Below are 72,089 nucleotides of genomic sequence, written 5' to 3'. Positions count from 1 at the left end.
GTACGGTTGGCTTTGTTCCGGATCCTGACAGCGTCCCGTACTTAGCAGGTTCATCTTTCTAAAAAAAATTACATTATAAAAGGCCTGTATTCTTGAAACTGACAATTTTTAAGATCTCTGTTTACGGCTTAGGTTACACGCTCATTGCGCTGTGAAAAATAATGGAAGAAGTGTTTCTTTAATTCAGAACATTGCTGTTGGACTCATTATATTTGACTGCATATTTCTGTAGGAATCACAGTGTTTTTTCTTTTGCGCATTTGAAGAGGAAGTCAACAATGTATCTGTTGGAACCCTTGTGTGATTTTTCTTTTACGCATTCTAAGAGGTAATCAACACAGATTATATTCATGTGAGATTAATGATCAAAAGAAAACGTTTTATAATATGAATGACCAAGATTCCCTCTATTTATGAATGTAATGTTTTCTGCTTTCTAGCATAATAAGAAACCCGTTGTCCATATCCCTTACAAGACCTAAGAACAGAAAAACCTAGGGGCAGATTTATGTTAACTGGCGCATCCCCAGGGATGCGCCAGTTAATGTGCGCCACAGTGCGCCACAGCTCCGCCACCCATGGTCCGCCGCATTTACAATGCGGCGCACCATGGGGCAAAAACGGCACAGATGCGTGACGCATCTGTGCCGTTAAGGTGGCGCATTGCTGGAGTTGCGTCGCAAGCGCGACGCAGCTCCAGCAAGGCTCGGGGCTGCCCCATCTTAACAATGCTCCGTCAAGACCTACGCCTGCTTCAAGCAGGCGCAGGCTTTTGACGCAGCATTGGCCTGAAAGTGACTGAGTGAAATCTTATAGATTTCACTCAGCCACTTTTGCGAGGCGCACCTGCCCCGGAACGCCCACCCTGCGCCGGAATGCCCACAAGCGGCGCAGGGCTTTACAACGTGACGCATCTGCCTAGATGCGTCACGTTGTAAATCGTTCGTAGGGATGCACCACGTTTACGCCGCCTTGCGTGACGCAACAGCGGCGTAAACGTGGCGCAAGGGCCTCATAAATCTGCCCCCTAGTCTTTATTTCGCAACGCTTTTAATTAGAGGTAATATTAAAAGATAGACAATAATATTGTTTAGTTAAAGGGACTTGGACTAGTTTGGTACTTGGACTAGTGTGGTTACGGTATTTCTCTCTTTTGAAGGTAAAGAAGAAAACAAGAATGCCACACGCCCAGAAAGAGCTCTTGGCTGTTCCAGGTGGCGAATCAGAGCAGTGTCTTATGTTTCTTCTCGTCTCGGTCTAACACCCTTTCCCCCCCCCCCCCGGAACATCTGCCAGGGCTTCAGCAGCACTGAGAGGTGTTCTGGTAGGGTTGGAGAATTATTCATCGCCCCTGCAGACAATCCTGGTTTTCAGGTGAGTGCTTGGCCCCTCACCTCTCTCATAAAGCCAAGCCCAACAACTTAGTCTGCCTGGACAATGGATGCCCCCGGTACAGCGACCGTTTCTCTGCATGACCTTACAAAGGCTCTCAAAAACCTCCAACAATAGGTTTTAACCTTAAAACAAGAGAACCACTCACTTCAATGTGAATTACATTGTTACAATGCCCGAGAGAATCCTTGGGATAAAACCATAAATCCCTAAACTATCATTCACCCTACTCATTTTAAGTTTTCTTCAACCTCAACTGAGAACGAAGGTATGCAACCTGTAAATGTTACTGTCACTTCCCCAACTCCTGTCCCTTTGGCGCCATCAGAACGGTATTTTGGAGCCCATGCTAAATTTTCCATCTTATGAACCAGTGCCAGTTGCATTTCCTTTGCCGACCAGCTGCTTTTCCGGATGATTTCACAAAAATTGCTTTTATCTTGTCTTATCTTGGTGGTACTGCGGCCGCCTGGTCAATTCCTTATGTCGCCAGAAATGACCCTATTTTGCATGACCTCGTTCGTTTTAAAGACACCATGAGAAAATGATTCACTAAGCATCAGTTCGTTCAGGCAATCGATAATGAGCTCCTCAATCTACGACAGGGTAACAAAGATCTTATATCCTACATCAGTTCATTCAATAGGTTAATAGCAGAAACAGAATGGCCTGAAGAGAAGAGAACATCACTATTTTACCGTGGATTAAGGGATGAGCTCCAAGATGTGTTGGTGCAAATTGTTGATCTCCCGAACTATTGCGCGGAATTAATTGATTTGGTGATAAGAGTAGATCATCGTCTTGGTGAATGGAAAGGGGAAAAAAGGCGAGGAGAATCCAGTCGGGTTATTATCATAACACACAGGACATCCAGCGGAAGAACTTGCACCGCCGCTTTAAAAAGCAAGCAGCACTAAAAAACAGGCACTTCCTGTGGTTTTGCCAGCGTGAGTCAGGAGTGCAGGTAAGGCTGGCTTGGGGCTTGGAGCTTTAGGCTTGGCACTTGAGGCACTTGCTGTATTTTGCGCTGCGGGGCAGATTGTGGGCTTTTGTTTAAGTATTCATGAGCTGTGATTAACATGAATACTCAAACAAAAGCACACAATCTCTCTCGCAGCCGCACTTTACTAACAAAAGAGTAGAGCAAGTTTTTAACATTGCATGTACTTTCAGAAAGTACACAATGTGTTTTTAAACTTGCTCTACTCTTTTGTTAGTAAAGCCATAGCTGCAAAGGTTTCAGGTTGCCTTTGTGTGACATTTCCGACATTCAGTGACTATGAGTGACACATTCTCAGGAGCAAATTCGAGCAATGAGATGAAGGAAACATCAGAAATTGCCCCCATTTGAATGGTAGATTGTGAAGTTTTAAACCTAGCTTTGAAGGAACAGCATGTTTTTTTTATTTCAGAGCAGGGTCAAGATTTTCTACATCTGTTTCAATGTCTAGTGCATTCACAGTTAAGCAACTCTACCTGTTTGGACCAGATTAATTAGGGAGAATGGCACACTACCTCACAGCCTATTTTGGCCCATGCATGCTGTGTTTCTTCTAGTGTTCAACTTTTTTTTATATCTGCATACCTGAACAACCTCGGATCTCAGTCAACCAGATCTCATTTTCTAATAACTATAAGTAGGTAATTACAGCTCCTTTAGGCCCTGTAACAGGAAGCAAGGGTGCTAACAGGGAATACATGTTCTGATCCTTTAGGAGAATCTCCAACATCAACTGCTTTGTTTAAACCAGAATCCCATTTTAGCACAGGCTGTCATTAAACAATGCAGGATCGACATTTTTAATCTTGAATGTCTCTTTATTTAGGCAGAATTTACAAGTGATGTTGCGCACTGCATTATAGAGCTACATTTGGGCACTTAATCTAAAAAAGTGATCAGAAATCAAACATGGAACACGTACCTCCTCTCACCGTGACTGGACACAGCTCCCAGCAAACACCACCCCCACACAAGCATGGGAAGGCATCACTTGCAGAGGAGGACACTCCTTTTCCTTTAATTTAATTCCGGCAGCAGCAATTCTAGGTAGCCCAGGCTGGAAGCAGCAGGAATTTGAAATTGAAAACATCCTGCCTGCGCCGACTAGAGCCCTTCAGTCCCTGTCTGTCCACCCAACGCACCTGCTGAACTTCTTCCTCTAGCTGCACTGACACTGACGGACTGCCTGGCAATAGTAAACTTTGTTGTGCCACATGGCTGCACGCAAGTGTGCACTACTACTGCCCTTATGGTGCCGGGGGAGGTAGCCAGGTCAGCCTGCGCTACGCAACACAAACAAAAGACAGTCCAATAACCAGCCCGGTCCCAGCAAAGAATAACAGCACTCGCATTGACTGTTGTGTGCCACCTACAACCTCACAAAATGTTCGACTCTACAAAGCATTAAAACAGGTTATACACTCAGCTTTTTAGTAATCTGATTAGCGTGACAATCTTTTTACATGCGGTAATGTGACTTAAAATATGTTAGTGTAACACAAGATGTGTGACACTTGGCAGGGCTTTAAAGCGCGGCTGTGAGAGCAATTGTGGGCTTTTGTTTAAGTATTCATGTTAATCACAGCCCCTTCACGAGCTGTGATTCACATTAAACAAAAGCCCACATGCCTTTGTACATCTTTACTACTCACCTTTTTAATTTTGCTATATTCTTGTAAAATGTGATCATGGCTAGTCTGGAAAAAAATGTAAAAGCTTTTATCAGCATAAACATGATTGGGCCACATTCTTTGATATCTATGCTTATGGAAAATGCGCCACGTTGGTGCAAATCTGCCGGAAGCCCCTTAACGTGGGTTGTATGTGTGGAAATGCACCATCTTTTCAGTTTTTTAAAGCCAAAGTTTGGAGTGATATTTGGCGCTGCGCACAAGCACAGTCTGGTTTCTGGCGCATATAGCCATGGCTACAGCACACAGAGACCCTACACTGCCGCATACAGAGGAAACAAAATTGAGGGAACATTGCCTATGACCTCAGCTCATCTTTTGGCTAATACTATTACACCTGTTCCACATTATTTGACCTTAATTGTAACATTGCTTTTTGCTTCGCAAATCCATAAGGTCATTCCTATACTTCTAGATTGTGGAGCTACTGAGAATTTTATGCATATTTGTCTAGCTAGTACTCTGAATATTCCCACTGTTAGGAAAGAAACTCCGGAGCCTGTCAGATCCGTAGACAGATCTGAATTATCTTCTGGTCTGATTCTTCAACAAACTACTCTGTTGACTATGATATGTGCTGAGGGTCATTCTGAACAAACACAATTCGACTTTATTGACACACTGGTGTTTAGAGCCATTTTGGACACTCCACAGCTGCAATTGCACAATCCGAAGATTGATTGGGTAAAACGTATTCTCATTTTAGATTCCATGTATTGTTGGGACACCTGCTACAACGATAAACAACAACAAGTCATACCGTTACATTGCACCTCGATTCTAGAAGATCCTGTTAAGAATGCTGAATCAATCTCTTTGCCTAAGCAGTATCAAGACTTTTAGGATGTTTTTTCTGAGCAACAAGCCACTCAGCTACCACCACATCGCTCTTATGACTGTAGAATAGATATATTACCTGGTGCATCTTTGCCTTGTTGTAGTTTATGCCTTGTCCGAACCCGAGATCCACTATGTACGCAAATACTTGGGTGATCTCTTATTGAAGGGTTTCATTTGTCATTCTACCTCTCCTGTTAGTTCTCCTCTCTTCTTCGTTCCTAAAAAAAATCAATAACTGAGAGCTTGCATAGACTATCGTGCGCTCAATAAAGTCATGATAAAAAATAGTTACCCTCTTTCCCTTATTCCAGTCTTACTCGATCAAGTGCAATATTTGATTAGCTTCACCAAATTAGACCTTAGGGGAGCTTGTCACTTGATTAGAGTCAAGGAGGGGGATGAATGGAATATGGCATTCAGGACAAAATTTGGCCTTTATGAAAACACTGTAATGCCCTTTGGACTTTGTAATGCTCCTGTAGGATTTCAGTTCTTCATTGATGAGGAACTACAGGAGTTCTTGGACGTCTGTGTAATTGTTTACATAGATATTATCCTCATTTTCTCATCTTCCACTAAAGAACATATAGGTCATGTCCTGGCAGTCCTGCAACATTTACGAGAACAATGTCTCTTTGTTTCTAGGCTATGTTATCTCCCCTGATGGGATCTCCATAGATCAATCTAAGGTTCAGGCAATTCTGCAATGGGAATCCCCAAAATCTGTTAAAGATATCCAGAAATGTTTAGGGTTCACCAATTTCTACCGGCGATTCGGCCCCCATTTCTCAAATGTAGTTGCTCCCATTACCCACCTGTTGAAAAAAGGAGTAATATTTCTTTGTTCAGCAGCAGCTGATAATGCATTCCACCAATTAAAGCAGGCCTTTATTACAGCACCCATTGTGCATTACCCTGATTCTAGCCAACCGTTCTATGTTGAGGCGGATGCATCACAAATGGCTGTGGGGGTATTCTTACTCAAAGAGATCCTGAATCCGGTCACATACTTCTCTAAAAAGCTTTTGCCAGCAGAACACAATTGCACCATGACAGAGCGTGTTGGAGAATGTTTCATCGTCCCTGCAGACGATCCTGGTTTTCAGGTGAGTACTTGGCCCCGCACCTCTCACACAAGGAGTCTCTTGCCTTTATGCTCCATAAGCAAGGAGACAACCCTTTGGGCAGGGGTTCCCTCACCTGCTGTCTCTCCTAAATCTAGACTGCAAGATTCTGGGGAAAATCCTAGTAAATTGCAATCATATGCACCTGGTGTCGCTGGTTAACCTCGATCAAAGTCGATTTGTACCAGGCAGAAGAATGTCCCCAACTATCAGGAGCCTATTCCACATTCTGGATGGTCGGCCACTTGAGCTGTCATGAGATGTCATGGTTTCCATTGACATGGAGAAGGTCTTTGATAGCCTCTTATGGCCATTCCTATTCACAGAGCTGCTATGCATGGGATTCTGCATCAAGATAAAATGGATCAAGGTTCTCTACGGGAACCAAGTGACACAGGTCTGAAATGGGCAGGAATACTCCACCTCCTAGGGTACACATAGCATTACCAGGCAGGGATGACTGTTGTCACCACTGCTCTTCGCACTTGCGATAGAGCCAATGGTGTGCAGGATATATCTGGGAGCCCCAGATACGGAATACAGATAGTAGCTCATAATCATACCATATCTCTTTCTTCAGAAGATGTCCTAACATACCTGCATGATATCACCGCCAGACTGGCATCGATGATGAACACTGAACATACTGCATTCCTTTGGTTCTTGGTTCACTTTTGGGCCTCAGTGTCAATGCTCAGAAATCCTGCATTTTTTCACCATTGGATCCATTGCAATTTTCCTGGTGAAGAGCACGCCTTTAGCGATCCTGACCGCCTCACACACGTTCAAATATTTGGGCATCCATATATACAGGAAATTCAATGCACTCTGTGAAGGCTACCTCAACATATTGATGACAGCCCTACATCTTTTCTCAGTTTTTTGGCAACAGCTCCCACTATCCCTGATGGGCTGCATGGCTTTTTTTTTTTTCCCTTTTTTTTTATTGGAGTTCATGGTGCAATAAGGAAATACATAAGTAAATAGCCATAAGCAAGGTATAAAAACATCTGATACATATATGAGCAGTTAAAGAACACAATATTTTATGTGGGGATGAAAAATTATATAGAAGATCTGTCAATAAATATGGCAATACAGTACATTTCAAATTCTTACTCTATCGTCCAGCCATTTCTTGACCGGGGCCCATAATCGTCTTCCCATTTCTCGTTTTTTAACACCTTTAAATTCATAGAGGCCAGACTCTATATTATAAATGGCCAAGAATCTGGAGATCCACATCTGAAAAGACGGGGCTGTAGCATCCTTCCATCCGGCCGAGATAATGATTCTGAGCACGGCGACCGACATAAAAACCAAAGCGGCCTCGTCATCTGTTAAAACCAATTTAGAATCTGAGCCAAATAACATTAGTGTTGGGGATAGATCAATCTTATGACCTAGCAGCCCCTCCCAGAATTTTACTATTCCATCCAAGGCGGGGGTCAGTTGCTCACAAGTAAAGAACATATGTAATAGGTCAGCTTGCCCCTTATTACATCTCGGGCAACAATCATCATTCCTAACACCCCAAGCAAATAATTTAGCCGGTGTATGGTACAGATTAAAAACTGTTTTAAAATGTTGTGCTCGTAAGTTGGATGCCCGAAAAATCTTTTTATTCAAGCTTAATGCTAAGTCCAAATCTACATCCGGGTTTCCCAATTTAATTGCCCAATCACTTTCTACTTTTCCTACATCGTCCTGTAATCTGGAGACCAGCATGTTGTATATATCCTTTATCTTCCTACACCTTCTTCTCATACCCTCAACCACAGGAAAGTCTACGAGGGGTTTGAGCTTTGGCCTACAAGCCTGTAAGATACCGGAGATTTGACCATATATAAGCCATTGATTTGAGGGGAGGCCATATCTCCTTTGCATGTCCTCAAACCCTCTTATCCTATCTCCTACCATTAGATCTCCAATAGACTTAACCCCTAAGCCCTTCCAGACTTGTAGGATCCCGTCATTGCTTAAGTGAGGAAAAAGGCTAGAATTTACCAAGAGGAGAGAAGGATTGATTTTAGGGATATGAAAAAAATTTAGGATTGATTTCCATAATTGCCATGCCCCTAGCAGGATCTTAAATCGTGCCTTTCTATAGAACCTATATTCCAGTTCCGTCAACAGTAGTCCAGTAGCTTTCTCCCCCATCAATAATTTGAAGATGGGAGGGGGACCCTGGTTGTCTATAATAGTCGCATCAGTATCACATTGAAACAGGATTGACATCTGGGTTAGGAGACAAGTCCAGTGATACAATCTCAGGTTCGGAAATGCCATCCCACCCCTTTCCCACGGAAGGGACATAAGGGTCGTTGAACGTCTAACCTTACCATTCTGCCATATGAACCTGATAAAGACAGACTCTAATTGCTTCAGAATTTTCTCCTCAATATATAGGGGAATGGCTCTAAATAGATATAGCACCCTTGGGAACATCGCTATTTTTACAGCATTAACTCTCCCGACCAGCGAAAGATGAAGGGCATCCATCCTTTTCAGTTCTAACTCTATAGATTTAATGAGGGGGGGGGGTAGTTCTCTTCCACTATCTTACCCACTGTAGCATTTATCTTAACCCCTAAATATAGAGCAGAATCAACATACCTTGAGTCGGGTCTTGGTATGTTTCTAGAGCAGATTATCTAGGTTTTAGATTCATTCAGAAGATATCCAGAGCCTTGACCAAACAGTTTAGCCATCTGTACCAGTTCTGGGAGTGCCTGCTGCGGATCTGTTGTAATAACCGCCAGGTATCAGCGTAAGCTAAAATCTTGTTTTCATAGTGTAGTGTAGTTCCTATTTTCCCAATAGGCTCTGCGCATTGGAATAGTACCTACAGCAGTAAAGGCCTAGGCCAGACGTTAACTAGGTCTACTACTGTCGATACTAGACTTAATTTTTGGGTTTGCCAGCTAAGCTCAGAGTTCGCTAGAAACTTTCTCGAATGTTCAAGGAAGGATTAACTCCCCTGATTAGACAAGAAGGGATTTAGTTTCTGACAACCATAGAACATGACAACTTTGCTCTCCCCTAATCAAGAGTCAATCTCAAGAGTCGTGTGAGCACAAGGCAATTATTTTACTCAGTCAGTACGTGCATTCTTAGTCTCATCAGAATGTAGAGAAAAGGAAGAGACGGGCGTGTTCAATAAAAAGATGTTATTTATTGATCAGTCTCTTTTCTCGTACAAGAGAAATGGATCGATATTATTGCGATACTTATAGTTAAGTAAAGTGCATACATTAGAAGCAATAGTATAAAATAATACTGTAAAAACATTGATATGGTTTCTGAGCCATATGATGTTTAAAATGATTAAAATATATTTACATACACATATACATTTGACTAAACGTGCTCAACTGGTTTTCTAAATACGCCTACCCCGTGTACCTGACCTAAGTCTAATGCGTGGGCGGGAATAGAAAGTTACAGTTTAAGTTAAGTTTGTTTTTGCCAAGTGAATAACTAAAGAATTCTCTAGGAGGGGTTATTCAGTTCTGTACCTGGAATTTAGGATGAATGAGGAATGGTATCTCTTTCTCTGCTCTCGATATTCCAGGCTGCCTGCGAGGGCTACCCGGAAGCGCCGGTGCTGGGTCTCTCGGCTTGAGATAGCAGCGCGTCAGGAAGGCGGGGCTGCTGCCTGCGGGGTCTGCTTCTGCTCTCGGCTTCGGCAAGTATGGCTGCTCCGTCTTGTCACCACGCGTGTGTTTTGCATAGGGCAAGATCGGCAATATTTATACCTTAAAGGTGCCGGGATTGACGTAAGGATGGACATAGGTACGTCAATAAAGATGTCATACGACTTGCTCGTTAGCACATTCTTTACTAAAGTTCTCTGTGAAATCAAAACAATGGCCGCACGGATTATCCAGGTTGTCATAGGTTTGATTTGTTATGAGAACGTCGTATGCCTTATCAGGGGCTGGAGGAATGTCGCTTGTCTAATTAGATCTCAAGCGTTATGACCTAATCAGATAACACGTTCCTGTGCCGTAGTGTGACTGCGTCAGATAACGGTATCTGCATCATGGGGAATTTCTTGCCTCATGGGCTGACTGTTAGTTAACTAGCTAGGTAGTTTAACCAGAATAGGGTCAGGAATAGGGGGATCGATTCAGAATCTATAGAAATACACGACACCCACTCCACGCTAACTATGGTCATATCTACTAATCTATGCATAGTATAACATAGTACAACATACTATAGAGTATAGTGTATACCTTACCACCCCAAAATACATAAATGCATTTTGAAATTTTCAAATATACTGAAAAATTGCAGTCATATATATCGTATGCACTTAAGCTATGAATCAAATGCAAAAGTAAACACGCATTGTTATGCATTATTGTTTGTTGGTATATGAGAAATACACATGAAATGGCTCTTAATATGGCTATACAGAAAAAAAGTCGAAACCATTTCATCACATAAAATATATTGTGAACATACCAGTGGGCAGCTAAAGTCTATATAAAGTCTATAAAGAATCTAAAAAAATAGAAATCTTAGTTCTCTAGGAATAGTTTCTTACTTTAAGCAGAAGATCAGTGTCCCGGGAAAAAATATATAGAAGAATATTTTAGGGGCTTGCTGAAAAAAGTTGCTGTCCGTGAACTGGATTGTAATTGTTCATGTGACTTTATTATTAAAGTTGAAGGCCGAATTCAGGGAACGCCGCGTGCGAGTTTACTCAAAAGTCTCTATTTCTGTTCCGGAGAGAACATCATATCATTCAGGCTTTCGAAAAAACTGTCAACAGCTTCATGGGAAAGTTCCACTAAGTCGGAAATAGGGGTAACCATGCATTCGTGCGCATGATTGTCTCCATTGACATTCTGATTTGCATTGCTGACAGAAGGTCGTACCTGTTCGATGCTGCTTTCATCTTGAACTTCACTACTCTTCAATCGCAGTGGTGAAGATTCCAGGAATGCCGTCATCAGAATTGGCGGCCTTTGAGGGCAGCACAGTGCGTGAACCTTGGTAGGAACCAACAGTGTATCTGCATCCACTGGCGCATCCGATTGTAGCGTCAGACAGGTGTCTAACACGCATTCTTCTCCGCATAGCAGACACCTTAGTACAGGTAAAACACACCTTTGCCACATTGGTCGAAATGATAGAAACCAAGTCATGTTTAGGTCTCTAAGCCGGGAGAGTCCCAGGATTTTTGATATCCGGTCCCGGTATCCAATGGCTAGGATCGTATCTTCCATTGTCGTGAGATTTTGTTCTGTGACATGGGTTGCCATAACGAAAAATAAGGACCAGGAATAGGATTCCTGCAATTAGTCCTAGGATCAGGGGAAGTCCGCCAAAAATCGAATGGACGAAGTCTGGAAAAATACCCAGTATGGCTTTGAATGGTGTTAATGCCATCGAAAATACTGTCTTAAATACCTTTGAGACCCCTGTGGTATCAGAAATATTTAAGATTTCGCTCAGGATTTCCGCGAAATGTACGGGGGAATTGGTTGATAATAATGTATGTATCTCTGCAGTCGTCCTTGCGACTTGTAGATCATACGTTTCTTTAGATGACGTGAGCCTTGTAGGCGTCTGAAGAAGCACTGTTTTCATTCTGCTTAAAGTGTCTATTCGAATAGAAGTAATTTTCAGACCGGGCCATGCCCTTGCCTCCCTGTCTGGAAAGGAGCTGGGGAACAAAGAACGTCCACAGCACTTGACCTTCGCCGTCGTAGTGACGAGATAAGGAGTCCCGGGCATAAGACTACAGCATCTGCGGTCTACAATAAGAATGTAACTCCCATTATAGAGTCTTTGAAAGAATGGTTCTATTTCAGTTGCAGGTGCGCCTTGCTGGTGACATGAAAGGTTGTATGAATTCCCTTCACAGGCTCCGTGCAAACTAATACCGTTACACAGAAGCGTGCCGCTCAGTGACATAGCACAATTGTTGCCACTAAGAAACACTTTCTGTCCTTTGTTACTGACACATGCATGTGAATAGGGCAGGTTCCAAGTTGTTTTAAGGTACCCTTTTCCCAATTTCTCGTACATGCCAGCCTGTATATATTTTTGGCAGTATTGAAACCTGAAGGTTGAGATTGGAATATTTATGATTCCGTGTATTATCCATTCACTGACAGGTCGTTCTGACATTGTCATTGGTAATCTTTCTAGTTTTTCAATGCTCAAGATTGTATAATCAGCACCCTTCTGCGCCATACCGATTCGTCTATCAGTAAGGTTAAAGATTTGGAATAGTGACGTTGTGTTGATTAAACGCCAAGGCACATAGCCTGAACGCAGATTTTGTAACGTCCAACCAAGCTGTACAATAGAACGCAATTGTGACTGACCATGTTGTAATAATAGTAAGTCTTGCGATAATATATCGATTGCTGAAGACACAATGCTGTCCAATGAAAAAATTCTGGAGGACAGAGTCATTAACCCATTGTCCACTACAGAAAGTGATTTTTCCAAATTAATACGGTCAATTTCCCGTATTCTTTCTGCTGTCTCAATTTGAGTAACCTTCCAGGCCTCATTGTATGCTGCATATACAGAGGCTGCTATGAAACGCTTATGACGCTGTTTGCGTGGTCCCAGTATGAAATCACGCAAGTCAGCACCATCAGTAAGTAAAGTTAGGTGTTGCTTAATTTCAGGCAGTGTGGAATACTGTAGCCATTGGAGGCATAATTTGCCCACACTGTAGGTTGTTATTATCCCTGGGTGATGTCTTTGAGGATATCTAGGGTCTGGCCTGGTCATTTTGAAACCCTGTGTTTTATTCAGGAATCTATCTTGACAGTTATTTGTATCTGTGGGCCAGATCAACCATTGTTTCCAATCAGGATGTGTTCTGTTTTGGTTAAGTATATGGTTTATGTCTATTTCTTCATCTGTATCAGAGTTATTGCTAAACATTGTTGGCTTTGGAATAGACAGGTTATTTAAATCTTTGATTTTTGCTAGGCCAAGACAGGTCGTTTGTTGGACGGTGTCATTTAAAAATATCATTTGTTCTGGGATCATGCAGGCTCTAAACAAAGCTTCTAAACCCTGTACTTGCCATTCTTTTGTACCCCAAACACTTTTCAAATCAACATGTTTGTCCCAATAATCAAATCCAAAAGTATTCATTTTTTCAAAGAAAGAATCTGAATATATCAATTTTGTGTTGGTTATCATGGTTTTCATCCCTGTCTTGTTTGACAATTTGTAATAAAATGTTTCAGCATTAGTTATGTTAAAACCTGAAAAATATGAATATTTGTCATATACGGTTCTAGAGCTCCCTTTTGGAGGTGTAGCACAATGTTCCCATTGATTATAACTTAAAACATTTCTAGGTTGTGCAGATTTATGCAAGAAATGGTTACCATAGTGGTTATAGCAATACATACTATCATAATTTGTAGAACCCTGCAAATAATCATGTTTTGTAAATTTAGCAGACATTACTAAGTCAGACATCATATTGTTAATACTTTCAAAGTCCCAATCATCAGCAAATGAGTTTGGTTTTGCAAAGTCACTCAAAGAGATCTTGATTTGGTGTGGATATTTCAGGATCTCGACCGGACCATAAATTTCATAGTCAGTGTTGTCCCAGGCTACCCCACCAGGTATTGGAATTGCTGTGAAGTTGGCTGAAGAAAGTTCTGAAGAAAGTTCTCGTTTCTCGACGTGTGAAGATGTGTGTGGTTTGAGGACCAAGTTGATGTTCTGACTTGCTGTGTCCATTTTAGCATATTTTCCCTCAATGAAGCGTCCCAAGGTAAATACCATGATGAGCCAAAGTATGAGGATAAATGCACCAAAACCCACCCAAAATTCAATCCATGGAGAAATCAGATATGTTTCTTTTAGTTGTTTCAAAAGCTCCTTTGCTTTGTCTTTAAAGGATTTTGATGATGGCTGTGTCTTTTGTTCGCTGAAGCCTTCAGAGGAATCATCGAAGTTGATGAAGTAACCGGATGCAGTTCTGTCAATTGTTCCAATTGGTTCAGGATTTTTGTTTCTTGCATTTTCACTTGGTACTTCTGTATAGATTGGTGTGTCTCTACTAAAGGTCTTTATTTGGGTTTTCAGAGGTCTAAGTTCTATTGCATTGTTGCATAGTCCTTGTTGTTCTTCTGTAGGCGTTTCGAATGTGATGAGCCTCTTTGTTAGGACCTCTGTACTGGTAGCAAACCTTGGTGTTCTGCTACTTATTGGGAGTCCACTTGGCCTACTGTTTGTTATCGGCAACATGTTGTGGTTTTACCAGGTCGATGGATACAACTCGGTTCTCCTTTTTTCCAGCAAGTGGCGGTAGTACAACTGATCTTGTCCCGTTGACAGACAAGACAGGAACTGCTTTTCTGTAAGAAGGCCCAAATTCCTTCTTTACCGCGATCTTTTCCCTGACTAGATCCCCGACTTTTGGAATCCAGACAGGTCTTGCTGGGACAGGTGGTGAATCTTCAGTGGTTGTTGGCTGTTGTTTCAACTGTATGTTGCTCAGGTCTTTTCTGGTTTTGTTTAAGTCCTGCAAAATAGCCAAACGGTCTTTGACATCAAAGCTTTTTTCTGTTACCACTGAAGTCTGACTATCAAGGTCAGAGATCAACATCCTAGTTCCGAATAATAATTCGTACGGACTGAATCCCTTCAGAGAATTTCTTGGCAAGTTATTTAGACTACGTTGGACACTTATTAGATGTTTGACCCACCCAGCTCCCGAACCTAATATCCTTTCTATTATAGATTGCTTTCTGTCTTGGTTTTTTCTTTACACCATCCCATACCCTCAGGAAGGAAGTGAGAAGATTCCCGCTGGGCTGTGCTCATTTGGCCATTCCTTCCCCCCCCAGGCTGGATTGCCTGAGAAAAAGAAAAATTGGTCGAACGTAGCATGCTCTTAGCGTATATGCCATTTAGACTCGCAAATCTTGTATAACAGTCCGGACGTCAGCCGAGTGCTGTGGATCTACATTATAAGTGGAACTAGCCTGTGTATGTTAATCGCAAGCCATTCTTTTTGCTGGTAATATTATCTGCCTTGATACGACGAGGTATTAAACTGCTTCTCTCCCCACTGCGATCTCTGTTACAGTTTGGGCAGTTTTTTACAAACATGGTGTAGTGCAGGCTCATGCCTGGCCACCAGTACCGTGATTGTAATTCTTCCAGAGAATCTTTTAATTTAAGGTGTCTGTGACCCTCGCCCATGTGTGCGTCTGCGATTAACAAGTTTCTCCTGTCCATGTTTGGAATCACTCTATCCCCCACTCCAGGGATTCGAGCAAAAGGGAAGGAGTTTGCATCGATTATGTATGTATAATTGAGTGGATAGTTGATCGGTAACGCTGAGCAGTCGCCTTTTGATGACGTTTTCACCGCCAGCAATGTTTCGCCGTCAATGTATTTTAATGTACGCTTTTTTCGATCTACGGGAGCCGATTTAGTGGCTGCCGCTGCGGCTGTCTCAGCCAATGAATTCCCCACAACGTGAACGCCATCACGTTGATGACTCAGTGAGTGAGTCACGTGAGTCTTTGGTAGTTCTTTCTTCAAAAGAGCTACTTGTTCCCAGAGAAGTCTCTGCTTTATTGGTGCACCTGTGTCATCTTTGTAACCGTTCTGAATCCATGTCTGCAAATCCTTGTTATATGCTTTGACGCAGAAATATGAATCTGACACTATAAGTGTCGGGAATTCGCGATCCGCATTATCTAGCGCCATTTTCAAAGCTAATATTTCAGTTTGTAGTTCTGAATTAGTTTCTACTGAGTGTGATTTTGTTAATAGAGGTCTTAGTTTACCTCCGTGCCACACTTCTTTTGTAATCTCACATGTGGGATTGTATGCATGTTCTCCCCAAACGGAGGGTTGAGCATGTCCGTCTGTATAGATTACACAGGCGTAATGTCGTAGAGGCAGAATGTCGATTGGCAGAGGATACGTCTTTTCATATTTTAGATTTTTTAATTCTTCTAGTTCTGGATCAAAGAAGTAGTATACTTTGTCCGTTGTGATTGAATTTACCCATTGCAACCAATCTGGATCCAATGTTGTTGTTGGTAAATTACACGGTGTTGTTAATGCCTCGAAGGCTGATTCAGCTGTTCTGACTGTGATATGTCTACCATCAGCTATGTCTTTCTCTCTAGCTATTGCGGTTTGAACTGCTTGAACCATTTTTCCTTTGTTGCTGAATCTCTGTTCAGCTTTTGTGTACAAATGTGATTTGAATGCAATTGGTACCTTTTCTCCCTCATTAGAGGTCAGGTATGTGTATCCGCATTTCCCTGGGATGACTCGGATCACAAGGTTGCGTGTATTATCACGGGTTTCTAATTTTGTTTTAATTAGCATGTCTGTTTGTAAGGATCTCAAAATTTCTGTGTGTGTTTGAGTCCAACTGGATCTTTTAAAGTCTGGTTTAATTAGATCGTAAAGGGGCTTGACCCTTTCTGCGTAATTAGCAATGTAAGTTCTTCCGAAATTTAGGAAGCCTAGAATTGACTGTAGGTTTTTTAGTGTTTTAGGAGCTTGGATTACGGCACATTTCTCTAGGAAATTGTCTGCCAGGCTTTTGCCTTCACTTGATAACTCATATCCTAAGAATAGGACCGTCAGATGGGCAATTCTGGACTTTTTGAAGTTGAATTTGTAACCCTCTGCAGCGAAACCAAGTATTATGGTGTTCACTCTTTTCAAGTGAGTTTCCAAGTCATCATCTGTTAAGTAAATGTCATCGACATAAGATAATGCTTCATCATCATATTGTTGTAGTAATTCTGTTACTCTCGCTGAGAATACCCCCGGGCTATTCTTGTACCCCTGGGCTAACCGACAGAATTGTTTTTGAGTGCCATTTACTGAGAATGCAGTTAAATATCTGCTCTCTGGTGCTATGTTTTGACAAAAGAATCCGTTGGAGATGTCCAAGGTTGTTTTGTATTTTTTGCGCACTATGTTATTCATTAGTGCAGCACTGTGTGAGTTTTGTACTGCAAAAGTTTTGAAACATGTGTTAAGGTGTCGGTAATCCAAAACTAGACGGTACGAATTGTCTGGTTTGGAGACCGGAAACAAAGGATTGTTCATTTGTGAGGTGCAAGTTTCAATCACCCCTTGGTATTCTAGCTGATCTAGTATTTCATTTACTTGTTTTTTAGCTTCTTGCTTAATTGGGTACTGCCTTTGTGCAGTTGGTTGTGATTTTAACTGGACTTTGTGAGGAGGAGAATCCTCATCCCATCCTACATGATTTTTATATAAAGCAGGTGCTAAGGCCACTGCCCACTTTCTAGCAAGTGTGTATTTTTTATGAATCGGTATTTGATTCGAGAAGGCAGGCATAATTACTTCTTCGCCATGAGGGCACTCCCTGACAAACTCCGGTGGCCAGTCTTTTTCAGCTAGAAGGATGTCATAGCCTTTGGATAGGTTATCCCAAAATAGTCCCCTTATTTTCCTAGTCTTATCTCCCTCTATAAGTAATGTTATCTCGTATATTTTGTGGGGCTTGCTAACTCTGGTATCTGCAGTTTCCACTTGAAGGTATTCATTCGTGTCCACTGTCTCCAGATGATTCATAAGGACTTTGCGAGCTATGCTCACCTCTGCTGCGCTGTCTAGCATTGTCTGAGCCCACTCTCCGTTTTTCAATTGTGTCCTCAGTATTCTCGGCATTGTTAACTACCTTGATACTGGCTACCTTCTTTTTTGGAAATTGTGATTTCTTTTTCAGTTGAGCAGGTTCCTTGTCTTTGGACTTGGCGTGCTCTTCTGATCGTCCTCTTCTTTCCGATTTCTGCGAGGAATTCTGAAAAGATTGAGAGGGACGTGTATCAATGTCTTGATATCTATCAGGTTTTTTAATATTATCCCTATTTCTAAGGTTATATCTATTCCCAGAGGGTTCACTCTGAGGTGACCTTTGTCTCGGGTTTGGAGATTTCTCTCTTCGCCTAGGAGACCTTCCTCTGGACTGGAATTTCTTTTCTTTTGGATTGGATTGTTTCTTTCCATCCCAGTTCTTTTTTGGTGAATTATTATTATTAAAAAATGTTTTTTCTGGACTTGTAGTCAGTTGCGGTTTTACCGGTATTCCACCTAGACTATCTCTGCCTAGTTCTTCATAGGATTTTTCTATGATTCTGGCAATTTCAGCTGGTTGGTCTGCTATATCTGTCTCTTTTAACCTCTGGCGGATCGCCACGTTTGCTGCTTCACCTTTTATGTTGGCTAGTAATATAGCCGAGACCTGCTTGAAGTCTTTCAGTAATTTCATACCAAGAGTTAAAGCAGGTTCTGGACCGTATTCATCTTGAATTTGTTTTAGCACATCTGGTATCACCGAAATGGATGGGACACCGTGCGTTTTTGTGTAGATGGAAGCAAAGACTGTACCCCAAGTGTCACAGTCCTCAATGTGTGGTGCGATTCCCATTGGGAGACATATAGTCAGAATACTGTGTTTTTCTAGCGGGGTGGTGTCAGGAAACACCGCCTCTATTTGGGTGATTTTCTGTGCCAACCAGAATGGTATCTGTTCCCGTTTAGCTGGAACCTTACCTAGGCAGGATTGGATGTTCTGTGGTGTAATTTTATTTGTGTTCCCCTGGTGAGAGGTCAGCTGTGGTAGTTTAATCGCTGGCTGAATTGTAGAAGTCCGCATTACATACTGAACTAATTGTCTGTGAATTTTTAGTAGTTGTTTTAGCTGTATTAATAGCTCTGGTGCAGGCATCTCGTCGATGTCTGGATGTGGTGTGTATCCGGCTAAGACCGGCCACGTTGCTCCTGGTCTTCCTAAAGGACCGAGCCTTGTAATGTGATTATTATGTTTTAGGGCGCCATCAAATAAGAGCAAATGCTCTTGGAATTTGAGTGGTACTTCCACCTCCTCGAAAGGAGTGTACGTTTCTGGAGGAACCTCTATTTTGTAATAGTGGAAGTACTTTGTTACAGCATTTGCTGCTGGAAAATGTATCCATGTATAGTATACCTCTGTCTGCCGATATTCGTGTGCCTCGATTACGAATATGACTGTGCCACCTCTAGGTGTCAGTCCATTTTCTATAAGTTTTAAGGTTATAGATCTCCTTTTGGCGACCGGAATGAGTATTATATCCGCGTCCGCATCTAGTGCAGCATTATCAGCTGCTGCTATTTCAGCCGCTAATCTAACTGCTTCTCTTTCTCCATCACTGTCTCCCATTTTACAGACAGGATGGTATTATGTTTATTTGCAGATCAGGTTTCTTTATGGAAACAGAGATTAGGTGCACAATATTTTGGAACTGTTTTATCCTTCAACGTTGACTATACCAAGAACCATACATAGGAGTTCCCTCCTGCGAGGTTTTGGAGGATTTTATAACCTTTCACCCACTCCAGACGTCTTTGGAGTATTTGGGAAAAGGGGTCTGAGTGAGAAAGCACGACTGAGTTACTCTAAATGTCTTACGTTAGTTTTATCGCCCTTTCCAAACACGTTGGGCGCCATGTAGTGTAGTTCCTATTTTCCCAATAGGCTCTGCGCATTGGAATAGTACCTACAGCAGTAAAGGCCTAGGCCAGACGTTAACTAGGTCTACTACTGTCGATACTAGACTTAATTTTTGGGTTTGCCAGCTAAGCTCAGAGTTCGCTAGAAACTTTCTCGAATGTTCAAGGAAGGATTAACTCCCCTGATTAGACAAGAAGGGATTTAGTTTCTGACAACCATAGAACATGACAACTTTGCTCTCCCCTAATCAAGAGTCAATCTCAAGAGTCGTGTGAGCACAAGGCAATTATTTTACTCAGTCAGTACGTGCATTCTTAGTCTCATCAGAATGTAGAGAAAAGGAAGAGACGGGCGTGTTCAATAAAAAGATGTTATTTATTGATCAGTCTCTTTTCTCGTACAAGAGAAATGGATCGATATTATTGCGATACTTATAGTTAAGTAAAGTGCATACATTAGAAGCAATAGTATAAAATAATACTGTAAAAACATTGATATGGTTTCTGAGCCATATGATGTTTAAAATGATTAAAATATATTTACATACACATATACATTTGACTAAACGTGCTCAACTGGTTTTCTAAATACGCCTACCCCGTGTACCTGACCTAAGTCTAATGCGTGGGCGGGAATAGAAAGTTACAGTTTAAGTTAAGTTTGTTTTTGCCAAGTGAATAACTAAAGAATTCTCTAGGAGGGGTTATTCAGTTCTGTACCTGGAATTTAGGATGAATGAGGAATGGTATCTCTTTCTCTGCTCTCGATATTCCAGGCTGCCTGCGAGGGCTACCCGGAAGCGCCGGTGCTGGGTCTCTCGGCTTGAGATAGCAGCGCGTCTCTCAGCGCGTCAGGAAGGCGGGGCTGCTGCCTGCGGGGTCTGCTTCTGCTCTCGGCTTCGGCAAGTATGGCTGCTCCGTCTTGTCACCACGCGTGTGTTTTGCATAGGGCAAGATCGGCAATATTTATACCTTAAAGGTGCCGGGATTGACGTAAGGATGGACATAGGTACGTCAATAAAGATGTCATACGACTTGCTCGTTAGCACATTCTTTACTAAAGTTCTCTGTGAAATCAAAACAATGGCCGCACGGATTATCCAGGTTGTCATAGGTTTGATTTGTTATGAGAACGTCGTATGCCTTATCAGGGGCTGGAGGAATGTCGCTTGTCTAATTAGATCTCAAGCGTTATGACCTAATCAGATAACACGTTCCTGTGCCGTAGTGTGACTGCGTCAGATAACGGTATCTGCATCATGGGGAATTTCTTGCCTCATGGGCTGACTGTTAGTTAACTAGCTAGGTAGTTTAACCAGAATAGGGTCAGGAATAGGGGGATCGATTCAGAATCTATAGAAATACACGACAATAGCTATTATAAATCACTGGAGATATTCTAGGGCACTCTAAAATCTTCTGAATGAGCGGATCGATGTATAGAGCGAATAGTATGGGGGAGCAAGGACAACCCTGCCGTGTCCCTCTACTTATCTTAAACTTATCTGATTTTTCTCCCATCGCCGTAATTGTCGCTTCTGGGTCTAGATACATAGCTTTGATAGCCCTAACTATATTTGGACCAAAACCCCTCCCGGCCAAAATGCTCCAGAGGAATCTCCACTCCACCCGATCAAAAGCTTTTTCTGCTTCGAGCAGGATCATGGCCATCCCTCCCCCCACGGCTTCCTGGGCATCAAACAGAGTTATTGCTCTAGATGTATGATCTGTCGTACCACGCCCAGGAACAAAACCATGTTGCCATGGAGAGACAAGATCGCCTATGATCCTGCCCAACCTCTTCGCCCAGATCCTTGAATATAGCTTGGTATAGGCATTTATTAAGGCTATAGGTCGATATGACCCCGGATTCTCTGCTGGCTTGCCTTTCTTATGAAAGACTATAATGTTAGTTTCCTTCCATGAATCGGGGACCACCCCAGAGTGCAGTATCCCATTAAAAAATCTACTAAAAGAGGAGCGATCTCTTTTTCAATAGCTTTGTAAACCTCCGAGGGGAGACCATCCGGACCAGATGCTTTCCCTGGCGCTAATTCTCGCAGGGCAGATAAGACTTCCTCAGACGTAATATCTTTATCAATGCTTTTCTTGTTGTATCGTCCAAACACGGTCCTCTGTCAATACATGTATCCTCCTGATCATTATTAAAAGGATCCTTCTCATATAATTTCTGATAGTATTTTTTAAATACCACTAGGATATCTTTTATCTCTGTATATATTATCCCTTCCTCTTCTATACATGGAATCGCATTCTTTGTTTTTTTCCTGTCTAATCCGGAGTGCAAGTGCTCTACCCGCTTGCTCCCCCGTTTCATACCTCTTTGCCCTTGATGCTTGGTACTCTCCTATTGCTTTCTGTGTAACCTCCTTCTGCAGTGCCGCTTTTACTGCCACCAGAACTCCCTGACTAGCCTCGGTATTACTACCAGAAGCAATATCCTTTATATGTTGTTCTTCCACCTCGACTAGTTTGACCATTAGTCTCTCTACTTCGCTTCTATCTTCCTTTCTAAGTCTGGCAGCACAACTGATTGTTTCTCCTCTTAGAGTAGCTTTGAAAGCCTCCCAGACCCCATTTCGCGATGTGCTATATCTATTAGCCGCAAAAAATTCGCCAGCCCATTTATTCAAATGATCCACGGATCTGCTGTCTGCTGATGGGCTGCATGGCTCTATAGAAAATGGTGGCTCTCCTACATCTACTCTACCTGTTTGCTTATCTCCTTTTGCTACTACACAAATCCACGATCCGTAACAAAATATCTCCAGCCCAGAGTGTACCATACAGGTATCATGAAGGACTTCCTGGGAGCTTCCCCTCCTCGATCCCCCCAAGATGCTTGGTCTCCACTTCTGCTGCGCTGGCACAGCACTGCTGGTATTGATACCTCTGCTGTAGCCACTGTAAAACTGCCTACTCACACCTCCCAATTTACGGCATGCCCGGCTTTGACGGGATCGAGACACAGCCCGTTCAGGCATAATGGGACCAGGCAAAATTATACACCTTGGGGTAGCTATACAAGTCCAGGAGGATGCTCATATTTGCAGAGCTGTGCACAGCATGCACATTTTCATTGGTGCCATTCCTCTCACAAGCTGCCTTCCGAGGTCTTTTAAACAACACTGGGGAGTCCATGACACTGAACACACTAGTGACTTGGCTCACCACACACTGTTGACCTGGAGCCCTTAAACACACCAGATCACCAATATGCACAGGGCGGTGCATGAGGATGGTAGACCGGTGCTGTTGACTCTCCAGCCCTGTCGGAGCCAGGACCTGAAAATCAACCGGTCCGATCAGGACTGGTCTAAAATCCTGAACTTTCTTTCCAAGATCACACCCGAAGATTCTACAATTTAACTACATACACCGCACATACCTGACTGTGCCACAGTTGTACAGACTGTTCCCCACTGTCTCTCACAGATGTCCTAGATGTGGCTCTGACCACACTGACTTCATCCATATGACCTGCTGTGCCCTGTGCTGCAGCCCTAATGGAGTGAGGTTTGTGCATACATTACACACATCACAGGCAAACATCACATCAACCTCCCGAAGACATGCTTACTAGTATTGATGCTGCCCCCCTGGATGGGTAAGGACGGACACAAGCTTATCAACCTGGTGCTCGTCCTTGTGTGCCAGGTGATAATGATGAACTGGAAGGTGGCCACCTCTCCATCGTCTCTCCCTGGGTGCTTGAGCTCAGACATTGGGCACAGGCAGAGGATGACATAGCCAGACGAATGCTATTCAAGGGGAGAAAGTCCTAGAGATCAATGAATAGGACACTATACTACTGGCGCTGGAATCAGGTTCCGATTTATGACCACCATAAACTGGACGAACACCATTTAATACTAACATGACATGGAAGAGTCACGGGGTCGCCCTCGTGTTCCCTGCTCCTGTGGCTCCTGCCTCACCCTCTTTGTCCAATCTTCCCTCATGGTTAATACAATCTATTAAGATTCTCCCCGGTGACCCAGTCACCCCCAACAATGGCAATGTGTACACTCCCTAAGGATTCATTGCAAGCATCTTCAGGAATCATGCCCACAGGAGGTCGCCCTGACCACAACGTTATTAACTTTTAATAATTCTGTTCATCCCTGGCCCGCCCCACATATCCTATGTATTCTTTTTGTCATATATGCAAATATTTTTTTTAAGTGCTGTTAGAAATGGGGTCTCTAATTGGCAATGGTTTGCACCTTTGTCCAAGTAGGGACCCTTCTACCTAGATAGGATAAGGGGGATACACTACTGAAATAACCCCTGCTCACCCCCTTGGTAGCTTGGCATGAGTTATCTCAGAGGCAATGTGCCTCTGACACAAGTGATACGAGCTAAACTGTTGCTTACAATAAATTACGGGAGCGAAGTACTGAGAGGTAGAGATGCCAAGATACTGGACAACACAGTTACAGCTGCGTATAGTATTATTTTTAGCTTGCCTTAACAAACCTCACCGGCTCAAATTAGGCTCGAGTTTGGCATCCAGAAACAGCTCCTGGTAAGACAGGGTGCATACATAACTGTTTGGGGAAAACGTGCAAAACCAAACAAGGAACCTTAAATTACTTTTATGGAAGGAATAAGCACAACAACCAGCCTCACCAGCCGCGAAGTACCTTAAAAAGAGCCTGTTGAATCTTGGCTTACATCAGCTTTGGAACACTCCCACAAGCCATATTACTCTTAAAAGATTGGTCAGGAAAACAATTAAACATCTCTCATGGGTTGAAGACAGGGCATCACTTGCAAAAAGATCACACAGCTGGATGATCCTGAACACGTATTCTACACAGACACCGCAGAGCTACCTTGATTTGGGCTACTCAAAAATAGTTACAATGAAAGTTTTAAATTACAGGCTGGGTCTGTTACCCTGTATTTTGCACCTTCCACACTGGTTAAAGGATAAGGTGGGCTCCCTCTGTCGCTTATGTGGAACGGTGCCGGAGGACATGCCGCATTTGCTGTGTTTCTGTGATAAATTGTTAGAAGAACGAAAGAATCTGCTAAAATACAATTTTAACCGACGAGGAATTCGCTCACGAAGACAGACAGTCCTTGCTTGCTTCGCACCCCTTGATCCTCAGCTGAAATTGTAGTCTTGTGAGGTTCATGAAAGCAGTGGAAAAGAAAACGGCAAAACTTGACTCTTAACCATCATTCAGATATTCTTCGCATCCCATGATTCCCAGCTGAACCATAGTCTTGTGAAGTTCATGAAGGTAGTCGAAAAGAAAATGTTAAGACTGGTTTCGTAATTGTTTTTTAGATACATTTTGTACCCCCACGATCCTCCGCTGAACGGTAGTCTTGTGAAGTTCATGAAGGCAAAGCAAAAGAAACAGTCAAAACTTGATTCCAAATTATCTTTTAAATAATTTTATGACAGAACTTGAATGATTTAACTGGAAAGGAAAAATTGTGTGGGGTGATAAATTGTTCGTTTGTATATAGATGGAATTTAAAGGTTGTAGTGATATATTGTGTTTACATGTAGATGTGAATTTTAAAGCTTGTATTGCAATGGTTTTAATTAACTATGCAAATAAACTATTACTTACTTATGTATGGTAATAATTCAAAATAGCTTAGACTGAAAAAAAGACAGTTCTTTTTCACCAACAAAACGGTTTCACGCATACTTAATGATATTATTTATACATTATGGGCACACCAAATGAATGCCTGTCTAAATGTCTAAATGCACTTGGAGCCTCTCCTAAATAAACCATTATTAGGCCATCAGTTTAATCCATACAGATAGAAGTGAGGAGGTCTGTGCTTACTGCGTGCGTTTTTCAGATTCAGGGGTACTTCAATTTTAAAATTGCCCTATTTCTTTCTGCAGTTTTACGTTTATAATTTTTGCTCACAGGTCTGTGCAGCCTGTAGCTGGAAACACATAATCTCCTTTTAAAGCTTTCATTGCATCACTGTCTTTGTTTAGATAAAAAGAGATCGGAAACTAGATTAACTTTTCCAGTATCTTTTGGAAACTGAACCAGATGTTTTCTTAAAAGGGATTTTGTTAGGCATTTTAGAAACACTAAAGGACAGAATACATTCTCTGTCAAAAAATTGTTCTGACGTGGAAGAGTGTGGTAATACTCACATGGATCCGTTTTAGCAGATATTGAAGACTAAGTTGGTACTGTAGGGGTACTGTCAGTTATTTTAAAAATAGAGCAACGCGTGTCCTATAAAATAAAGTTCATCGCAAATCCCGCCATGAATGGAAATGTTTTGAATTGCTGATGTTTCGTTTTTGCAACTTTTACATTCAAGTTTTCTTCCGAGAAGAAAAGAGATAGGATGTGTTTCTGCTGTTAGAGGTTTTCATCCACTATGACTTTCTTTCAGTGCTACGATCAGATGACCTAACTTTTTAACTTCTCACGACTTACCTTTTTTACTGCCTTGCTGTTCAAATATGTTGGTTTTGCACATGAGTTGGTTCATTTGTCATTTTTTTGCAATCCTAATAAGTGCAAATGGCAGCGTGAAATGTACCTGTGCAGGTACAAAGTTGCCCAGAAGAACGCAAGGTGATGTAGGTTCAGGGCAAGCTATGTGATCTGGCACCGTATTTAATGTTCCTAGCTCCAGGAATATGTAAAACAAAAAAGTCTTAAATTGTACATAATTCATTCGACAAGAAAGCAGGTTTGTCAGACCCTATCAGGAGGCCAGGAGACAGGCAGGGACTACTGGGCCACAACGTGGGGTTGGAGGCCTTTTACCTCTGCTGGCCAGGGACACGCCCTATTATGGCTCTGCAAATTAAGCCAAATACAACCCTTTCCGCACTTGACACTCAGTGGTAGCATAGGTGGGTAGTCACTGGCTTCTCAGGGAGGTAAGTGTGGGGGTTACTTAGGCTCGAAAATCAATACCACAGTACAGCCCAGTAAAATCCATCTCCAGCCCAGCACTTCCCTTTTTGAAAAATACGAGCACTTTTATTACACAAAATAACATAGAATGTCACTACACATTCATATATGCATGGATTCCTGGTGGAAGGCTTGGTGCTTTTAGTGGTCAACTGATTAGACCGTCACCTGGCCCTAGTGTCTCCCACTCTTGGGTACCCAACCTCATAGCAAGGGCTCAGTGTCCAACAGGTAAACTGGGGGTGCAGCTTGTGCTTCTGCTCCTATCTATCTAGGCAAGCACACAGTCTCCCGTGCTTAGGCTTGATCAGTTTTCCCCAAAATTCAGGTGTGCAGCTCTGGGCCACTCCGCCCTCTCAGTCTCTCACTAGTCCGTGGTCGCAGTGCGGGGCCACGTTTGATTTTCCCATGGTAGCTGGATCTTCACCAGCAGTGACAGTAGCCTGTGGCAGTACACGGCAGTCCAGGAGAGGTGTGAGGCAGAATTCACTCCTCCTGTGGCAGCGGGATGAGGAGCCTTCTGTCAGCAAGTGACAGTCCTCGTCGGGCAGCCCAGTAGCTAGCCACATGTCTTGCATCATAATGGCAAAAGTGGAGGCTTTGACAGTGGCCCTCTTCTGGGTAGCAACTGCAGATCTCAGCATGCTCCATCCCTCCAGTGAGTATTAGGTGATTCTTCTTGGCCACCAGCAGGAGCCTATCCCAGTTTTAGTTGGACCAACCACATGGGTACACCACTCCAGGGGCCTGATGACTCTGATAAGGAAAAGTCACAACTATCGCACTGGACACCCCAGTGGCATCGCAATTCCCTTGGTGCTCTTGCTTCACACTTCTCTGTCAGACGGACTCTATACCAGTGTTAATTACAGCAACCCCTTTCAAGATTGGCTCCACTTGCAAGGTAGGCCCATCCTTCTGTCACTTACAGGCAGGATATATTGGCATCAATGGACAGTCAGTAATCCCTAAACCAGATCGGACTTCAGGCAATATTCCCACACCTCTAGGAAGTTCGCTGTCAGTAAGAAACGGGAAACATCCTTTACAACGCAACTTTTACCACGCAGTGCCTTTACAACGCAGGTTTTACAACGAAAACCATTACAACGCATTGCTCTGGGGGGCGCTCTAGGATAGGGAATAGATTTAATTTACTATCCAACACCTTCCCTAGTGTCCACGGGGACTGGAGTTGGAATAGTAAATTAAACTATTCCCTATCCAGCACCCCAAAGCGCTATGCGTTGTAATGGTATGCGTTGTAAAAACCGCGTTGTAAAAGCATGCGTGGTAAAAGCATGCGTTGTAACGTCATACATCCGTAAGAAACGCACCCCTGGCTGCTTTGCAGTCCCTGATTACTCTACGGGGTATTCCCTCCTCGGTAGAAGAGACCACAAGAACGAACAGAGATCAGGAAGAGAAACAAGGATTTGTGGCCTTTCAAAGGACTCCTTTCCCTTTCAACACATACTGCAGGCCTCACGCTGTACCCCCGCCATCCATCAAATCACCATATAGCAGCTACAATCAAAGTCATTTCCAGAGCCTTGTGACAGGAAGGGTCCAAGCACCTCTGAGGAAAGCCTGCCTCCACTTTCCTCATCATAGTGTCTGATGCTTCCTCCACCATCTAGGATATGTCAGGATTTGGAGAAAAGCAACCTCTCCGCCATCTTCTTCTCTATTCCAGACAGTGGACTTCCAAAATGGAACCACCAGGCTTATAACAATTCTTCTTGTCACACTACCTTTCTAACACACATGCACACGCACTGAATGGCACACTACAGCCTTTAGCATATAGCACATGCACATTGCACAGGATGTTGCATTAAGGATTCCAGGTACATCGCAAGCATCAGAAATTTAGATGAATAGATCAGTAGATGCACGTTGATATCTCACAGGTTAAATACCTAAAATTATAATTCACTACCACAGTATCCTGCCACCACTGCACTTCACACATGATTCTGCACCAGGTCCAGAACCTAGCCTTGTCATCAGACCAGGCCTAAGACAATGCATGCAGACAGAATTAGTGTGTAGCATGAAAACTAAAAAAACAGGATCACAAGCATGCAGTTCTAGCACACAGAGCAGGGGGCACGACTGTACCTCATTTTTTTTTGTTTGAATATATTTTATTGGTTTCACAATACGTATTCGTTATACACTCCAATGTGTCAAACAATAAACAGTACAAGCCAACATAGCAAACCAGTGTCGCAATCAGTAATTATGTTGATACCTCTCCGAACATCAGTCACTTGGTGCACCTTATAAGTTGTAACAAAGAAATAAAGGGAGGGGGAATAAAAGAAGAGGAAGCTCAGCATTCCCAGAGTGATTAGTGTGAATGTAGGTGCATCTCCTCTGTACAGTACAGTGGGTATATTGCTGGAAGGAGCTGTGCAGCAGAGGTGACGTGCTCTCGATGGTTTGGTTCGCTTATGTAGAAACAGCGTGTGCCGTGAAAGCCATAGTAGAAGCAGTTGCTGTGTCAGTGAGCTGCGAGGGCGGCATGTGGCCTTTGGTCTATTTATTGCAGCAGGGTTGTGTCATATAGTCTCGTCTAGAAAGGTAGTGTGACAAGAAGAATTGTTATAAGCCTGGTGGTCCATTTTGGAAGTCCTCAGTCGTTTCTAGGGCTCGCCCGTAGGGATGTGTTATCTCTAGTGGCCTTACGTGTATATGTTGTGCTCAGGGCAAAGCCCAGGAGAGAGGTGATATATTCAAAACGGTATATTTCAAACTGTCTAACAAACGTGTCTGCTGGTGAAGCCACTTCGACACCTAAAATTAACGACCCACTATATATGGGGGAAAAATACAACCAGAAAAAAAAGAATAAAATAACGAAAATAGGAACTGAAAAAGTAGAGGTCGAAAAGGAAAAAGGGGGACAAATGGTGAAAGAAAAGACGAGCAGTGGGGGGGGGGTCCCTGTAGCGGCGTATGTCCCAGGTGGCATGAGCCTGTTAATGTCGGGGTGGAGGCGCATGCAGGGGCCCGTCACAGCCGCGGTCCCCCAGTCGCAGGGGCACGACTGCACATCATGCAGGAACATTCCAGTCCCAACAAGGATACATCTAGTAACTATATTAGCTGATTATTGGCAGCAACCATTAGAACTCTAAAAACTATCATCTATAAATGAAATTTCGGGTCCGTAAATATCTGCTACTTGCCGTACAAGACACAGTGCTGATGTGTCCAGACTGTCCTGACAACTACAGAACTTTATAAAAGCATACTCTTTATTTGGAATAGTGGCAATGAGGCCTATAATTCGGATACTAAATGCAATTAAAACACCTGTCAGACTTTTTCCCCAATCCTTGAATTCGCAGGAATTGAGAATATCAATACAAAGAGGAAAATATAGTCTTCCCTTCAAACCAGGAAACTTCTAGGTCTGCCATGGAAGGTTCGCCTCTCAGGCCTCTTTGCTGTGAGAAATTCCATCCACCCCAAAGGAAGTGGTGTAAAAGCTGAGACTAGATACAGTATAAAGAAGTTGACATAGTGGCATCAAAAAAGGACTAACCATTCTGGATTGTTTTAAAACAAACAACACTTTATCCCTGCCTTAAAATTATATACACATATAAGCACACAAAAAATTGAACCAAGCAAGAGCAAATAGAGCATACAAATATTACAAATGAAATACAAGTAGAAATATTCGTCATCCATGTTACCCTCAATGTATAATGCTCGAGATTGTCAGTTTATTGCAAATGCCGTGCCGTTCCTAATTTTGGGAAAAGTAGCAGGTTCCAGAAAAACACCTGAAATGGTACTTCATAACTTATTGTTATCAATTACTAGCTAGTCTATTTATTTACCAATATTAACCATAGACATACAATATGACGACTACAACTTATTAACTAAGATAAATCAACATGTTTATAGTAAAATCTATACTCTCTAGGTTTGAGGGGGTGGGGCAGGCAGCCGAACAGCATAGCTGCCTGGTGGCCACAGTCCACAACCTGTGAGCAAATATACTGGTGTTTAATGCTTGCACCTCACTACACCTGTGTTATATGGATCAGACCCTGGTGCAGAAAGAGCCCTTGAGTGAACTGGAAACTGCGCATCTCTGCTGTGGAAAATCTGGCAGCCGCTGAAGGGATGAAAATTACTAGAGCATTCCACAATATTGGAGGCCAAGCAGCAATAGGAATTGATGGTGAACTGGAGGCCTCCTGCACTCATCCTGCCATGTAGGGTGATGCGGTTGTCCAAAGCAGTGCTATGAAGATGCCCCATCAGAACCTGATAGAGAGTATTCTTTAAGTGGGCATTTTGATTTGGGCTGGTGCTGCCCAAGTGCTAGTGATAGTTGGACGGTATAGCGTAACTCTAGGTCAGTAGCACCTGCTGATTGCAGAGGCGGCTCAGTGCTCCTGAATATAGAGGTTTGAAGCAGCGGCTACTCCGCTAAGGCAGAGGAGCGTCGCCCCACTGCTCTGTGAGCAGTAGCTAAAGGAAAACTAAAATGATAATAACCAATGTTATTATTATTTTAGTTTTCCGTTTCCTGGTGCCGGGCGGGGCTGACAGACCAGGGGCCAGGGGGAGGAGTGGATTACCCACTCCAAGTGCACATGAATGTTTGGCCGGCCGTCTTGGGCCGGCCAAACCGTCATGTGCACTTCGCATGTTCTCCACCCAGGCTGCATTACAGCCTGGGTGGAGAACTTGCCCAGGCTCCCATTCCCCCTCTGAGGGCCGAACCACGGCGCTCAGACCAATCACAAAGTTGCATTGCAGCATTGTGATTGGCTAGGGGAGTCAGGAGCCTGGGTGCTTCCTGATTCGTGCTTCCTACTGTGGAGGAACCGACGAGGAGCAAGAGGTGGCGGCCGGCCAACCTGAAGGTAAGTGTTTAAAACATTTTTTTTGTTCATTTACCACCTATGCTCCATCACCCCTGTTAAATTGTGGCCACCACTGGCGGTTTTAAACTGAGGCACACTTACACCTCTGTCTGATGGAACCATCAAATGAAGGAGAAGATATATGTGCAAACCTTTTTGAGATGAAAGAGAGTCTCACAAACTATGGCAATACGTATGGACTAGTGGTAGGTATAACTCTCATAATTCATTGTAGCATAATCATGCTGAATTACCTAAGAATTCCATGAGATTACATGGATTTCGGCAAGAAGAGTAAATTTGTTTTCAGTTCTAAGCACAAAAATGGACCCTCACCTCCAAAATGGACGTGAGAATGCATTTTGTTCTAACACATAGCTAGCTCTAATTGCAACAGACCATGAATAGCGAGTGTGAGCAGCCACTGGCACTCACTAAATGTGCCCTTGGAGTAGGATTTTCCTACAAATTACTCTTAATTAAGTGAGCAGGAGTAATCACATAATTATCGGTATTCCAGCACCAAAGAGCAAGGCTTAATTTCCTAAATTACTCTAATTACAATGACATAAACGAAATGCTGAAACCCAAGCAGGATCATTGGGGTTGTACTAAATATTGGCAACAGATGAACTGCCTGGGTCGAAACCTTCAATGACTGAATTGATGCACTGGAATAAGCAAATTACATTAAGATAATTAAGTATCTAAAGAATTTAGAAGTTGAAGGAGTAAGAGAAGCGATAAAGAATACACCACAAGGTGATGAAGTGACGTACGTCAAATCAAAGAAGAGTTAAACATCAAGTTCAATCCAAAGGTACATTTTCAGTAAGGAAAGGCAAAAAGCTGGTGAAACGATGGATAGTTTGTAGAAATACTTGATTCGCTCATCAAGCATTGCAAGTTCAACGAGTTTAATGATGAAGAGGCCATGCGTCTCAGCAGAAGAGATGGTTGTGTCTCCAATTCCCTCAGATGATGAATGCTGAAAGAGACACTCAGCTTGCAGCGAGTGCTCATGGCTGCCAGAGTGAAAGAAAGAGCTGACAGACAAGCAGTTAACATGGAGGCTGGAACAACCTACATCATTCAGCACTGAGTGTGAAAATTACGTTGAAATGCAAGACAGAAGGCCATAAAGTAATGTCTCCAAAGAAAAAGAAGTTGTGTTTTTGATGTGGCTTTCCCTACCCACATTAAGGTAAATGTTCCACCAGTGGACATATATGCAAAGATCAAGTGCGTCATGTCAAGAAAACAAAATGGAGGAAAGATCAAGTACTTCACGTCGGAAAAACTAAATGGATGCCAAAACGTCCCAGACGCGATGCTCTATGCGTGCCCACAAGGCCAAGCGACCACATCAGTTGAGGCAAGTAAAAACTGAACAACATCCATTGTCATCAAATTCCTTGTATAAAAGTTTGTCGTTGTCAATCGACAGTGAGGTAGATGGGTGTGCACTGTCAATGTTGACTGCTGGATGAAGTGCACATGTATGATTAGCTTCATGCAAGGAAGAAGGTGAATCAAAACTATGTTGACAAGTACAAAATTCATTTGTACACTATCTCAAGATCATACTGAAAGTGAATGGGTGCTCCATACTTATTTATTTATTTATTAAGTGTTTTATAGTGCGCGAACCTGACCTGTTAGGGTATCAGAGAGCTTTACAAGGTTCATAGAGTTGAACAAATAGGCTTAGAGACACAGAGTATACAAACGGTAGGAGAGTGGCAGGGGTGCAGGGTACATAGGGGATCGGGCGACACGTATGTACGGTTTACATTTGCAAATACTCAAGACAAGGCCCCCCCATTCCTGGTTGAGTGAATAGGTAGTCCGAGGGAAAGGCGATAGTCATAAGTTAATCAGGGTCTCTGTGGTGGTTGAAGGCAGAAATTAGACGAGGAATTTACCCATGAGGAAAGTCTTGGCATCCTTTTTGAAGCGTGCCAGAGAATGGATTCTTCTGATGGCAGGTGGTAGTGTTGTATGGCGTTTTAGGATCCGAGCGAACTTTCCAGATTCATGCCCTTATATAGGTACAATTCACATTGCCCTAATATAGGCATAGAAATCATACCCTTATTTAGACATAGCCCATGCAGTCCAAATACAGGCATGGCTACTTCCACCCGTACCAAAATGTCACAACGATTTCTTGGAAAATCGGCTTAAGCAGTCAGGGACCTCCCTTTGCTTGAAAATTGATTTGTCCAAGAACTCATGTACTTTACAAAGAACTACTATTCTCTTGGGGTTCTTTACTGACGTTATTATGTCCGACTTTACGTCAAACTAGGCACCTTCAAGGTATAAATATGCCTTCACTTGCTCTAGCAAGATACAGTGGTTTGGAGCAGTCGACTATCTACTTGTCCAACGCAGCTCGCTATGATGGAGCGAGTTTCAGAAATGCATTCATTTCAGCTCGTGAAGTTATACTTCCATAAATAATTAAAAATATTAATGATGATGTGTGTTGTGTGTTTACTAAATCAACCTAGAATAAAGTTGCATTCACGAATATACGGGATTAATATTATGTGCTCTATGTTGCAGCAAGTACGTTTTAAAAATAATTTACTAACCTTGTTTGTTTGTCTATTGTCTTATTAATCGCGGCTGTTTAAATAATGGCATGTGCCTATTTTTTTTTGTATGCTTCTGTCTATGTGGTGTCTTTTTATATTATACAGGTATGCGGAGAATCCTGCTGGACTAAATGAAGAATGGTAGATACAAATGCTGCTTTATTTGTTTGCTTCTGCTAGGTAATATAGACTAATGGGTTAATTATTAGCAATGGTGGGTGGGTAACAGAACGAACTATATTTCTTGCATTAATTATTCTTTTATGTTTGTTTATATACTAGTTAACGTGAAAGCGTTTTTGAGGCCTAGTGCATTCGTGATTGAGAAAAATTCTGCTCGGAGAAAGCAAGAGTCCAAATGTGGTCGAATTCCCTGCCAAAACTGTTGACGTGATGAAAAATGACAAAAAACACAGTTGATGGACAGAATGTAGAACAATGTCATACATTCACCCTAGTACAAGGATCTGGGCCTAAATCCATCGTTTTTTTGCACTCCACACCACCCTGGGTTAGACACTGGCTATATGCAAATCAGCTCTGACCCTGTGCCTCATGGGAACAGTCCAGTCCGAACTACCAAGCCATGTCTTTCCCAGACCGGAATCAAGCATCCAAGGGCCGGTTTCTGGCTATCAGCCTTCATCAGCCTGGATAGCTTGACTCCAGTGGTGTGGAGAGCCTGGGACTCACGTCTGAGCATACCCAGCACACTCGGGGTGAAAATTGCAAAAAACACAGTTGATGGACATGAAAATGAAACGTGATGAGCTGACTGTTCTTTAGTCAGGCAAGGCCAAGGCCAGGAATCGGCAGAGGAGAATGACAAGTCGAGGAAGTTATGAACCCTGTTATTATAATGTTGCAAACTGGAGGAAGCCTCGCAATTCGAAAAGCAAACGGACAATGGACTCTAAGAAAGAGACGGAACTAAGGTTCAGAAAAATGCAATGACATGATGGCCTGTCACTTGACAGCCAATCGGACTCCGACTTGAGCAGAAAAATATAAGTTTTTCTTAGATTAGTTCAGTGTAGGAAGGTATAAAAACTCTTCCCCCGGGGAAGAGGCCGCTGCTTCTTGCTGACCTCTAGATGGGTGTGTCGTGCTGATGAACTTCTCTTGGAGCACGTAAGAGACCCTAAAGACTTTTACCCTTTAATTCTTTTATATAGCAAGTGTAGCCAGGAACTTAGAATTTCAATAATGCCAAACTACTATTTTCTATTTGAATTATCCTTTTAAATTTTACTTGAAACTGTCATTACCTTTTGCAAAGACTTTAATAAAAATGCTTTAATAAAAGATTCTAATGCACTTTCTAAATATTAGTTAATAAAAACATTCTTTGAAAATCAAGCTGGCCTTGTTTTTTCATGAGTTTAGGTTACTAATAGCAGATCTTTTCGCCACAGTGGCTTAATTAATTGTAGGGTTTGTTAAGGTGTGATGAATTTGTTACTTCAGTTGTATATAAATGTATATATTTTGTGAATAGGTTAATTAGGTCACATGATTCAGTTGGTCAAAATATGTCATGTTAGTTTATGGGCTTATGAATAAATTTTGGTGAGTATTGTGAAGTTGGGTAGCGTTGCTTATGACATATTTCCTATAGGCCGCTGGATCAATTTCCTGGTAGCAGAGATATGGTTGCTATGGTAACCAACATGCTATATGGTAGTTACATAGGATCGATGTCTAATATATGTTGAGTTCGTTCACTTGTGTTTCATGTAGTCGAAAGGTTTTTTCCTGCAGTGTGAAAAATCCTAGTTGTACCGGTACAGAGTGGTGTAACAAGAGTGAAGTTACACAGTGCATTTGGTCTGTTTCAGAATAGTGGTATTATTTTATATCACGAGTGTTGTGGTCGTACAACACGTGTTAGGGATCTAGGTATGCTAGATTGAATGCATGTATAGTGAGGATTATCTATAAAATTTTAGCTTTGAGTATAGGGACAGAGAGCCCGTTCTAAAACTCACTGTGAAAAGAGTAATAGAATATATTCGAGCTTGTGTGAAGGGTAAGATAACATCGTTTATTTTGCTGGCGGTTCTGGATTTCTGTGGCTGGTTAAAGTCCTGCCAGGATTTTCGCGTGTGTGTAGTTAGGGTAATTTTCCGTTTGGAAGTGCGTAAATGATTCTGTAATTCCGTTCGAGTCAAACTTTGAATTGCTACTCTATGTGCATTCAGAGGGAAGCGAGTTCGGTATTACCTCTTTGAAGGGTAGAGTAAAAGTTTACTTTATCGGCGAATGTATATTCTGTGAGAGTAGCGTCGTCTATTCCACACAAAAGAATTCTTGTATGCCTGTAAAAACTGTCACTTTATTTTAGAGAAACAGATAAATGGTTTGTTCTTTTGTCGTTATTAATTGAGTTTTCGTTGAAAAAGTGTTCTTAAAATGGCGCTGTGAAAAGTTTTTGTAAAGGAGGGGTGAGCGCTGGGAGTGAGACGCGAGAAACCGCAGCGGCTGTGTACGTCACACATCTGCGCTGTGATTGGGTAACATACGTCACAGCTTGTACTCTGATTGGCTCACGTGACTTTGACGAGCTAGACGCTGATTGGCTTTTGCGGAAAGCTCTGTTCTTATTGGTTGAGCAAGGTGGTGACGTAGCTTGAACCTCATTGGTCTGTTGGTGTGTTTCGCGCACGGATTGGCTGGGTTTGCGGAACATACAGGAAGTGTTTACGAACATTTCAATTAAGCGAATTTGATTTAAAAATTAGTTATTTTTACAAGAAAGTAGAGAAAAAGCTTACGATGTTTCAAAAATTTTAAATTTTTATTTCACCCGATAAGAAAATTGAAACGCGAGGTGGAAAATTACTTCATAAATACAAAACACCTGCAGCGTATATGGAAGGTGAATATGGTTATCATACCTGCTTATGGTTCGATGTTTGGAAATATTACACTAAAGATGACGGAGTTTTAGCTTGGCCAGAAGATGGTTCATTTAACATGAGGATTTTGAGAAATTTAAGGGAAAAAATGACAGCTCTTGTTTCAAAGCCTAGACCAACAAAATTTGAAGCATTAGTTGAATGGGAGGATGAGATGTTTCAACTTCAGAAGGAAGCAAATGGCTTAATTAGACCTCCTAAAACATCGATTTACAAACGAGAAACACATGAGGATAGGATGCGGGTGTGGAGACAGGCAGACATGTGTGAGGGTCTTTATGTAATAAGAGAAATGGTTTCTGGCACGCCAGGTGAAAAGAATACTCAAAAGAAAAATAATGCTGTTGTAGAAAGTGAATCGGAAGATGCAGTTTTAGAAGAAATTTATACCACAATTAAAAAGCAGACCCCAATAAAACCAGCTTGTTCATGGTCCACTCCGATGGTTTCTCCAGGGACCACACCGAGTGCACCTCCTTTAAATGAAGAATCACCCAGATTGTACCCGAATAATTCTGAATCTTTTGAAACTCCTTCTAGTGTCTATGATGAGAGTAGAAATTTTTCTGACACCCCAATGAGAAGAGAAGCTCCTAGAAATTCAATGGGAACTGGGAGATATGCGGAAGTTGCAAATGCATCAGATTATATACGATAAAAAGAGGAATTAATTCGGCAGTTATCAAAGGGCATGGAAGCAGTGACAGTTCCAGTAACGATTGGTCCTGTCCAGCCTGTTTTTGATAAAGGAGAAATTAAACAACCAGGTTTGACAATTCCATTAAATGCAGAAATTCAGAAAGTAGCTTAAAATTTTTATTTGGATTTAAATGAAATACATCGTGAGAAAACAAAAATGCCTGATTTAACTTTTAATCAAGGTTCTTTAAACGGAACACCAATGGGTGCAGAATCTGATGCTGAAACTTCAGAAAAAACAGAGTCCACTTCTAAACTTGATGTGGCAAAACTAAAAGCAGATTTAGAGGAGTTAATAATTGGCACAATTGGTCCTGACAGTTTGAAGTATTATCGAGATGATGAACTCCTGTTCATTAGCAAAAGCATTCAATGGAAAACAAAAAATAAATATGATCAGTTGGAAGAATTAGCTGCAGAGTTGGATTTTGATTTGAGTAAACAGAAAAATTTTGGAAAACATTACAGATTAGATTTTACTGAGAAGGACATTGGGAACTTCAATACAATGGGAAGAATCATGCACATAAAAGAGCTGATTGTGTACATCAAAAGGTTAGGTGATCTGAGCAAATGGAGAGTGAAATGGACCAAAAAGAAGGAAAACGAAAGGTTAGAAAAACTATCTAGACAGCTTCCAATGAGGGAAATTGCTGGTGGTGGATATGTTCATGTCCCATGGTCAAGACAGGATATTCTGCTTTTTACAAATAATTTTCCTCGGCTGAGGGAGAAGCCTGTGGAATGGTATCGGCAGGTAGACAGATTTATCAAAGTTTCGAAAGTTCTGTGGATTGATCTGGATGGATTCTTTGACATAGTTGTCCCATCAGATCTTTGGACAGAATGTAAAATTGCTGTGAGTTGGCCAAAAGTGGAACCGGAGCGAATTAAAGAGACAGGTGCTCCAGCATCTGAGGTCATGGATCTGTATGACAAAGTGATTTACTGGTTGAAAAAGAAAATTGCCCCAAAAGAAGTTGATTGGGTAAAAATAGACAGAACAAACCAGGAACCAAAGGAGTCAGTTCATTCATTTTATGAAAGGTTACTACTGGTTTTTAAGCAGTACAGTGGCTATGAAAAATTAGATGAAAAGGATATGAGCCATTTTATTTACAGATTTGTTTATGGTCTTAGACCAGAAATTGGAGAAATGACCAGGAATAATATTGTCGGATGGCAGTCAAATTCAGTTGATGATATTTTGAGAAAGGCAAAATACTGCAGTGATGAATTAGAAGTAAAACAAAAGAAATTAAAAGAAAAGGCAATGTGGGCACAAGTGAAGGTGGCTGAACATCAAATTGCAAGTCTTGAGAATAAAAATGTAAACTTTGTTCAGAATCAGAATCAAAATCATGGTCAGGGAAAGTTTAAAAATAATTTTAACAAGCCAAAATGTAATGTTAACATTGAGGAATTAAAACAGAAATTACCTTGCTTTAATTGCGGGGAAATTGGACACTGGAAGCGCGAGTGTAAAAACCCGCCCAGAAATTTTAAAAACGCATCATTAAATCCACAGATGAAGAGTGATGTGGATCTGCAGCAACAGCTACAGCGACAGTTAAACGACTTGAGTCTTCAGCAACAGCTACAGCGACAGTTAGTGCAACAGCAGAGTCAGATTCCACAGCCTCCTTTTCCAAACTGCGGGGGTGGTCAGAGGTTTAATTCAAATACTGGATTCAGCGGAGGTGATCAGGTAATAAGAGCTCAACGGCCAAACGTGCAAAATGCATCGGGACAATTTTTGATAACAGGAAACCAAGAAAATGATTCTGATGACTGCTTCTGACGGTGCCTGAGAGAGGGGGAAGAGTGTGTAATTGGAGCCACTCTTGAGGTTGACCAGTCTGGTCCATATGTAAATGGTAAAGTGAATGATGTAGAAATCACTTTTCTTTTTGACACTGGTGCTACCCGTTCTACTGTTAGATCAGTGGAAATTGAAAACCTGCCTCTCTCTGGGGATTCCATCCAAGTAGTCGGTGTAAGTAATCAGCAAATTAAAACAGATCTGACAGAACCTGTGAAGGTGGAAGTTGGCAATTTTAAAGACAAACGCAGGTTTGTAGTATGCAACAGCAGTCCTGTAAACTTATTGGGGAGGGATATATTGTGCAAGATGAATTGCAGAATATATTGCTCACCAGAAGGAATTGAATTACAAACAATGGAGGAAGATGGGCTGTACAGATTAACAATGTTAATGGTTGAAGCAGAAGAAGCAGGATTATTTCCTGTATTTGATAAAGAAAATGTGCCTGATGAATTAAAAGAGACAGTCAAAGCTGAAATTTGGGATTTATCAGGAAACGAGATGGGTTTGATGAAACATTTGGATCCAGTCAAAATCACAGTGAAGCAGGGAATAGATTTTCCCAACATTCCACAGTACAAAATGAAAGCTGAAACAATTGAGGGTGTTATTCCTGTGATTGAGAAATTCATTAAACAAGGTGTTTTGAAAGAAATTGAAAGCAGTCCTTGTAACTCACCGATTATGGGGATCAAAAAGCCAAATGGAACGTATAGGATTGTTCAGGATTTGAGAAAGGTTAACCAAATTGTTGTTCCTTGTTGTCCAGTTGTTCCGAATCCTGCAGTCATTCTTTATCAGATTCCACATGATGCAGAATGGTATACTGTCATTGATCTTTGCAATGCGTTCTTTACTGTTCCATTGCATCCAGAGAGCCAGGAAATCTTTGCGTTCAGGTTCCAGAGTAGGACCCTAGCATGGTGTAGAGTTCCTCAAGGGTATACAGAGAGTCCTTCTATCTTTAATGAGCTGTTAAAGAAATCTTTGGAAGATCTGGATTTACCAGGTCGATCAACCCTGGTACAGTATATTGACGACCTTTTAGTGGCGGCAAAAACAAGAGAAAACTGTGTTACAGATACAATTACTCTTTTAAATCATTTGGCAGATGAGGGACATAAAGTGTCTCCTGTAAAATTGCAGTTTTGTAAACAGGAAGTAAAATACCTTGGTCAAAGAATTGCAAAAGGAGTCAGACAGGTGACAACTGAAAGAATTAAAATGATTCAGGGAATGCAACCTCCAAAAACGCAAAGACAGGTCAGAATGTTTCTGGGAATGGTTGGTTATTGTCGTCAATGGATTAGTGGATTTTCAGTAATTGCGAAACCACTGCAGAGACTGACAAAATCAGACATAAAAGATCCAATTATCCTTACTGAAACTGAGTTGGAGGCTTTTGAAAAATTAAAAAGAAGTTTATGTGAAGCTCCAGCTCTGGGCATGCCAGATTATGAGAAACACTTTGAGCTATATTGCAGTGAAAGAGAGGGATGTGCATTGTCTGTCTTGATTCAGAGACACGGAAATTTAAGGAAACCAATTGCCTACTTCTCAGCAGTTCTTGATCCAGTTGCAAAAACATTACCAGGATGCTTAAAAGCAGTTGCAGCAACTAGTGTGAGTCTGGAGCAAAGTGAAGGAATCATAATGGGATTTCCTGTAAAGGTTTATGTACCTCATTCAGTTGAAATTCTCCTTACAAGGAGCAAAACTCAACACTTGACTAGCAATAGACTCACGAAGTATGAAAAAACTATTCTGGGATCAGATAATGCTTCAATAGCAAGATGTGTGAATCTAAATTCTTCCACATTGTTGCCTGATGGTAATGTAACAGAAATTGGAGATGAAAATGATGTGGATCATGAGTGCTTGGATGTTTTGGAACACTGTACCAAGCCAATGCAGGACATTAAAGATGTACCTTTGCCTGTTTCAGATCATGTCTACTTTGTAGATGGTTCCTGTCTGAGATCAGAAGGAGGTGTTTTAAGGGCAGCCTATTCAGTCTGCTGAGATAAGGCAGATGTTGTGGAAGCATCATGTCATGAAGGAATTCGTTCAGCACAGGTGGCTGAATTGATTGCTTTAATTCGTGCATGTGAAAGAGCAAAAGACATGAGAATTACCATAATAACGGATAGCCAGTATGGGTATGGAGTTGTGCATGATTATGGACAACTCTGGTCTCAGAGAGGCTACATGACATCAGCAGGTTCACCAATCAGAAACGCAAAATTTATCAAAAGATTGATTGATGGCATACAGCTGCCAAAGGAAATTGCTGTGGTGAAATGTGCTGCTCATCAGAAAGGTGAGGATTTTATCACCAAAGGGAATGCTTACGCAGATGAAATTGCAAAATATTGTGCAAGAAACAATTTTGCACTTAATCGGGAGAAAAATGATGATTATGCTTTGAATTCACTAATGCTAACATCAATAGTTGAAACATGGCAGGAAGTTAAAGATTTGCAAGATGAAGCTGATGATGAAGAGAAAAACACATGGTTGAGAGCAGAATGTAGACAACGAGATGAGGATGGAGTTGGGACCTACAAAGATGGCAGGGTAGTTTTACCAAATTGCATGATTGCTGACATGGCCAGAATGTACCATGGGCCAGGTCATATTGGAAGAGATTCAATGATTAGGCTTTTCAAAGAAACTTGGTTTAATACCAAATTCAGAACAATTGCAGAATCACTTTGCCAAAGGTGTTTGGTCTGTCAACAAATGAACCCAAACAGAAAGACAGTTGTGGGAACGGGAACGATAGGACGGGAGGGTGGTCCTTTCACAAGATTACAGATGGATTTCATTGAGATGCCCAAACACAACAGGCTACAATATGTTTTGGTAATTGTTTGTTTGTTTTCAAGATGGGTAGAAGCATTCCCAACACGTCACAGTGATTCAATTACTGTAGCAAAACTGCTTTTGAGAGAGATTATACCAAGATACGGATTCCCTGTGACTATTGGGAGTGATAGAGGAGGTCATTTTGATAACAAACTGTTGAAATTAATTTGTGAAGCATTACACATTGAGCAGAAGCTGCACTGTGCATACAGACCAGAGGCATCTGGAGTTGTTGAGCAAATAAATGGAACGATCAAAACCAGAATAGGGAAAATGTGTCTAGCTACAGGTATCAAGTGGACAGATGCTCTTCCACTTGTTTTGATGACCCTGAGGAGTACACCAGATAAAAAGACAGGTTTAAGTCCTCATGATATTCTAATGGGCAGAGTCATGAGACAAGCATTCATACCAGTAGGAAAACTGTTGAGCATTAATGACAGTGCAATTTTGGAATACTGTAAGAAGCTGTCTGACGTCGTGACTTCTGTGTCCAATCAGGTGGGAACTGAAGTACAGTCAAGAGACAAAGTGCAAACGCATGATCTGAGACCTGGAGATTGGGTGAGAACAAAAGTTCACCGAAGAAGGAACTGTCTAGTGCCGAGGTGGCAGAAACCGAGACAGATGATACTTGTGACAACAAATGCAGTAAAGTGTAGAGGAATAAAAAGGTGGATTCATCCTAGTCATACTATTCCTATACCTACACCTGAAAACTCTGATGAAGAAAGTGATACAATGGATGATTCAGATTTTGAAGAAGAAGCTGAAGAAAATCCAGATTCTGAAGATCGACAGGAAGGTCGACGTCTGGAGAATACATCTGTGAATGGAGATTTGACTGAAAAAGATTTAGAAGTCATTGTTGTGGACTCTGAAGATGATGAAAATCTGCTAGAAGGTGAAATAGCAGAAGAATCTGAAAAGGAAGCGGAAGAAGCAGAAGAGGCTGATCAAGTTCAGAAACAAGACCAGGAGAGTATTGAAAAGCAGAAAAGAAGCTCTGAAAGCAGGAACAAGAAATCTGAAACTGGGAAGTTGAAGGTAATTGAAGAAGAAAACGAATTGCCAAGTACCAGTTGTGAAAGTAGAGTTCCTAACGGAGTGCGGCTGCCGAGTAGAGAAGTATCTGAGTCAAGAATTGAAGTTTTTGACAGTGATTCTGGAGAGAGTGATGACAATTCTCAAATAGGGAGATTGAGAAAGAGATCTTGGAGAACTGAATTGAATGTGAATGAGCCAAAGAAGAAATTACCAAGAAAAGGTGATAGCTGGCCAGGTGAAAACGGAGGTCTGAGATACAGATTGATAAACAGGTCAAAAGAACAGGTGAATGAGATAACTAGTCAGGGAGACCCTGAAAAGAAAGCAGAGGTGGGAAAGAAAATAGAAGTTGTCTCTAGAAAAACAAAGAGAATTTTGAGGGCAAATCAAAAATATAAGTCTCCTGAGTGGGCTTACATTATCATTCCACCTGTAGTTGAGATACATAGTAGCAGTCAGGAGGAAATTGAGGACAATAGTGACAATGATTGAAGTACTAATCTGTTAGAATTTAGGTTTCTGTTTTTGGCATAAGGCTGAAGAAATTGTGTTAGGTGAAACAAGGTCGAAGAAATTGTGTTTAGTTGGTAAATAGCTTGTGACGCAAGGTCGAAGAAAAGCTGGTAGAGGGTTTTGAAAAAAAAATTAAAAATTAAAAAGGGGGGTGTTTAAATTTTAGGTTTTACATTTAGACATATTTTTAAATTTTTGTTTTCTTTTTCTGAGATAAGGCTAGTGAAAATGCCTGTTGTTCTGAAGCGTAGTACCTCGAAATGTTCCATTCTTAAAAATTGCTGTAAGATGACTCCGATATGTATGCTCATGTTAATTCTGCTCTGGTTAGTTTTAGCTGTCATCTTTCCTTTCGGGATCGAAAAGGAGATGTACAAAGTCAATATGACAAGCAACGCTTCAGTTAGTCAAGACAAACATAGTGCAACAAACAAAGCTAACAAAGTTATCGATCACAGACCCAAGGCTCATCAAGATAGGTCTGTTGGTGATTTTTCTAGCAATACATTTTCAAGGTTTTTGGGAGAGTATGTTAAGGTTATGGGTGTCAAAGATTGTTACATTTGTGTAAAGTTACCTGCTTCTGTTTCTGAGGGAGTGACATACAATATGCTTCCTCTTACTTATGGCATGACTTGCAGTGTGATAGCTAGCTTATTTTATCAGACTGGTCGTTTGGAGTATTACTATTCCAATTACGATGAGATTTTTGCTAACCTGAAAGTTGAGAAGACTGTAAATAAACACAAACAAGCTAAACAGATGAGGGATTTCTCTTTAGTTACTAATGAACTTACTTATGAGTATGCTTACAGAAATAATTTAACCTGCAAATTGAGAACTGAGGAAAAGACTTTCCTGAATCTAGTTGAGGAGAGAAGGGCAATCTATAAAAGGAATGAGATGGTCAAACAGACCAAATCCAAGTTTTGGCAGAAGGAGGATGAAAAATTTGTTGGCAAATCTCTTGACAATGTTGCAATTCACATAGACAAACCAATTAGTGGTAAGCTTTGCATTAGAAGAGATAATACACTTTTTGACAATTATTTTGTGGGTGCTAGCAATTGTGAGGACACTTACCAAATCATGGGGGGTTGGGGATTCAAAGGTGGTAAAGACCCAATTTTTCCTGGAATTTATTTTGTTTGCGGAGACAAAGCCTATTATAACCTCCCAGACCATTGGTATGGGACGTGTTTTGATGGTCTGGTTTTTCCAAAGATATTTCATGTTGACAGAAATGCGGAAGGCTCATTTGAAATTAGTAATCATGTAAATAGGTATAAAAGAGAAAGCTTCTCAGAAATTTTGGGAGACATTTTTGAGGCAGTGATACATTTAGTAGGTATTACCCTGAATGCAGGTAGAATCAGAAAATTGTCCACAATAGTTGACAGATTGTCAACTGACACAGCTGGTGGTTTCCAATTAGTGGATACCGAGGTCATTGCAATTAGATCGATGGTAATGCAAAACCGTCTTGCCCTGGACATACTCCTAGCCAAAGAGGGAGGAGTCTGTGGCATTTTACATGTTCAGCATTGCTGTACATATATCCCAGACGAAAGCAGAAACATTGAAATGTACATTAAGAACATCACAGAGATGCATTCGGAAATAGTCCCATTAGAAGAGGATGATTTTTCAGAACGTCTTTCCAAAAGATTTCAGGCTATCAAAACCTTGTTTCAAGAGATTGGTGGTTCAGTTTTTGGCAAGATTCTAACACCTTTGTTTGTAATAATTTTTGTGTTAGTCTTGTTGAAGATTAGTTGCATGTTACATAAGAGGAAAAGGTACATGAAGGAAAAGAGAAGAATTTACAAAATCAGAAAGGAACAGGAGAGGGAGGTAAAGCTGGAGGAGTTTCGTAGAGCTCAATATGATAGTTGCAAAGAAACAGCTGAAACAAGTCTTTAGAAATACTAACACAGTGAAATCAAATCATGTTCATCATAGATAAAATGTGCAAAATTTTGGGTGTGGTGTGGTGATTTGGAAATCACCAGATGAGGGAGTTGATGGAGCGAGTTTCAGAAATGCACTCATTTCAGCTCGTGAAGTTATACTTCCATAATTAATAAAAAATATTAATGATGATGTGTGTTGTGTGTTTACTAAATCAACCTAGAATAAAGTTGCAGTCACGAATATACGGGATTAATATTATGTGCTCTATGTTGCAGCAAGTACGTTTTAAAAATAATTTACTAACCTTGTTTGTTTGTCTATTGTCTTATTAATCGCGGCTGTTTAAATAATGGCATGTGCCTATTTTTTTTTGTATTCTTCTGTCTATGTGGTGTCTTTTTATTTTATACAGGTATGCGGAGAATCCTGCTGGACTAAATGAAGAATGGTAGATACAAATGCTGCTTTATTTGTTTGCTTCTGCTAAGTAATATAGACTAATGGGTTAATTATTAGCAATTGTGGGTGGGTAACAGAACGAACTATATTTCTTGCATTAATTATTCTTTTATGTTTGTTTATATACTAGTTAACGTGAAAGCGTTTTTGAGGCCTAGTGCATTCGTGATTGAGAAAATTCTGCTCGGAGAAAGCAAGAGTCCAAATGTGGTCGAATTCCCTGCCAAAACTTTTGACGTGATGAAAAATGACAAAAAACACAGTTGATGGACAGAATGTAGAACAATGTCATACATTCACCCCAGTACAAGGATCTGGGCCTAAATCCATCGTTTTTTTGCACTCCTCATCACCCTGGGTTAGACACTGGCTATATGCAAATCAGCTCTGACCCTGTGCCTCATGGGAACAGTCCAGTCCGAACTACCAAGCCATGTCTTTCCCAGACCGGAATCAAGCATCCAAGGACCGGTTTCTGGCTATCAGCCTTCATCAGCCTGGATAGCTTGACTCCAGTGGTGTGGAGAGCCTGGGACTCACGTCTGAGCATACCCAGCACACTCGGGGTGAAAATTGCAAAAAACACAGTTGATGGACATGAAAATGAAACGTGATGAGCTGACTGTTCTTTAGTCAAGCAAGGCCAAGGCCAGGAACCGGCAGAGGAGATTGACAAGTCAAGGAAGTTATGAACCCTGTTATTATAATGTTGCAAACTGGAGGAAGCCTCGCAATTCGAAAAGCAAAAGGACAATGGACTCTAAGAAAGAGACGGAACTAAGGTTCAGAAAAATGTAATGACATGATGGCCTGTCACTTGACAGCCAATCGGACTCCGACTTGAGCAGAAAAATATAAGTTTTTCTTAGATTAGTTTAGTGTAGGAAGGTATAAAAACTCTTCCCCCGGGGAAGAGGCCGCTGCTTCTTGCTGACCTCTAGATGGGTGTGTCGTGCTGATGAACTTCTCTTGGAGCACGTAAGAGACCCTAAAGACTTTTACCCTTTAATTCTTTTATATAGCAAGTGTAGCCAGGAACTTAGAATTTCAATAATGCCAAACTACTATTTTCTATTTGAATTATGCTTTTAAATTTTACTTGAAACTGTCATTACCTTTTGCAAAGACTTTAATAAAAATGCTTTAATAAAAGATTCTAATGCACTCTCTAAATATTAGTTAATAAAAACATTCTTTGAAAATCAAGCTGGCCTTGTTTTTTCATGAGTTTAGGTTACTAATAGCAGATCTTTTCACCACAGTGGCTTATTTAATCATAGGGTTTGTTAAGGTGTGATGAATTTGTTTTACTGCAGTTGTATATAAATGTATATATTTTGTGAATAGGTTAATTAGGTCACATGATTCAGTTGGTCAAAATATGTCATGTTAGTTTACGGGCTTATGAATAAATTTTGGTGAGTATTGTGAAGTTGGGTAGCGTTGCTTATGACATATTTCCTATAGGCCGCTGGATCAGCTACAGCAAGTGCCGAAGGAAGCCGACCCTCCAGCTGATGCACTGATCGAGAAGCTGCCCGTTCTCTCGCTGAGAATCCAGCTCCAGTGTTTCCAAGCTCCCCTTGCGGGGTGTTGGGAAATCGAGTCCCGAGACTGAGATACCAGACCTCCTTCATTCTAAACTAAGGTATGGAGCTGATTAGAACCTAAGAGAAATCTTGGATAGATTCTTGGCAAAGAAAACCAAACCTATGCTACACAATACTTACTCCCTCCCGGGTACTAGACTTAGGTTAGGTACATTGGGGTAGACGTATTTTAGAAGTACTAGTTGAGTATTTTAGCCTGTGTATTTATGTATGTATTTTTATATGGCTTAGAAACCATACAATGCTCTTACAGTATTATTTTATAATATTGTTCTCGCTGTACGCATTATACTTTGCAGCTGCATTACAATTGTAGCAGTTCACTTTACTTGCATGAGAAAGAAGGCTGTTCAATAAAGCCTTTTATTTAAAACGCCTGTCTCTCTAGTTCTCTACACCTCTGTTGAAACGAAGCATGCACGATTGACTGAGTGAAATATTCATGTATTGTTTCCGCGACTCTAGAGATACAATTCTTATTCTTGGGAAACAAAGTTGTCATGTTTATGCGGTTGTCAGAAACTTGTGTATTCGAGAAAGTTTCTAGTGACCTCTGAGTTAGCTGGCACACTCACTATTAAGTTTAATATATTCGATAGAGACCTAGTCGACCTCAGTCCTACGTCTAAACTATAGGATATATTATTCCAATGCTCAGAGCCGATTGGGAATATAGGAACTACACTACAGGAGCGAGTAACATATTCTTGGTGCGGCCCCGGAGAAAGACTGATAGTATGTTTTTTTTCCCCGAAAACTGGCAGTTTGAAGCAAGAGGTCTCTGGCGGACAGGGAGTTTCTGATTCCTCCAGATACCACTAGTTTCTGTGCCAGATAAGCAGGGGGGTTTGTGTATAATGCCTTGTGTGTGATGCTCAGCAGTTTCAACTGTATTCTGACCTAAAGGGGAAGCCAGTTCAAAGCTTTCAGATGTGAAAAGATGTGGTTGAATTTCCTTAAGCTGGTAAGAAGTCTGGTGGCTGGCTTGAGGCAGGATTTCAAATGTGCCAGGGAGATCTTGGGTAGACCCGAGAGGGTGGAATAGCCATATTCCAGTCTAGAGATGACCAATGCCTGGACTGGCATTTTTAGGTAGGGAGCATCGATGAAGGGTGTCAGCTTCCTTAGGTAGCTCATGTGGAACCTGGCTGATTTGGCCATCGAGTTGCTGTGGTCCCACATGTTCAAGTTGCAGTCAAGGATTATTCCCAGAGATTTGGCCGAGTCCACGATGGTCGGTGGGTAATTTAAGGCTGTGATGGCATTGATCCATATCTGAATCTCCGGGTTGGTTTTTGTAGGGGAAATTAGGAGAAATTCTGTTTTCTTTTCGTTGAGTTTGAGTTGGTTGTAGGCGAGCCATTGGACAGTCAGTTTCAGGCCTCATTCAGGGAGAGAATCTCCTCGAGAGATGAAGTTTTGATGTTTATTTGAGTGTCATCAGCGTACATATGGTAAGAGATATCGGTGGTGCGTAGTACCTCAGCAAGCCGCTCCAGGTAGAGGTTGAAGAGGGTGGGGACAGGGTTGATCCTTAAGGGACTCCAACTGTGACCGGGGAGGGAGCAGATAAGTTGCTGTTAATTAGGAATCTTTCTGATCGGTTATGGAGGAAGGACCCTAACCCGTTATAAAACAGAGCCATCCAATCCCATCCTGAGTTTGAGGCGTTCAAGTAGTTTTTTATGGTTGACCTTGTCGAAGGCAGAGGATAGATCTAGGAGGATTAGAAGGCAGGTTTTACATTGGTCAAGGGCTTGGAGGGCATCGTCAACAATGTGGAGCATGGTAGGTTCAGTGCTGTGCCCAGGTCTGAATCCAGATTGGAAGTCATCGAGTAGGTGGAAGTTGTTGATGTGTTGACTTAGTTGTTGTTGGACACACTTCTCTAACCCTTTGGCTAACAGAGGGATGTTGGAGATAGGTCTGAAATTGTCAGGGGAGGCTGGATCCAGCGGTGTTTTTTTCAAAATGGGGAGGACTTGGCCAGCTTTCGGAGAGTCAGGAATCAATCCCTGCCGGAGAGAGGCGTTAAATATTGCAGTCCAGCTAGGAATAATGGATTGGGCAGCAGCAGCTAGGCAGCTGGATGGGAGTGGGTCATTAAAGTGATTGTTAGGGTTTAAGGTAGATAGGATTTTAGAGACTGAGTCTTCGTCATAGCACTTGAAGTCAGTCCAGTGTGCTTGATTTTTAGGTGAAGCTCGTGAGGGTAGCGAGGAAAGTGGAGACAGGTCAGGAGGGGGTTGAAAGTAGGTGGCGGCACTGAGTTTGTTTCCTACGGCTGTGATTTTGTCAGCGAAGAAAGAGGAGAATGCCTCGGATGATATTAGAGACTGAGGAGTTTCTTTCGATATTTTAGCCAGTTTATTGGATTGGTGTTTGACCAGTTTAAAGAGCTTGCAGGGTCTATTCTTGGCAATCTCCAGTTCCGATCTGTAGAATTCTTTTTTTGAGTTAAGGATGTTCTTGTTGTAGGCGTTTCTCGCCTGGCGGAGAAGTTTTAGATGAGCGGCAGATGGGTGCTGTTCCCATATTCTTTCAGATTGCCTGAGGGATCTCCTCTCCTTGTTGATGGATCCAGTGAACCAGAGGTTTCTGTCTTTGATTTGTGTTCTTTTTAGTTTTAGTGGGGCTAGGTCATCAAGAATGTTCGATATACCTGGGCTATATGATTGCGAAGCGAGATATTGCGCAACTCTGGGGGGCCTCCAGGCCCCCTGCCCTCTCGCAATGGGAGGATAATATGGATTGGTCCATGTTCCGTGAGAAAACTGTCTATGTGGCCAGGGGTAGACCCAGGGCATGGGTGAAGGTATGGGGTCAATGGAACGAATACCGTGGCGACATTTGTACTCCTCCCCTTGTGGACACTATCGAGATTACCCTATCTCCTTAGGCTAGCGTTCCCGGAATCTTCATATAGGGACTGGGCTGGTGTCTCCGGCTCTTCCCCTCTTCTTCTTCCTGCTCTCTGCCCCCCTCCCCCCCCCCCACTCCATACTCCTTAGTGCTTAGGATATTACTACTGCGCCTCCGCTGCTGTCCCCCCCTTGCGTCCCTTGGGCTGACCTTCAGTGATACACTTTCGCCTTTCTGTGTGTTTGTTCTTTCATATATATAAAACCTGTTTTGGTCCTGTATATAATGTGGAGTAAGCATTGTTGATTGACGGTTACCTCTGCGGGCATATGTGATATGTGTCTACTCCTTTTTAGCGGCTGGCCCGTGTGGTTGTAGGCCCATCCTTGTACATTTCTGCTTGCTCAAATAAAGGTTTTTAATAAAAAAAAAAAAAAAAAAAAAAAAAAAAGAATGTTCGATATAGTTGCTGAATAGTTATCACTAAGGTCTCTGACCGTTGTGATATGCGAAGGGGGGGTTCAGATTTACAGCAGGACTCCAGTACCCTATGGTCGAGGTTCTTGGTGTCTCTGACCCGGCGTTTGGGAATCAACAGTTACGGGGACTTTGTCTTGTGGGTCCCAGGTAAAAGGAAGGCAATGGGGTGGTGTTCAGACCAGTCTCATGCGTCTATAGAGGTAAGCTTGATTGTTGATTCCTTAGAGATGATCCAGTCCAGAGTGGCCCCTTTCAAGTGAGTTGGGAGAGTGCAGGCTTGGGTCAGGGCTTGATCGGCCAGGAGGTCTTTGATGGCGTTGACATGAGGAGGCTTGGGATCGTTCCAGTGCTGGTTGAAATCACCAAGGAAAATCTCTTTAGCGTTGGAGGAGATCTTAGTTGTGATGATTTCCTAGAGGTGATCAGTGAAGGAGTCGTTCATGCCTGGAGGCTGGTAAAAGATGTGAAGGTTGCACAGTTGGGTTGAGTTGCTGCAAATGGAGAGGACAAGGTATTCGCAGGAGTCAGTGGTATCCGCCATAAGTTCTGTGACAAGGAGTTTAGGGCGGTAGATGCAAGTGATACCTTATCCTTTTCTGCTGGATGCCTGTCCAGTCTTGCAATGTTATAGTTGGGAGGGACTAAGAGGTCCAGGCATGGAGATGAGTGTTCGATGAGCCATGATTCTGTTAGAATTGCTAGGTCGAAATCTTTGTTCGGTATGAGATCGGCAATATCAGCGGCGTGCTTAATTGACGATTGGCAGTTGATTAAGAGAACAGACAGGGAGGGGTCAGTGTAGTGTCAAGAGTCGGGGTGGGCAGGTGGACAGGCACTAGGTTGCTTTTAACCACACTTCTATTACGGACGGTAGCTGACCTGTTGGAGTTGATGGTGATCGTGCCAATGGCATGTTCGGGACTCACATCTAATAGACAAGGGGTGACTGGGGCAGAGTTGTAGTCTTGGGGGATGGCGAGGATTTCATTTTCAGTGAGGTCTACTGGACTTGGGGTGGCAGAGGTAGAGTTGTAGGAGAGGGCAAGAGCTAGCATTTCCTCCTCTGAAAGGTGGCATGGTTGCTTGCGAGGGCAAAGGTGTCTCAGGATTAGCAGTAGAGGGTGCTTGGGGAGCTCTGTGACATGAGGAGGGGTGGAAATCAGCAGGGGCTTGAGGTTAGCAAGGGAGAGTTCAGCGAGGTGAAGGAGGTTCATTAGGTCCAGAAGGGAGATATGGATGCTCTGTGGTAATTTGGCTGCTCTGGAGTGCAGAGTTTCAAAATCCATATAAGAGGTAGGCACTAGAGGACAGGGGGCAGCGGTTCAGGTGCAGTACGAACAGCGTGCATAGGTGGTGGGATAGAAGGGTTGGCTCGAACTGTATCATAGGCCTTTGGAGGCGTTCCAATCTTGCAGTCAGAGTGGATAGCTAGCGGGGAGGAGGCTAAAGGTCTAGGGACGATTATATTGGAAATGGCGGGGAAGGTGTTATATAGGTTATGGTGATCAGGGTTGGAGACCCTTAGAGGGGCCTACTTTATAGATGGGCATACCTTTTATCATAGACAGTGATAATAGTAATAGTTTTTAATTTAAAAATGTTTTAATTGTGTTTTATTATTTTATAGTTTAATTTAGGTGTGTGTTGTGGATATTATAGTGTTAAATTGTGTGTTGTCAATTAATGTTTATTGTTTTTTTATCAATGATATTCTTTTAATTGATTAATAATTATGGGATTTATGGAAATAAATATAATTAAAAATGCTGAAGTGTTGTGTTATTGCTGTGAAGTTTATAAGATTTTTTTAAATGTATTTATCATTTTATTATTTAATATGTATATATAATATCTTTTAAATATTGTTTATTTTTATGATTTTTTAATATATATTTTTTTAACTGTTTATGTGTGAATAGTAATTTTTGTTTCTCCGCTATCCAGCACTTTCCCTACTTTTGCACTCACTGGAGCTGGAGTCATTTTTACCTCTCCGCTATCCAGCACTTTCCGTATTGTTGCACTCTCTGGAGTGGGAATAGTAATTGTTATCCCTCCGCTATCCAGCACTTTCCCTACTGTTGCACTAACTGGATTGGGAATAATAACTTTTACCTCTCCATATCCAACACTTTCCCTACGGAGTGGGAATAGTAAGTTTAATTCCCACGCTATCCAAAATGTACCCTACTTTTGCACTAATAGTATTGTGAAATTTAAGTTTAAATATTTTTCTAATAGGTTAATGTTTTCATTTATTATATATTTCAGTTTTTTTTATATTTTAAACCATTAATATATTTTTATATTATTTTAAGCTTTTAACATAATTAAAAATAATAGTTTACTAATTGTTTTATAGTAAATATATATATATATATATAAATTACTATGTTTGTGTGTTTATTTTTTTATTAAGATTATTTGTTATATTTTATTAAAATTTATATAAAAGGTATTTTATTTTGTTAATAATATATTTAATGTATTTAATATCTATTATTTTATTTTATATTGGTATAAAAATCGATATTTTATACATCTATATTTTTTACATCAAGGCGATATTTTTGTACTTACCTGTTTAACCATAGGAGTCGATATTTTTGTTGTCTATATTTGTTAGTCGATATTTTTAGCATTATTATTTTTTACATCAATGTTTTGTTAGAGAACCCTGAGTGAATTTGCGCCAAGCAAACAGAGTGAATGAAAGAGAACGACATCCAGGTCCTCACATTGCTGACATGATTGCGCAATTGAATAGAGTCAAGTGAGTCGATTAAGATGGCGGGCGGACAAAGCCTCCCACCATCGCATTGGCAAAAGGGACCGCCCGCAATAGGTGCGGCGGTCCCGCAATACCAATTACGATGGCCCGCCACACTGGCGGGCGCATCCGGTATTTTTACATTGCGGCGGGCGGTGCTGCAAGCAGCACCTGCTGCAATGTAAAGATACATATTGTGCATTTGAATGTACAGCGTGACAGGCACCCTGCGGTGCCTGCCACCTTGTACATGCAAATGCAGGGGGGTACCATAGGTACCGCCCAGGTGCAGCCCCATACCCCCAGGGGGCCCACAACAGGCCCCCAAAGGCATTCTCCGTCTGTCTTTTTGCAGCGGGATCTCCGCAAAAAAAAGACAGGCATCGTAATGCCCACGGCGGTGCCTTTACGGCACCCCTGTCATTGCCCCATTGTAACATGTCCCGCAAGGCGGGACCACGGTGGACAGTCTTTCCATCCGCTGCGGTCCCATTCCCATTCCCACTGCCACCCTAATTTGGCGATGGGAATATTCAGGTTGATGGCAAAGGATATCAACAGCTCGAAATGAAAGAGAATTGCAGGAACATCACTAACTTTTTCACTATTGTTTGTTACAAAAGGCTATGTTTTGAAGTGTCATCAGCTGCAGAACATTTTTAGGATGTCATTTGTCGATTAATACAGCCAGTCACAAATGCTTTCAATTACAGTGATGACATACTAGTTTTTGGGGCCACACAAATGGAACATAATAAAGCTCTTACACAAGTGTATTTTATACTTGCAAATGCAGGTCTCACGTTAAATGTGGCAAAGTCTGCGTTTCATCAAACCAAACTCAAGTACTTTGGTCATGTTTTTTCTTATGGGGAAAGACTCCGAAAGCATATAAAGTACAGGCTTTGTCATCCACTTCTACCCCACAAGATGTAACTATTATGAGATCCTTCCTTGGTATGACCAGTTACTCCTTAAGGTATATATATGACTTTGCCACTGTAGGTGCCCCATTGAGAGATTTAACAAAACAAAATGGGTCATTTTAATGGTCAAGTGAATGTGAACAAAGCTTCAATAAAATTTGTCATGCAATTGAGAATGGCCCTGAAATGGCATACATTGATCCGACATTGCAGACAAAGTTTTTTGTTGATGCAAGCCCAGTGGGATTGAGTGCCATCCTTGCCCAGCACATGGGTCATCGCAATGTCCCAAGACACATGGAGAGTTATGCTAGTTAAAGACTGTCATCAACAGAACATGCCTATTCACATCCTGAAAAAGAAAGCCTCGCTGTAGTGTGGGCTTGTGAACATTCTCATGTTGTAGTGTAGTTCCTATCTTCCCAATAGGCTCTGCGCATTGGAATAATACCTACAGCAGTAAAGGCCTAGACCAGACGTTAACTAGGTCTACTACTGTCGATACTAGACTTAATTTTTGGGTTTGCCAGCGTAGCTCAGAGTTCGCTAGAAACTTTCTCGAATGTTCAGGAAAGAATTAACTCCCCTGATTAGACAAGAAGGGATTTAGTTTCTGACAACCATAGAACATGACAACTTTGCTCTCCCCTAATCAAGAGTCAATCTCGAGAGTCGTGTGAGCACAAGGCAATTATTTTACTCAGTCAGTACGTGCATTCTTAGTCTCATCAGAATGTAGAGAAAAGGAAGAGACGGGCGTGTACAATAAAAGGTGTTATTTATTGATCAGTCTCTTTTCTCATACATGAGAAATGGATCGATATTATTGCAATACTTATAGTTAAGTAAAGTGCATACATTAAAAGCAATAGTATAAAATAATACTGTAAAAACATTGATATGGTTTCTGAGCCATATGATGTTTGAAATGATTAAAATATATTTACATACACATATACATTTGACTAAACGTACTCAACTGGTGTTTCTAAATACGCCTACCCGTGTACCTGACCTAAGTCTAATGCGTGGGCGGGAATAGAAAGTTACAGTTTAAGTTAAGTTTGTTTTTGCCAAGTGAATAACTAAAGAATTCTCTGTGAGGGGTTATTCAGTTCTGTACCTGGAATTTAGGATGAATGAGGAATGGTATCTCGTTCTCTGGTCTCGATATTCCAGGCTGCCTGCGAGGGCTACCCGGAAGCGCCGGTGCTGGGTCTCTCGGCTTGAGATAGCAGCGCGTCTCTCAGCGCGTCAGGAAGGCGGGGCTGCGCCAGCGGGGTCTGCTTCTGCTCTCTGCTTCGGCAAGTGTGGCTGCTCCGTCTTGTCACCACGCGTGTGTTTGCATAGGGCAAGATCGGCAATATTTATACCTTAAAGGTGCCGAGATTGACGTAAGGATGGACATAGATACGTCAATAAAGATGTCATACGACTTGCTCGTTAGCACATTCTTTACTAAAGTTCTCTGTGAAATCAAAACAATGGCCGCACGGATTTTCCAGGTTGTCATAGGTTTGATTTGTTATGAGAACGTCGTATGCCTTATCAGGGGCTGGAGGAATGTCGCTTGTCTAATTAGATCTCAAGCGTTATGACCTAATCAGATAACACGTTCCTGTGCCGTAGTGTGACTGCGTCAGATAACGGTATCTGCATCATGGGGGCTTGTCTTGCCTCATGGGCTGACTGTTAGTTAACTTGATAGTTAGTTTAACCAGAATAGGGTCAGGAATAGGGGGATCGATTCAGAACCTATAGGAATACACGACACCCACTCCACGCTAACTATGGTCATATTTACTAATCTATGCATAGTATAACATAGTACAACATACTATAGAGAATAGTGTATACCTTACCACCCCAAAATACATAAATGCATTTTGAAATATTTAAATATACTGAAAAATTGCAGTCATATATTTTGTATGCACTTAAGCTATGAATTAAATGCAAAAGTAAACACGCATTTGTATGCATTATTGCTAATTTGGTATTTGAGAAATACACATGAAATGGCTCTTAATATAGCTATACAGAAAGGAAGTTCGAGACCATTTCATCACATAATAAAATATTTGTGAACATCCCAGCGGGCAACTAAAGTCTATAAAGTATCTAAAAATAGAAATCTTAGTTCTCTAGGAATAGTTTCTTACTTTAAGCAGAAGATAAGTGTCCCGAAAATTTTGTAAAAAATAATTTGGGGCTGCTAAAAAATTGTTGTCCGTGAACTGGTGGGAAAAATTGTTCATGTGACTTTATTTTTAAAGTTGAAGGCCGAATTCAGGGAACGCCGTATGCGAGTTTACTCAAAAGTCTCTATTTCTGTTCTGGAGAGAACATCATATCATTCAGGTTTTCGAAAAAACTGTCAACAGCTTCATGGGAAAGTTCCACTAAGTCGGAAATAGGTGTAACCATGCATTCATGCGCATGATTGCCTCCATTGGCATTCTGATTCGCATTGCTGACAGAAGGTCGTACCTGTTCGATGCTGCTTTCATCTTGAACTTCACTACTCTTCAATCGTAGTGGTGAAGATTCCAGGAATGCCGTCATCAGGATTGGCAGCCTTTGAGGGCAGCACAAAGCGTGAACCTTGGTAGGAACCAACAGTGTATCTGCATCCACTGGCGCATCCGATTGTAGCGTCAGACAGGTGTCTAACACGCATTCTTCTCCGCATAGCAGACACCTTAGTACAGGTAAAACACACCTTTGCCACATTGGTCGAAATGATAGAAACCAAGTCATGTTCAGGTCTCTAAGCCGGGAGAGTCCCAGGATTTTTGATATCCGGTCCCGGTATCCAATGGCTAGGATCGTCTCTTCCATTGTCGCGAGAGTTTGATCTGTGACATGGGTTGCCATAACGAAAAATAAGGACTAAGAATAGGATTCCTGCAATTAGTCCCAGGATCAGGGGAAGTCCGCCAAAAATCGAATGGACAAAATCTGGAAAAATACCCAGTATGGCTTTGAATGGTGTTAATGCCATCGAAAATACTGTCTTAAATACCCCTGAGATCCCATTGGTATCAGAAATATTTAAGATTTCGCTCAGGATTTCCGCGAAATGTACGGGGGAATTAGTTGATAATAATGTATGTATCTCTGCAGTCGTCCTTGCGACTTGTAGATCATACGTTTCTTTTGATGACGTGAGCCTTGTAGGCGTCTGAAGAAGCACTGTTTTCATTCTGCTTAAAGTATCTATTCGAATAGAAGTAATTTTCAAATTGGGCCATGCCCTTGCCTCCCTGTCTGGAAAGGAGCTGGGGAACAAAGAACGTCCACAGCACTTGACCTTCGCCGTCGTAGTGACTAGATAAGGAGTCCCGGGCCTAAGACTACAACATCTGCGGTCTACAATAAGAATGTAACTCCCATTATAGAGTCTTTGAAAGAATGGTTCTATTTCAGTTGCAGGTGCGCCTTGCTGGTGACATGAAAGGTTGTATGAATTCCCTTCACAGGCTCCGTGCAAACTAATACCGTTACACAGAAGCGTGCCGCTTAGTGACATAGCACAATTGTTGCCACTAAGAAACACTTTATGTCCTTTATTACTGACACATGCATGTGAATAGGGCAGGTTCCAAGTTGTTTTAAGGTACCCCTTTCCCAATTTCTCGTACATGCCAGCCTGTATATATTTTTGGCAGTATTGAAACCTGAAGGTTGAGATTGGAATATTTATGATTCCGTGTATTATCCATTCACTGACAGGTCGTTCTGACATTGTCATTGGTAATCTTTCTAGTTTTTCAATGCTCAAGATTGTATAATCAACACCCTTTTGCGCCATACCGATTTGTCTATCAGTAAGGTTAAAGATTTGGAATAGTGACGTTGTGTTGATTAAACGCCAAGGCACATAGCCTGAACGCAGATTTTGTAACGTCCAGCCAAGCTGTACAATAGAACACAATTGTGACTGACCATGTTGTAATAACAGTAAGTCTTGCGATAATATATCGATTGCTGAAGACACAATGCTGTCCAATGAAAAAATTCTGGAGGACAGAGTCATTAACCCATTGTCCACTACAGAAAGTGATTTTTCCAAATTAATACGGTCAATTTCCCGTATTCTTTCTGCTGTTTCAATTTGAGTAACCTTCCAGGCCTCATTGTATGCTGCATATACAGAGGCTGCTATGAAACGCTTTTGACGCTGTTTGCGTGGTCCCAGAATGAAATCACGCAAGTCAGCACCATCAGTAAGTAAAGTTAGGTGTTGCTTAATTTCAGGCAGTGTGGAAGTTTGTAGCCACTGAAGGCATAATTTGCCCACACTGTAGGTTGTTATTATCCCTGGGTGATGTCTTTGAGGATATCTAGGGTCTGGCCTGGTCATTTTGAAACCTTGTGTTTTATTCAGGAATCTGTCTTGACAGTTATTTGTATCTGTGGGCCAGATCAACCATTGTTTCCAATCAGGATGTGTTCTGTTTTGGTTTAATATCTGGTTTACGTCTATCTCTTCATCTGTATCAGAGCTATTGCTAAACATTGTTGGCTTTGGAATAGACGGTTTATTTAAATCTTTGATTTTGGCTAAGCCAAGACAGGTGGTTTGTTGAACAGTGTCATTTAAAAATATCATTTGTTCTGGGATCATGCAGGCTCTAAACAAAGCTTCTATACCCTGTACTTGCCATTCTTTTGCACCCCAAACACTTTTCAAATCAACATTTTTGTCCCAATAATCAAATCCAAAAGTATTCATTTGTTCAAAGAATGAGTCTGAATAAATCAATTTTGTGTTGGTTATCATGGTTTTCATCCCTGTCTTGTTTGACAATTTATAATAAAATGTTTCAGCATTACTTGTGTTAAAACCTGAAAAATATGAATATTTGTCATACACGGTTCTAGAGCTCCCTTTTGGAGGTGTAGCACAATGTTCCCATTGATTATAATTTAAAACATTTCTAGGTTGTGCAGATTTATGTAAAAAATGGTTACCATAATGGTTATAGCAATACATACTATCATAATTTGTAGAACCTTGCAAATAATCATGTTTTGTAAATTTAGCAGACATTACTAAGTCAGACATCATGTTGTTAATGCTTTCGAAGTCCCAATCATCAGCAAATGAGTTTGGTTTTGCAAAATCACTCAAGGAGATCTTGATTTGGTGTGGATATTTCAGGATCTCGACCGGACCATAAATTTCATAGTCAGTGTTGTCCCAGGCTACCCCACCAGGTATCGGATTGGCTGTGAAGTTGGCTGAAGAAAGTTCTGAAGAAAGTTCTCTTTTCTCGACGTGTGAAGATGTGTGTGGTTTGAGGATCAAGTTGATGTTCTGACTTGCTGTGTCCATTTTAGCATATTTTCCCTCAATGAAGCGTCCCAAAGTAAATACCATGATGAGCCAAAGTATGAGGATAAATGCACCAAAACCCACCCAAAATTCAATCCATGGAGAAATCAGATATGTTTCTTTTAGTTGTTTCAAAAGTTCCTTCGCTTTGTCTTTAAAGGATTTTGATGATGGCTGTGTCTTTGATTCACTGAAGCCGTCAGAGGAATCATCGAAGTTGATGAAGTAACCGGATGCAGTTCTGTCAATTGTTCCAATTGGTTCAGGATTTTTGTTTTTTGCATTTTCACTTGGTACTTCAGTATAGATTGGTGTGTCTCTGCTAAATGTTTTTATTTGGGTTTTCAGAGGTCTGAGTTCTATTGCATTGTTGCATAGTCCTTGTTGTTCTTCTGTAGGCGTTTCGAATGTGATGAGCCTCTTTGTTAGGACCTCTGTACTGGTAGCAAACCTTGGTGTTCTGCTACTTATTGGGAGTCCACTTGGCCTACTGTTAGTTATCGGCCACATGTTGTGGTTTTACCAGGTCGATGGATACAACTCGGTTCTCCTTTTTACCAGCAAGTGGCGGTAGTACAACTGATCTTGTCCCGTTGACAGACAAGACAGGAACTGCTTTTCTGTAGGAAGGCCCAAATTCCTTCTTTACCGCGATCTTCTCCCTGACTAGATCCCCGACTTTTGGAATCCAGACAGGTCTTGCTGGGACAGGTGGTGATTCTTCAGTGGTTGTTGGCTGTTGTTTCAACTGTATGTTGCTCAGGTCTTTTCTTGTTTTGTTTAAGTCCTGCAAAATAGCCAAACGGTCTTTGACATCAAAGGTTTTTTCTTTCACCACTGAAGTCTGACTATCAAGGTCAGAGATCATCATCCTAGTTCCAAATAATATTTCGTACGGACTGAATCCCTTCAGAGAATTTCTTGGCAAGTTATTTAGACTACGTTGGACACTTATTAGATGTTTGACCCACCCAGCTCCCGAACCTAATATCCTTTCCATTATAGATTGCTTTCTGCCTTGGTTTTTTCTTTACACCATCCCGTACCCTCAGGAAGGAAGTGAGAAGATTCCCGCTGGACTGTGCTCATTTGGCCATGTTTCCCCCCAGGCTGGTATGCCTGAGTGAAAACAATGGTCAAACGTAACATGCTCTTAGCGTATATGCCATTTAGACTCGCAAATCTTGTATAATAGTCCGGACGTCAGCCGAGTGCTGGTGATCTACATTATAAGTGGAAACTAGCCTGTATATGTTAATCGCAAGCCATTCTTTTTGCTGGTAATATTATCTGCCTTGATACGACGAGGTATTAAACTGCTTCTCTCCCCACTGCGATCTCTGTTGCAGTTTGGGCAGTTTTTTACAAACATGGTGTAGTGCAGGCTCATGCCTGGCCACCAGTACCGTGATTGTAATTCTTCCAGAGAATCTTTTAATTTAAGGTGTCTGAGACCCTCGCCCATGTGTGCGTCTGCGATTAACAAGTTTCTCCTGTCCATGTTTGGAATCACTCTATCCCCCACTCCAGGGATTCGAGCAAAAGGGACGGAGTTTGCATCGATTATGTATGTATAATTGAGTGGATAGTTGATCGGTAGTGCTGAGCAGTCGCCGTTTGATGACGTTTTCACCGCCAGCAATGTTTCACCGTCAATGTATTTTAATGTACGCTTTTTCCGAACTACGGGAGCCGATTTAGTGGCTGCCGCTGCGGCTGTTTCAGCCAATGAATTCCCTACAACGTGAACGCCATCACGCTGGTGACTCAGTGAGTGTGTCACGTGAGTCTTTGGTAGTTCTTTTTGTAAAAGAGCTATTTGTTCCCAGAGCAGTTTCTGCTTTATCGGTGCATCTGTGTCATCTTTGTAACCGTTTTGAATCCATGTCTGCAAATCCTTGTTGTATGATTTGACGCAGTAATATGAATCTGACACTATAAGTGTCGGGAATTCGCGATCCGCATTATCTAGCGCCATTTTCAAAGCTATTATTTCAGTTTGTTGTTCTGAATTAGTTTCTACTGAGTGTGATTTTGTTAATAGAGGTCTTAGTTTACCTCCGCGCCACACTTCTTTTGTAATCTCACATGTGGGGTTGTATGCTTGTTCTCCCCAAACGGAGGGTTGAGCATGTCCGTCTGTATAGATTACACAGGCGTAATGTCTTAGAGGCAGAATGTCGATTGGCAGAGGATACGTCTTTTCATATTTTAGATTTTTTAATTCTTCTAGTTCTTTAGAAAATTGTCAACCAGGCTATACTTGATAATTCATATCCTACGTATAAGACCGTTAAATGGGCAATTCTGGATTTTTTGAAGTTGAATTTGTAACCCTCTGCAGCGAACCCAAGTATTATGGTGTTCACCTTTTTCAAGTGAGTCTCCAAGTCATCATCTGTTAAGTAAATGTCATCGACATAGGATAATGCTTCATCATCATATAGTTGTAGTAATTCTGTTACTCTCGCTGAGAATACCCCCGGGCTGTTCTTGTACCCCTGGGCTAACCGACAGAATTGTTTTTGAGTGCCATTTACTGAGATTGCAGTTAAATATCTGCTCTCTGGTGCTATGTTTTGACAAAAGAATCCATTGGAGATGTCCAAGGTTGTTTTGTATTTTTTGCGCACTATGTTATTCATTAGTGCAGCATTGTGTGAGTTTTGCACTGCAAAGGTTTTGCAACATGTGTTAAGGTGTCGGTAATCCAAAACTAGACGATATGAATTGTCTGGTTTGGAGACCGGAAACAAAGGGTTGTTCATTTGTGAGGTGCAAGTTTCAATCACCCCCTGGTATTCTAGCTGATCTAGTATTTCATTTACCTTTTTTTAGCTTCTTGCTTAATTGGGTACTGCCTTTGTGCAGTAGGTTGTGATTTTAACTGGATTTTGTGAGGAGGAGAATCCTCATCCCATCCTACATGATTTTTATATAAAGCAGGTGCTAAGGCCACTGCCCACTTTCTAGCAAGTGTGTATTTTTTATGAATCGGGATTTGATTCGAGAAGGCAGGCATAATTACTTCTTCGCCATGAGGGCACTCCCTGACAAATTCTGGTGGCCAGTCTTTTTCAGCTAGAAGGATATCATAGCCCTTGGAGAGATTATCCCAAAATAGTCCCCTTATTTTCCTAGTCTTATCTCCCTCTATACGTAATGTTATCTCGTATATCTTGTGGGGTTTGCTAACTCTGGTGTCTGCAGTTTCCACTTGAAGATATTCATTCGTGTCCACTGTCTCCAGATGATTCATAAGGACTTTGCGAGCTATGCTCACCTCTGCTGCGCTGTCTAGCATTGTGTGAGCCCACTCTCCATTTTTCAGTTGTGTCCTCAGTATTCTCGGCATTGTTAACTACCTTGATACTGGCTACCTTCTTTTTTGGAAATTGTAATTTCTTTTTTAGCTGAGCAGGTTCCTTGTCTTTGGACTTGGCGTGCTCTTCTGATCGTCCTCTTCTTTCCGATTTCTGCGAGGAAGTCTGAAAAGATTGAGAGGGACGTGTATCAATGTCTTGATATCTATCAGGTTTTTTAATATTATCCCTATTTCTAAGGTTATATCTATTCCCAGAGGGGTCACTCTGCGGTGACCTCTGTCTTTGGTTTGGAGATTTCTCTCTTCGCCTGGGAGACCTCCCTCGGGACTGGAATTTCTTTTCTTTAGGATTGGATTGTTTGTTTCCATCCCAGTTCTTTTTTGGTGAATTATTATTAAAAAATATTTTTTCTGGACTTGTAGTCAGTTGCGGTTTTACTGGTATTCCACCTAGACTATCTCTGCCTAGTTCTTCATAGGATTTTTCTATGATTCTGGCAATTTCAGCTGGTTGGTCTGCTATATCTGTCTCTTTTAACCTCTGGCGGATCGCCACGTTTGCTGCTTCACCTTTTATGTTGGCTAATAATATAGCCGAGACCTGCTTGAAGTCTTTTAGTAATTTCATACCAAGAGTTAAAGCAGGTTCTGGACCGTATTCATCTTGAATTTGTTTTAGCACATCTGGTATTACCGAAATGGATGGAACACCGTGCGTTTTTGTGTAGATGGAAGCAAAGACTGTAGCCCAAGTGTCACAGTCCTCAATGTGTGGTGCGATTCCCATTGGGAGACATATAGTCAGAATCCTGTGTTTTTCTAATGGGGTGGTGTCAGGAAACACCGCCTCTATTTGGGTAATTTTCTGTGCCAACCAGAATGGTATTTGTTCCCGTTTAGCTGGAACTTTACCTAGGCAGGATTGGATGTTCTGTGGTGTAATTTTATTTGTGTTCCCCTGGTGAGGGGTCAGCTGTGGAAGTTTAATCGCTGGCTGAATTGTTGAAGTCCGCATTACATACTGAACTAATTGTCTATGAATTTTTAGTAGTTGTTTTAGCTGTATTAACAGCTCTGCTGCAGGCATTCTTTCGATGTCTGGATGTGGTGTGTATCCGGCTAAGACCGGCCACGTTGCTCCTGGTCTTCCTAAAGGACCGAGCCTTGTAATGTGATTGTTATGTATTAGGGCGCCATCAAATAAGAGCAAATGCTCTTGGAATTTGAGTGGTACTTCCACCTCCTCGAAAGGAGTGTACTCATTAGGAGGTTCCTCTACTTTGTAATAGTGGAAGTACTTTGTTACAGCATTAGCTGCTGGAAAATGTATCCATGAATAATATACCTCTGTCTGCCGATATTCGTGTGCCTCTATTACGAATATGACTGTGCCACCTCTAGGTGTCAGTCCATTTTCTATAAGTTTTAAGGTTATAGATCTCCTTTTAATGACCGGAATGAGTGTTATATTCGGGTCTGCTGCTTGCATGGTAGCATCAGCATCTGCGAGTTCAGTTGCTAATCTAACTGTTTCTCTTTCATCATCACTTTCAGTCATTTTACTGACCGGATGGTATTATAGCTGTTTGCAGATCAGGTTTCTTTATGGAAACAGAGATTAGATGCACAATATTTTGGAACAGTGTATCCTTCAACGTTGACTATACCAAGAACCATACATAGGAGTTCCCTCCTGCGAGGTTTTGGAGGATATAACCTTTCACCCACTCCAGACGTCTTTAGAGTACAATGGGAAAAGGGGTCTGAGTGAGAAAGCACGACTGAGTTACTCTAAATGTCTTACGTTAGTTTATCGCCCTTTCCAATCGCGTTGGGCGCCATGTAGTGTAGTTCCTATCTTCCCAATAGGCTCTGCACATTGGAATAATACCTACAGCAGTAAAGGCCTAGACCAGACGTTAACTAGGTCTACTACTGTCGATACTAGACTTAATTTTTGGGTTTGCCAGCGTAGCTCAGAGTTCGCTAGAAACTTTCTCGAATGTTCAGGAAAGAATTAACTCCCCTGATTAGACAAGAAGGGATTTAGTTTCTGACAACCATAGAACATGACAACTTTGCTCTCCCCTAATCAAGAGTCAATCTCGAGAGTCGTGTGAGCACAAGGCAATTATTTTACTCAGTCAGTACGTGCATTCTTAGTCTCATCATAATGTAGAGAAAAGGAAGAGACGGGCGTGTTCAATTAAAAGGTGTTATTTATTGATCAGTCTCTTTTCTCATACATGAGAAATGGATCGATATTATTGCAATACTTATAGTTAAGTAAAGTGCATACATTAAAAGCAATAGTATAAAATAATACTGTAAAAACATTGATATGGTTTCTGAGCCATATGATGTTTGAAATGATTAAAATATATTTACATACACATATACATTTGACTAAACGTACTCAACTGGTGTTTCTAAATACGCCTACCCCGTGTACCTGACCTAAGTCTAATGCGTGGGCGGGAATAGAAAGTTACAGTTTAAGTTAAGTTTGTTTTTGCCAAGTGAATAACTAAAGAATTCTCTGTGAGGGGTTATTCAATTCTGTACCTGGAATTTAGGATGAATGAGGAATGGTATCTCGTTCTCTGGTCTCGATATTCCAGGCTGCCTCCGAGGGCTACCCGGAAGCGCCGGTGCTGGGTCTCTCGGCTTGAGATAGCAGCGCGTCTCTCAGCGCGTCAGGAAGGCGGGGCTGCGCCAGCAGGGTCTGCTTCTGCTCTCGGCTTCGGCAAGTGTGGCTGCTCCGTCTTGTCACCACGCGTGTGTTTGCATAGGGCAAGATCGGCAATATTTATACCTTAAAGGTGCCGAGATTGACGTAAGGATGGACATAGATACGTCAATAAAGATGTCATACGACTTGCTCGTTAGCACATTCTTTACTAAAGTTCTCTGTGAAATCAAAACAATGGCCGCACGGATTTTCCAGGTTGTCATAGGTTTGATTTGTTATGAGAACGTCGTATGCCTTATCAGGGGCTGGAGGAATGTCGCTTGTCTAATTAGATCTCAAGCGTTATGACCTAATCAGATAACACGTTCCTGTGCCGTAGTGTGACTGCGTCAGATAACGGTATCTGCATCATGGGGGCTTGTCTTGCCTCGTGGGCTGACTGTTAGTTAACTTGATAGTTAGTTTAACCAGAATAGGGTCAGGAATAGGGGGATCGATTCAGAACCTATAGGAATACACGACAATGTGTTCCTATATGGAAAGTATTTTAGAGTCATCACTGACCACCAAAAACTGCTCACCATTTTCAGAAATCCTAGAGTCAAGATGCCCCCCCAATGAGAGGTGAGGGATGGGTCCGCAGGAGTATGATTCTACAAATATGCATTGTCCAGGAAAAGATCAAAACCCTGCTGACTACTTCTCACGTGTGCCAATTTAGTGTCATGGCACTACTTCTAAAGCTGCTGATGCTTATGTTAACTTCACTGGAAAATCTAGTACCCATGCTGCCATATTGGTAGAACAAATTATTGCTGCTGACAGCGTTTTGCTAATACTCAAAGACATTATTACTCACCAATCATGGAAAAAACATAATCAACCTCTTCATTATGACCTTGAATACCAAAAATTCAAAAATGTGCAGGAAGAACATTCAGTAATCATCTTACAAGGGTTGAGAATTGTCATACCTGAGAGTCTGAGACATCAAGTTATTGAACTGGCTCATGAGGGACATCGTGCAGTTATAGCTATGAAAACCAATTCTATGGGGCTGAGTGTTGTGACCTTGTCTTGATGAAAGAGTTGAAAAAGAGTTAAAGGCATGTCATGTGTGTAATTGCTTGTGATCCAAGACAGCCCCTCATCCATTAAACATGTCTGATCTTCCAAATCATGCATGGGAGAAGATTACAATTGATTTATTTGGACACCGTGACAATGGACACCATCTACTAGTAATTGTTGATAAATACTCAATGTTTCCCATTGTGGAAGATCTGTCGTCAACTTCTCATGACAGAGTCATTGTGAGATTAGAAACATGGGGTGTTCCTTCGATTTTGAAATGTGACAATGGCCCGCATTTCATTAGCCGAGAATTTAAAGATTTTCTCACTCATCCAAATATCCAGCATCAGAAAAGCACACCTCTCTAGTCACAGGTGAATGGTGTGGTTTGGAGATTTATGAGCACCCTCAAGAAGACCATTCAGCGTGTTAAACTAGAAAAGCTCAACCTCTAATCAGCTCATCAGATTACTCTTCATGCATACAGGTCAACTCCGCATGAAAGGCCTGCCACCTTAATGTTTAGGAGAGCCATGGGCACCAAATTGCCACAGTGAGCCAATGAAAGAACTATTGATATTGATAAACTTTACACTACTGACTTGTCTCACAAATGTCAAATGAAGACCTATGCAGATAGATACCACTGTGCTAGGAGTATTGTGTTCAACAGAGGAGACCAGGTTATCATCAGGCAGAAACGCGAGTTAGATGCACCTTTTGATGCGGACCCACCGCGGGTTGTGACTAGTAAAGGACACATGGTCACTGCTCACTGTCCTGTAAAGTCCATTATGAAAAGTTATTCACATTTCAAGCAACTGCCTTGACATTTGCGATCTCCAGTTGTCAGATTTGATACTTATCCACCTGAATATCCAGAGAGTCCAATGACTAAACCAGTGTCTCTGTCACGAATACCAGTCATGGACACTTGTCCTGTAGCTCAACAACTTGCCATGACCATATCTGGGCAATTGAGTCAAACACCAAAATGACTTAATGAAAAATTATTCTGTATATATGTATTAGTGGTACATTTTATTTAAGAAAGGGGGAGATGTAATGTCTTGTGAGTTAGAGATGAAGGAACCCTTTTGGTTCTGACAGACTCTGTAGAACAGTGATGTAAGTCTATGGGGGTGGATGATAGAATTCAAGATGTAAAATGTTCATTTAATGGTTACACATTGAGGAATATAGACAAGTAATATCAAACTCTGTATGTGGTATGAGTATTTGGTGATACCTAGGGTAGGGAGAATGTTAAGTAGTTGACCCCCTGTTGGGGTCTAAATGTCTCACTGTCTCTTCGCTCAGGTAATGTTCATTGCTCCTTACAACAGTAAGTATGGAGCAATTCATAAAATGTATGCAACACAATGAGAGATCAAATTCTCTGAAGCTGAGAAAGAGTGACTTCACTGCTGGAATGCATACACTAACACAACATTCTGGGGAGATACTGATCTGGCTGAAGGATGATAACAATGAAGACCAGAGCATCAACCCACCCTAACATGCTCTCGTAAACAACATGAATACCCAACACTGAAGGCCCTTCCACTTTTAGTCACATTATAGTCGAGCAGCAGCAGGTTGGCCAATTAGAACAAATGTAAGGACTTACCAGTTCCCCAAACCTTGAATGAAAAACAATAAAAACTATAATATCCATTCACTATGTGCATGCATAAACTTGGCACAGTGAACCAATAAGCAATAATAATTGAGGCCACTGCAGATATTCACATTCTTTCCTAAACTGCATTGCCATCCATCTGCAGACCAATAAAGAATTGTTATTTGTTGGTGGAAAAATATGCATTCCTCTTCTGCTGGTATAAGATACTTATACAATTTTGTATTCATCAAATTATCATTGGTTTGTGAGAAGCATGTCCATCTATCAGAGAGTAAGTATTTTATTGTTTGATTATTTAAAATCGTACACTATTTTAAAAATACAAGAATTCACATTAAAGCAATACATTTAGTGATAAAAATATAACTTTAAGATAAAAACACACATTATTAGGTTAATCAAAATCATCCATATTATAAAATAAAACAACAATTAATAATGCAAACTTCATAATACCGATTATTCATTCATTAATAGCCTATGTTATCTTTTCTGATCAGTCTAAAGGTTCTAATTTCTTTCTTATTGTTAATATACATTTTGCAAAAGCCAAATTCAAAGCTAAGTCACTTGGTTGTAGTCATCTTATGAGTGCTTGTCTACAAGTCTGTATTCCGAGGATGTTAAAAAGCCACTCAAGTGCAATCTTTCTTTTCTTCCTTCAAATTTAAGCACATGCAAAGCAAATGGATAATATTCTCTTCTCTCATTTTACATAAACGCCAAGGCATCGGTTCTGTTGTTTGAAGCCATGGCATTACATGACTAGATCGTGGAAAGAGGCCAAAACTTACTTAAAAAAATATTTTTTAGCTTCAAAGATCAAGGTTTTTTTAAAATATGACTGAACCTTCATTAAAGTATACTCCTTTGTTAGTGACCATGCATGTGTTCTTTTTGCAAAGGTATCCTTGTATTTATACAACGATAGGGGATTTGTTATTTTATTAATGTTTTTTCTTAACAATTCTTTGGCTATAGCATTTCCCAAACCTCAGGAGCTGAGTTTTCATCCAAGTCGGCTTGTAAGTATTTCCAAAATTGAGATTTCCGATTTGTTTGTATTTCCTGCCACAGCCAATTGGACATTTGACTGAAATTATCAGTTTTTATTCTTTTCCACACGTTAATTGGCCTTTCCTTGCAATTAGTGACAATGTAACCAACTGCAATGAAGGCCTTCTATGGCAAGTGAGTATTTGAGAATATCTACACAAGTATTGCATAGTAATTCCCCCTTCTCATATGCCTGTATTTAGTGTAGGAAAATACCCTCATAGTGGATGTTTACACACCTGAAATAGTCGTATAACGGGAAGAGATTCTTCACTCACACGAGTCCCGCCTGATAGTTTGCACTGTGTACGCCTAGCCTCTGCTGTAGTTTGAGGGCTGTTGACCAGGTGTCAGTCACAGAGCCCTCTGCAAACATAAGTTTTCTCGTTCCCTTTCAGTATACCCCATGAACGTGGTACTGTCCTCAGATTGTACCAGGTTACCAGGCTGCAATTAGGATGTAACAAATATTACTAATGAATACATTACAAATTGTCTATAGTGGACATAGTCAGCCCAGCCGGCTGCATTGACATTATAGGATAGTAAAGTGCCAAGCAATTCTCATGTACACTTTCCTTTGCACGTCCCTGATTGAAGCTGCCGTTCTGATAAATTCTAAGTTAGCCATTCATTATTATGATTAATTTGCTTGTAAAAACTACAAAAATTATATTTGACTGCTTAATTAATTTTGTATCAAAACTCAAAAAAATCTATAATCAGGTTTGTATTATATAATGCAGTTAAAATATTATGCAAGTATAAATATGTTATGGTGTTGTAGGTAAATGTGACTGGGGCTTCTGCCTGGGGCAGGGTCGGAGTTGGGTAGGGGATTAGGGGAGGAAAGGAAACAATTACTTCTGGCATAGGGAAATAAATAAATTACTTCTGGCATAGGGAAGGAAAAAATACTTCTAGAATAGGGAAGTGTTGAATGCTCCCCTCTTGCTAGAGAAAAGGTAGGGGTGGAGCGAGGTAGAAGCTTGGCTACTGTAGCAGCCAAAGACTCATGCAGTTTTACCGGCCGGAGTTACTGGTGGGATCTGGTTCTAAAGAACTCTGGCCATGGCAGTTGCTGCCAGGGGGTCCCTGTAACTGGTTCGAATAAAGTAACCACCTACATTTTCTTCAGTGTAGAGATTTACTTCTTTTCATTGGCGACGAGGATGGGATACGAACCCACGTGATACGAACCCACGTGTGCAAAGCACGATTAAACTTGGCGCACGTTCTCCTTCTGTTAGTATGCCCTCTGATGTTCATGGGAGGGAAGGTGTTGTCAATTCTGATCATGCTTCCCCAAGAAGGGTGTCTTCCAGGTTGAAATTTTTACCTGCTAAGTTCCATGATTATAAAATGCTGTAGTTCTCTGGATGTTATGTTTGCTTCTGTTCATTCTATCTTTGTTTTATTTTTTTATTTTTCTCTTCACTTTCGTCTTTCCTTTCTTTTCTTTCATGTAGAAGGGGAGGTGTGTTGGGATCTGGTTCTAAAGAACTCTGGCTTAGAACGTTCCCTGTGTGGAACAAGGAGTGTTCTGGCCACGGCAGTTGCTGCCGGGGAGTCCCTGTAACTGGTTTGAATAATATAACCTCCTACCTTATCTCCAGTGTGGAGATTTACTTCTTTTCAGTGACAAAATCAGTCTGGTTTTCTCACAAACGGCCAAATCGTGTGTGGGAACAACGGGCCACTCGTGGACAGGTCGAAGGGGATTCCATATGGGAATTTCCCTCGGCCTAACTGGTAATTAGTTTAGCTTATGCCACCCCTCAGCACCTGAGGCCCTAACTGGTGAGTAACGCGCTTTACAAAACCCTGATTGATTGATTAATTGATAATGTCATGCCGCACTCTTTCCTAATGGACTGTGTCATATACAAATAGAGGTTTGAAAGTGACTATAAAGAGTACATTTAGCCAGAGTTCGGAATAAAATATCATACTTACTGAGACAATAGTCTTTCTTCTTTTCGAAGAATGTATTATGTTGTAATATATATAAATTAAGAACTAAGTAGAGAGTGTTAAATTGTACAAATTAGGTCGACCTAATCTGCAGAAATC

The sequence above is a fragment of the Lissotriton helveticus genome, chromosome 1_1 (assembly GCF_964261635.1).
Source record: "Lissotriton helveticus chromosome 1_1, aLisHel1.1, whole genome shotgun sequence".
Classification (NCBI taxonomy): Eukaryota; Metazoa; Chordata; class Amphibia; order Caudata; family Salamandridae; genus Lissotriton; species Lissotriton helveticus.
The sequence above is the reverse complement of the archived record's forward strand: the minus strand, read 5'-3'. Positions refer to the sequence as shown.